At 38.5% G+C, this 68479-nt stretch overlaps 8 protein-coding genes, 1 long non-coding RNA gene and 3 pseudogenes across 14 annotated transcripts; 6 read left to right on the forward strand and 6 right to left on the reverse strand.

The window, feature by feature from the left end:
• Nucleotides 1–7530: 7530 nt before the first annotated feature.
• LOC124191142 (carboxypeptidase D-like) lies at nucleotides 7531–10787 on the forward strand. The gene is made up of 7 exons (XM_046584160.1): nucleotides 7531–8524; nucleotides 8613–8780; nucleotides 9230–9477; nucleotides 9604–9932; nucleotides 10015–10101; nucleotides 10172–10235; nucleotides 10321–10787. The coding sequence occupies exons 1-7, from the start codon at nucleotides 8195–8197 to the stop codon at nucleotides 10436–10438; spliced, it is 1344 nt and encodes a 447-aa protein (XP_046440116.1). The 5' UTR covers nucleotides 7531–8194; the 3' UTR covers nucleotides 10439–10787.
• Nucleotides 10788–10895: 108 nt separating this feature from the next.
• On the reverse strand, nucleotides 10896–16008 carry LOC124191140 (kinase suppressor of Ras 2-like). Of its 2 annotated transcripts, none has more exons than XM_046584157.1 (16): nucleotides 15465–16008; nucleotides 15120–15405; nucleotides 14810–15058; nucleotides 14595–14748; nucleotides 13918–14165; nucleotides 13706–13846; nucleotides 13514–13630; nucleotides 13289–13438; nucleotides 13029–13202; nucleotides 12840–12959; nucleotides 12538–12746; nucleotides 12297–12470; nucleotides 12038–12223; nucleotides 11815–11948; nucleotides 11609–11743; nucleotides 10896–11538 (listed from the first exon to the last, which is right to left on the reverse strand). In XM_046584157.1, exons 1-16 carry the CDS (start codon nucleotides 15636–15638, stop codon nucleotides 11256–11258), a joined length of 2934 nt encoding a protein of 977 aa, XP_046440113.1. In that variant the 5' UTR covers nucleotides 15639–16008; the 3' UTR covers nucleotides 10896–11255. The 2 variants fall into 2 exon arrangements, with proteins under 2 accessions (XP_046440113.1, XP_046440114.1); XM_046584158.1 differs by having other exon boundaries at nucleotides 13918–14096; nucleotides 15465–16005.
• Nucleotides 16009–16049: 41 nt separating this feature from the next.
• On the forward strand, nucleotides 16050–18356 carry LOC124191145 (replication factor C subunit 5-like). Of its 2 annotated transcripts, none has more exons than XM_046584166.1 (10): nucleotides 16050–16274; nucleotides 16340–16485; nucleotides 16561–16644; nucleotides 16716–16759; nucleotides 16857–17019; nucleotides 17089–17248; nucleotides 17320–17456; nucleotides 17526–17600; nucleotides 17982–18059; nucleotides 18128–18356. In XM_046584166.1, the coding sequence occupies exons 2-10, from the start codon at nucleotides 16395–16397 to the stop codon at nucleotides 18286–18288; spliced, it is 993 nt and encodes a 330-aa protein (XP_046440122.1). In that variant the 5' UTR covers nucleotides 16050–16274; nucleotides 16340–16394; the 3' UTR covers nucleotides 18289–18356. The 2 variants fall into 2 exon arrangements, with proteins under 2 accessions (XP_046440122.1, XP_046440123.1); XM_046584167.1 differs by having other exon boundaries at nucleotides 16215–16274; nucleotides 16382–16485.
• A 3-nt stretch (nucleotides 18357–18359) lies between these two features.
• Nucleotides 18360–20872, reverse strand: LOC124191141 (pyruvate dehydrogenase [acetyl-transferring]-phosphatase 1, mitochondrial-like). Its single transcript, XM_046584159.1, has 7 exons — nucleotides 20423–20872; nucleotides 20213–20357; nucleotides 19764–20145; nucleotides 19560–19704; nucleotides 19299–19496; nucleotides 19026–19223; nucleotides 18360–18859 (listed from the first exon to the last, which is right to left on the reverse strand). The coding sequence occupies exons 1-7, from the start codon at nucleotides 20654–20656 to the stop codon at nucleotides 18536–18538; spliced, it is 1626 nt and encodes a 541-aa protein (XP_046440115.1). The 5' UTR covers nucleotides 20657–20872; the 3' UTR covers nucleotides 18360–18535.
• A 47-nt stretch (nucleotides 20873–20919) lies between these two features.
• Nucleotides 20920–22564, forward strand: LOC124191144 (pre-mRNA-splicing factor CWC25 homolog). The gene is made up of 5 exons (XM_046584165.1): nucleotides 20920–21070; nucleotides 21132–21256; nucleotides 21330–21409; nucleotides 21494–22269; nucleotides 22352–22564. The coding sequence occupies exons 1-5, from the start codon at nucleotides 21057–21059 to the stop codon at nucleotides 22464–22466; spliced, it is 1110 nt and encodes a 369-aa protein (XP_046440121.1). The 5' UTR covers nucleotides 20920–21056; the 3' UTR covers nucleotides 22467–22564.
• Nucleotides 22505–24925, reverse strand: LOC124191143 (solute carrier family 35 member C2-like). 2 transcript variants are annotated; one of them, XM_046584161.1, is made up of 10 exons: nucleotides 24293–24887; nucleotides 24021–24235; nucleotides 23881–23953; nucleotides 23754–23816; nucleotides 23641–23696; nucleotides 23421–23554; nucleotides 23149–23324; nucleotides 22961–23074; nucleotides 22758–22894; nucleotides 22505–22687 (listed from the first exon to the last, which is right to left on the reverse strand). In XM_046584161.1, exons 1-9 carry the CDS (start codon nucleotides 24605–24607, stop codon nucleotides 22772–22774), a joined length of 1269 nt encoding a protein of 422 aa, XP_046440117.1. In that variant the 5' UTR covers nucleotides 24608–24887; the 3' UTR covers nucleotides 22505–22687; nucleotides 22758–22771. The 2 variants fall into 2 exon arrangements, with proteins under 2 accessions (XP_046440117.1, XP_046440118.1); XM_046584162.1 differs by having other exon boundaries at nucleotides 22505–22894; nucleotides 24293–24925.
• A 201-nt stretch (nucleotides 24926–25126) lies between these two features.
• Nucleotides 25127–26596, forward strand: LOC124189979 (E3 ubiquitin-protein ligase MSL2-like). 2 transcript variants are annotated; one of them, XM_046582492.1, is made up of 4 exons: nucleotides 25127–25989; nucleotides 26054–26129; nucleotides 26199–26252; nucleotides 26309–26596. In XM_046582492.1, the coding sequence occupies exons 1-4, from the start codon at nucleotides 25330–25332 to the stop codon at nucleotides 26569–26571; spliced, it is 1053 nt and encodes a 350-aa protein (XP_046438448.1). In that variant the 5' UTR covers nucleotides 25127–25329; the 3' UTR covers nucleotides 26572–26596. The 2 variants fall into 2 exon arrangements, with proteins under 2 accessions (XP_046438448.1, XP_046438447.1); XM_046582491.1 differs by having other exon boundaries at nucleotides 25137–25989; nucleotides 26051–26129.
• A 1034-nt stretch (nucleotides 26597–27630) lies between these two features.
• Nucleotides 27631–29921, reverse strand: LOC124189980. 2 transcript variants are annotated; one of them, XR_006872748.1, is made up of 5 exons: nucleotides 28753–29921; nucleotides 28520–28702; nucleotides 28296–28456; nucleotides 27757–28242; nucleotides 27631–27701 (listed from the first exon to the last, which is right to left on the reverse strand). It is a non-coding gene; the product is annotated as an uncharacterized LOC124189980 (long non-coding RNA). The 2 variants fall into 2 exon arrangements; XR_006872747.1 differs by having other exon boundaries at nucleotides 27659–27698.
• A 137-nt stretch (nucleotides 29922–30058) lies between these two features.
• Nucleotides 30059–30643, forward strand: LOC124189963. Its single transcript, XM_046582476.1, has one exon. The coding sequence runs from the start codon at nucleotides 30059–30061 to the stop codon at nucleotides 30641–30643; it is 585 nt and encodes a 194-aa protein (XP_046438432.1).
• Nucleotides 30644–41054: 10411 nt separating this feature from the next.
• On the reverse strand, nucleotides 41055–41959 carry LOC124189981 (annotated as a pseudogene).
• An 11779-nt stretch (nucleotides 41960–53738) lies between these two features.
• LOC124189982 lies at nucleotides 53739–54643 on the reverse strand (annotated as a pseudogene).
• A 6826-nt stretch (nucleotides 54644–61469) lies between these two features.
• Nucleotides 61470–62579, forward strand: LOC124189984 (annotated as a pseudogene).
• The last annotated feature ends 5900 nt before the right edge of the window (nucleotides 62580–68479 follow it).

The raw sequence follows: 68479 nt of genomic DNA on the forward strand, positions 1-68479 counted from the left end.
AATCATTCTGCCAGCTTACGACTCGCGTCACGTCATTGCTGCCCGACGTATTGTGGAAAATTCTATAATCGTATGCTGATTCTACCATCATTTATCCAACTTTAGCGAAATCCTCGTTCTTTGAAGTTATTTTCTGACAAAGCGAGAACATTTCTTTATTCGGGACAGCCGGGCTACTTGAGAAAGAAAGGAAGAAAAAATATGCAACCATTGCTTGCCGCCTTGCTTGCCGTCAACCGCCGTTGATTGAACATGAGAAAAGAAAGTTAGGATAAAAGATGGAAAAAATAAAGTGGTGGCAGCTGGACAAGCCAGCAACATCAAGCCCATCAGACCCCGTTGTTTCATGGGTCAACTTGGTGATCCCTGTATCTTACGGCATCACAAAGGTATCGAACAAAAGCTTTCAGTCAGAGAACTGTCAGACGACAGCGGGGACAGCGACAATTTCCATCCACCCTCTGTGGCGCACGTCCACCTTGCTTTTTTCAGGATATATTTATTTCCTTCTTGATAGCCATTTTTTACCAGCAGCAAATTTATTGTATTCAACATACATATTGAGTTTCCGATTACTAGCCTTTATCTTCTGATAGTCTTTCTTCTTTCTTCTTTTTATCTGATGAGACTTATGATATGATGATGATGAGGATGTCGAAAATACTTCAGAACTCGACGAACTAGATGTGGAAAACCTGGATTTGCTTTCAGTATCAGAGTGTCATGTAAAGCTTGAAGAACAGCTGGAACTGCTACGAAGTATTTTTCCTTTATCCTTGCCTGTTCCAGGTTGACCCTTATCTATTTCCTCTTTTTTACTATATGACTGGATTCATGGTTTTAAATATTTTCATATCTTCTGCTGCACATTGTTTTTCTCTCAAAATTTTTTAGTTTGTGTTCAGAACAATCATGTTGTTTGGTCGTTTTTGGTTCCTAAACAAGAAAGGAAAATCAAAAGTGAACTTAAATTCTTCAAAAAAATTAATGAAAATCACACCTTCTTAATCTTAAAGTTTAGATCTGTTGTTTTCATTTCTTACTTCATGAGAACGAGGCAGCCTTTTTAAAATTCTTTCAATAATTTCGCCTTTTTTCTATTTATTCTTTTTCTTTCAGGAAAGAATTTATGTTTTGGGGTCCAATATTAAATGTACATTCAATATTCCAAAACTTAAAATATTTTTTTATTTTTTTTATTTTTTCCCCATCGTATACTACAGCCTTTAGCATTTTTAAACGGAAGTAAAAAAATGCTTTTAGTAACAGGAATAGAATAATTATGGCCGCAGTTTTCGATTTCGTTTACCGAACTACCAATGATTCGTCTTTCTCATTCATGAATATGTGGGAATTCGTGGCCACTCAAGAATAATGCCCTTTAGGTAAATCGACTTCGCAAAAAAATACGACGATAACATAACAGACGAATGCGGCGATATTCTGACAGACGACGACGACGACAAGAAAAGAGACTGTACCAATAACCGGACAACATCGATATCAATCCTGTCACCCTGTTTTTGAAACTAATGGGCATTACGCGCGATATTGTCATCGATTACCGAAATATTCAGCCAAGAGATTACCTGGTATTCTTGATTTAGATAAAGAAAAAGAAATCATGATAGAAAAACGTGACACAAACCGAGATTTATACGCTCAGGACGTATTGATCATGACGTACCGCATCCTTTCCGACTTACAAGACGGAGGAGACAGTTGATTGGCGTCTTACTTGAAGAGAAAAGCAGAAATCAAATGAAACTCAACTACCGAACCAACAATACATAGCATCCAGAATTTCTATGGAAGCTTCTGTCGATCCGGTATCGAAAATCTGTGGAGGGAAATAGGAAGGGGGCATCTTTTTGGGAAAAAAATTTTCTTCCCTCCATAGCAATACAGTACCCACCAAACTATTAGGTACACCCCCCTATTTTCAGTGCATTCTTATGGCACTACGTGTTTAGAAAAAATGCAATAACTCTTGAACCGCTTGGGCTAGATTTTTTTCCTTTTGGCCCTGAGTAGATCTAATGATGATCTACATTTTTTCTACACATGATGTTGTCGTAGGATTAACTTCCACGGCGCTACGGTATCGTTCAGTTTATTAGGTACACCCGTTTTCCCCCCATATGCGCCGTGTTATATACGGCGTTTTCAAAAATTTACAAAAAATACTAAAAATCAAGCTAAAATCTTTTTCTTTGTGCCAAAAGATGCAGAATTCTTCACTCTATACGAATGTAAAGAATGATTTACAATAAAACCAACTCAGAGAACCCTTCCCTATACCCTAAAGTTTTCCACTTCAAAATTTGTCAAAATTTCTAATGCCTATGGGGGCGACAGTGCAAGTGTGTAGTAAAAAGTACAAATTTTGAAGTGGAAAACTTTAGGGTATAAATTTTTGAAAACGCCGTATATAACACGGCGCATATGGGGGGAAAACGGGTGTACCTAATAAACTGAACGATACCGTAGCGCCGTGGGGGTTAATCCTACGACAACTTCATGTGTAGAAAAAATGTAGATCATCATTAGATCTACTCAGGGCCAAAAGGAAAAAAATCTAGCCCAAGCGGTTCAAGAGTTATTGCATTTTTTCTAAACACGTAGTGCCATAAGAATGCACTGAAAATAGGGGGGTGTACCTAATAGTTTGGTGGGTACTGTATTTTCCCGCCTCATGGAGGTAAGAGAAAAGGAAGAGATTTCTAGAAATGGGTACAGTGCTGAGAGAGAATTGAGAGGGGGGGAATTTCAATCTGTGTTTTGAAATTCAATTGAAGAGTCTCTTTGGGAGTCGTTGGCGGTCACTCGCTCGACTTCGTGTCCTCCATGCTTCTGGCGCCATCAGTTCTATAAAAGGGACGCAATTTATACGAGAATCTGCAGTTCCTTCCGATGGAATTGCAGCCTAACTTTATTCCAACATCGATTGTCCTGCGAGAACTATCTGCATTTCATTCTAGAGCGGCTTTCTTCAGGCCGGCTTGCCTAGTGCACAGGCCCCATCTCTTCATTTTGGTCTGCCAGTAAGAGCTCTATAGGACGACGTTGGCTACAAGGGATGATACACTCTGTTTTGCCCAAGCCCACAATCCTATGTGATTCTTCTTGATGATGGACTTTTTTCCGACGTACCAGTTTGGCTATAAAAGTCAATCATGGAACGGTGTCACCCCCCCCCCCTCCTACAATGGGATCTCCTGCTGCTTTCTTACACCCGATCCCAAACGGTGCCCAGTCGGTACAATCTGCAAACAGTTCTGGGTCGCCTGGTCCAGCGTTGGCTATTCTCGTTACCCCGATGACCAGGACTCCTACTCCTGGCAGGATGGCCACGCACTCAGCCCAAACTGGGCCAAACATCCCTTCGTTCCAGCATCCGTCCAGCCTTAATCCTGTCCGCCCTGAAAGTAGTCCTTGCGTCCGGCCTGTTCGTTTATTTGGGGCGACGCTTTCCCCTACCTTGGGTTCCCCTGCTGTTGCTGGTCCATCATGTTATCCCGCTTCTGTGCCAGGAAGAGAGTCGTTTGCACTGCGCGGTCTGGCGTCCTCTTCGGTATCAGTATGACTGATGTTTGGAATTCAAGCTGTCCTCCTACTTCATGTAATTCCGGTGGCAGCCCTGTCTATAGTTGCTTTTCCTATTCTCGTGAAAATTTTGTCTCGCCTGATTGTGATCCTCGTCGTTCACTTAATCGTTGTTTTAGTTGAATGCGCATAAATAATTATGGCTTATTCTTTACTTGTCTTCTTTCATGGTCGTTTTGTTTTTCTTAATTTTATTATACAGTACCTACCTACGAAATTGGTACAGTGTACCAATTTCGTCCGCTTTTAACACGGCGTCTTATGGCGCTACGTGTCTCTAGTTTTTTTTTCAGTTTCATTACGAAACTATCAATTTTGTTTCAACAAATTTTGAGGGATAGGGTTGAAACTTAATTGTTTACATGACATAACGTTTTTTTTAATTATTTTTATTTCCCTAACCCCTGGAAGTGGCAGCAGCTGTAACCATTTCGCCGAGAGATTGTTGACATGTTGATATGTAAATTTCTTATTGCACTTCCCAAAAAAGGGCCCTATATTGCAAAATTATATAAAAATTACCCTTGAAAGTTGCATCTGTCTAATAGTTTTTACTACAAAATCTAGGAAGAGTCCTGGTTTCTGATCAATATCATGATCAGTTATTTGTTAAATATTTTATTAAAAAAAACCGTAGTTTAAGAAGGGGGTGACAATTTTCACTCCGTAAAAATGTAGTTACTGAAAACTCTCGTCTTCGCTAAATCTCTCAACTTAACCTGTCCAGACTTGTTTAATCATGAGGCGTCTTTGCAAAGTTTAAAAATTGAGGTCATTTTTTTGAACGGGAGAGAAAATTCAAGGGCGTTTGAATCAATCACCATACCCAAAAGAAAAAAATTGTTTGCCTTTTTTATGGCCAACAACTCATTCTCGACTTCTTTATGTTAAAATAAAGATTTTAATTTTCAACTACATTCAATATGACGCGAAAAATCTGAAAATGAAGAATGCTGTTCAGCTAGTGACCTTCTTCATTTCAGAGTTTTCCGCGTCTTCCTAGCTCTACCCGTTCTGTAGTATCCCCCCTTAAAGTACCCTAATTTGCATATAGCTCTACGGAGCGTTCCCAAACTTAGGGCTCGAGTTAAAAGTGACCCTGCCCTTGATAGGAAAAATCTAAAAAAATCATCGTAATGCTACCCATAATGGCTACGGCCAAAAAAAAATCGTCGCAATCCGACGAAAATTTGATTTTTGGGAACGCCGAGAAAAACGCATTTTTCCATAAGGTTCTCTCGCGTGTTCCCAAACTTTAGGTAGGTACTGTACCTTTTTGTTAGACCCACGCCACGTACTGCCATGTCGCCAGAGACTTACTCACGTCATTATTTAATTGTCCAGATATGGCAAATCGTTGATCAAGAACAGAATTCAATCAGCTACATCGAAGCCTACGGCAACTGCAAACCACGTCCAAGACGTGATCGAAAGAGTTGTAGCCAACAGTTGTTACAGCATCGAACGAAATCGGGAGACGGAGGCAGTACATGAAGAAAATCTATTTTCCGACAGCTCAGACGTTGAGAATGTTATTGAAAATGAAAACGACCTGTCTTCCATAAACACTGGCAGAGAATATCCAACTCCGGAAGACATGAGCCCTGCTATTACCCCACCTAATTCAAATTGTCTAGATGTTGTAGATAACCCAACACATTATATTTCTGATACAACATCTGAGATCGAAATAAAAAATGAAGAGGTGGAATTCCTTCAGTTTGAACGTCAGGCATCAGAGTACATGAGAATCATTTTCCCCAGAAATGGAGGTGAAACTGAGAAAAAATACTGAAGAGACTATCGTGTATTTTCGACGAGTTCAGAATCAACAACGCTAGACTACCCCAAATTGGATTGACCAGCAGGCTTCCACTTTTTTCCATAGTGATTTCTAATGCAAGAAAATTAGTTTTGAGATTTAATACATCTTCGGTAACCACACCAAGCCTCATCAACCTTTCCGGAGGAAAGCTACTAAGTGAAATGTCGAGAGTCCTCCAATTTTTTCGTCATGGACTGTCTACATCAACTACGCAAACCAGTTTCTCAAGTATGCCAAGAACTTGGTTGGGATGATCTATTTTATTCAACGTGGATTATGCTTAAATCAATAATAGATTAATTGCAACTGTTTACTGCATATACTCAATTGGTAATCGCTGAAAATTGGCGAAGTGCACTTTTTATGAATTGGCCACGCATATGGCGTTTTAGCAGGCGCTTTCGCTGGTTGCGTTTCGTTGCTGAGCAGGTGCGGTATTTTTTTTATTTTCCGTAGCATTCCGACCCTACGTCCTATCCGTCTTCACAGTCCTTATCGTGGTCACACGTTCAGTTGCGGTGGTTGCAACGGTCGTTGCTGCATTTGCAAGTGTGTTCATCCGCCTCCCGTTGTACGTTTCGTAACATTTGCAATAGTAGGAGTCTGGCGAAAACGTCCCCATCCACGTTTTCGAAGATAATAGGGCTCCCTGGCATTAAAGGGGGTGATTGAATGTTGCATCCGCTAGGCAGCTACCCTTTTTTAGAGCTTTTTGGTTTTTATATTAATTTTTTTTGTTTTGTTTTACAGAGCAAGGAAAACAAATCCCGTTAAGAGGCATTCCTTTATTGGTATAAGGGACGAACCGAGGGTTCGCGGGATATCCCGAGATGTGGCGCCATCTAGTGGTAACAAAAATAAACTTTCAATTTTAACGCTAGATTTGGTAAAAAACCCTAGAGCTAAGATCAAATCAAATACTTGATATTTATCCGGTATTTATCCCGTCCAGGTTTATTTTGTATGTCCCGTGGGACGGTTATTTTTTGGGGAATGCCGTTCTGATGACGCTAGATGGCGCTACCATAATATTTTTTTTGCTCGTTTTTTTTCTAAAGCCTTTCGGCGTGTATAGATCTTATTGCAATTCAAAAGTACGCGGCATAGCCAAAAGTTTAGCGCAGCTTACGCCAATGCGGAATTCCGTGGTAGTGAGAGGGAGTAGACGAGTAGTCAAGCATAAAACAATTTTTAGTTCGGCTATAGGCCATAGTGGTGCGCATTGGCGTAAGCTGCGCACGACTTTTGGCTATGTCGCGTACTTTTGAATTGCAATAAGATCTATATGAGTGAAGTTAGAGAAACGTAAAAAATGTGAGAAATTCACGGGAAATGCGGAATCTTTTTTAATTAATTTACATTATGCACGAAAATGACATCATGCATAGATACACGGGAAAATGACAGTGCAAACAGCATTAGGGAAATGGCATAGAATTCGAATTCGAATTATATTAACATACGCTGTGCCCCTATACGGCACCCCATACGCACAACGCTAAATCCCCCATTCTTTAAGTTAGTAAATTAGTAGTCTCCTACTTCGTTGTCACCATAGTAATCGTTCAAAGTTTCTTAAGAGATTCTCGCCAAATAGAAATAATCTCCCATCAAGTATGGTTCGTAACAAAGAAATTGCGATCTATTCAAATTATTCCATTGTCCCCTAAAATTAAGAAAAATTAACTATTCTGCGCTACTAATAATCTATCATGCTACAACTAGAGAAAATAATAATATTTAAAAATAATAATATTTAAAAATAATAATTCTTTAAATAAACGTCGTTTTTAGTAAGAAAATCATTAAATGAGACATAACCGAAGGTAACACATGATTTGATAGAGTTCAACCAGAGCAGCGCTTTGACTCTTCTAAACATTCGAAAAAGAAAAAAATGTAAACGCCCTCGGCTATAGATGCTATGGCATCAACCCGCTATCGTTTTTGAACATGCATGAGATTAAACCCTTTTGAAGGTTACACAGGTGTAAACCGTGTAATATAATGCATACAAAGAAAGCTCTACCCTAATACCAGTTCCTATAACTGTTATTATTTCATGATATTTATCGAAGTTTACATATTCTCATCAGTTCATCTTTGTATGCTAACGGTAAAACTGGTTAAAAAAAACCGTAACAAAAGTGTTTCTCGACCCTTTGTTTTGTTTTCACGAAAGCCCCTTCGTTTGACTTCGACTTAAATGGTAAATATGCGTGCAAAGAAAAAAACACAAAGGATAGAAAATTCTTCGTCAGGTAGGAGCCTATTGATGTCCAAGGTCAACAAATTCTCCCCTTGTCTTGACCACAAATCAGTTGAATGTCCTGTTCTGAATGCAAGTCAGTGTTCCTCAAACAAGTCCGGAGCATCGTTGCAGGTTTCAACCAAAGCCCGAAACGGTTAAATCTTCACGAAGTGACAGCAAATGTCGGATACGCAAATATGGATTTCTCTTTGTATTGTGCCGGCTGAGTGGTTGGCAACGAAGCCTCAAGTCACCCTGAAGATTCCTTCGCTCTTCGACGTATGTATAATAGGAACTATTTCTCTGTGGGGTTCCATGCCCCTTAGCCAAGACGTTACACTCGTGATAAAACAGAACGACAGACGTGTTCAAGGTTGAAACCCAACAGGTGAGTCGTCTCACATCGCGCCGCGCTCTTCTCTTACCAGCAAGGTAATCACGTTCGCTCTCACCCAAGTATACTTAGTTGAGCGCAGTTCGTCGACTAAACCAGTCGCCTTCGAATACAAATCATGGTCGGCCGTGTTATTTGGTCGCGCTTGTTAGTTTTAAGTACCCTGGTGTTGGCCGTGCTTAGTTTGCCCACACCGTCTGAGTCTGAGACAAAGAAAACGGGGAATGATGATTTCAATCCCGAAACCGACGATTTCGTGCCCGCCGATCGTTACTTAACTCACGAGGAAATGATTACCTGGCTTCGGAGCGTAGCTCGTCGTCATCCGAAAATTGCCAAAGCTTTTTCGATTGGCAAGAGCGAGCAGGGTCGCGAACTCCTTGTGTTAGAATTGAGTCATTCGGTTGAACGAGGTGAACGTGATCTTCTTATGCCCATGGTGAAATTGGTAGGTGTTTTCTTTGTCGATTTTTTTGTAAATTGAATTAAAGATTTTGTACGCTCGTGACCAAAATTTACTTTGATATACTCACCAGGTTGGTAACATCCACGGAAATGAAGTTGTCGGTCGCCAATTGTTGCTTCGCACCATCTCTCACTTGATTCAAAAAAACAATGTCGATTCAAAAATTACTCGTCTGTTGAACACCACCGATATCTTCTTTCTCCCCTCAATGAATCCTGATGGCTTCGTTAAAGCTCGGGTATGCAACTTTTTGTTTTTTTGCTGCATTTTGTCTTGATGGAAAGCGAAATGGCCCTCTTTTCACTACACGCCATGAAATGGATTAACTAAGCACCCTGATCTCATATTTAAACCCTAAAGAGGCATGAAATTTACGTTTCGCTGCTGAAACAGCATTCAAGCGTATACGCGCAAAATGATTTCATCGCAATTAATCTGAACATACTTTCACCAGAGTTGATTTTACAGTCTTGACAGAACGAGAATAACGGAATAAATTACAAAAAAAGGTCAAGAGAGAGAGAAGCGAAATAAATTAGAGTATTAGACGGTTACAAAAATAACTAAACTTTCATTCTGAAATTAGAAAATTTTTAAAAATAGATCAATGAATATTCTATTCCAGATTTATTGTTGGATAATTATTCCTAATGCAGTCGTTAAGAAAATATTGTTTTATTTGAACAGGAAGGTGATTGCTGGTCAGGCGGACCGGAGGGAGGCCGTCTGAATGCTAATAACATTGATCTCAATCGGGATTTCCCCGATCAATTCAAAACTGAAGACAAATTATTAAGAAGCCAAAGCGAATTTCAACAAGGTAGAGCTTCTGAAACTCAAGCCGTTATCAAATGGATTTTGGACAATCCATTCGTCCTCTCCGCAAGTTTACACGGAGGAGCCGTCGTGGCCAGTTATCCTTATGATGGTTCCGGGTAAATAACTTAATTTTTTAAGTTCATCAACTCCTCGATTAACCTAAATATTCACAGATTTCCCAAAATTATTTTAAGATTCAATAATAAATGTTGTTTTCCTATTTTTAACTGTATGATTTACAGTACTGGTCAACACCAGGGATTTTATAGTGCTGCCCCAGACGACAAAGTATTCCGCAAGCTCTCTCAAGATTACGCTGACCGCCATCCTTTAATGAAAAAAGCCGACACATGTGGTGTGGGATTCAAAGACGGAATTACTAACGGAGCGTACTGGTACGACTTGAAAGGCGGCATGCAGGATTTCAACTACGTCCACTCAAATGCGTTCGAAGTTACACTGGAGTTGTCCTGCTGTAAATACGCTCCGGCTACGGAATTGCCAGCGGAATGGCAATATAATCGTAGACCTCTCCTAAACTACATTGCATCTACCCATCGTGGAGTGCGAGGTGTGTATTGTTTTATTTTCTGTAAATGGTTCAGATTGTATATGAAACCAGACATATTTAATGAAAAATGAGATGATTATAGGTTTGGTCGTTGACAAGGATACAAAGCGACCGATCAGAAATGCTTACGTTCACGTTTTTGGAATTGACAAAAACATCACCACTACAGGTACTTTTCTACTCAGGTTTAAGATTCAATGAGGACGTAATTCAATTCATTCTTTAATTAATTCTTACAGAAAGAGGAGAATACTGGCGCCTCTTAACTCCTGGCAGATACACCATTCAATCTTACGCTGAAGGGTAATTTTAAAAGACACTTTTGATATTTATAAATTGGTGGATGTTCTAATTGGTGTCTAAATTCGAAATGCTTTATGTTTCTTAGATTTAACCCAAGCAGCAGCCGAAACATTGAAATCACAGATATTTATACAGAACAACTCAATTTTGAATTGGAGCCAAAAGTTCGCCAAACGACCATTACTCGCCTTATTTGCGATTAAATGTATATCTAATTATAACAGGAAAGCGCGGTGTTCAACATCCGGAATCGGGAATTTTTTTAAGAATTGAATGTTCGAATTCATGCAACAAACAGCCCTTTTCAGTAAAATTAACCACCCTTTATTTATTGGTGAAAATGAAATGGTGGTAGGTCTGAAAATCAAATACACAGGGAGAAAAAAGTTCTGTTGTTAACGCTACATCTTTTTCTCGATTTTTCACACTCAATAATCCCAGATATTTTAATCATCCGTAATGAGTCAGAGCGAAATTTAGTTTTGCAATTTACGTCAGTAGGCTATTAAAAAATGAACATGTATAAAATAAACGCACCTTAAATAAAATAAAGACATGAACAAAAATGAGAATATCTTCCATGTAAAAGACATTTTTTAGCTGGCGAATTCAATGTTTATAATCACTTCAGAAATTCAAAGTAAAATATCTGAAGACAAATTACAAATGACTGAAACACTTTATTGACAGGCACAAACAAGAGGGAAGGTTGCGGGGACTAAATGAGCGGCGCGCCTACAAACTATCATACCGGCACATGTCAACTAATTTACTAAAATGCACAATATGAGTAGCAACAAGACGAAAGGATTCACTTAATAATGATTCTTTCGCCTGAATGTCGGAGTTTAGTGGAAAATTTTTTTGAAACCAGATTCTTTTTGGCTATGGCCGACAAAATAACTAGCCGATATACTTACAAGAATCATTCGGGAATTATTCCAATAGTCATCTTTCTTGATTAAATTAGCAATATACGTAAACTGCGTAATCACTGATTAGTGAATGATAAGAATTTGATTAGAAAACCGATTCGGCCGATCTCGAGAGATGGACCGGATGAGACGGACTGCGAAGCAAACGTTTTTTGGGTAATCGCTCGAGTATCTTGAGTAACTTGCTGAATTCCGCCCGATCCTTGACATTAAAGGCCCAACATGCCATGAGAATGTCCTTAAGATCACGAGAAGCTTGAAGATTTGCAAGCGACTGCTTCATACCGCGGCCAATCTGCCAAATCATGGCTTCGGGGCAATGCTCCTTGTACGGCCACTCACCACACAGCAACTCGTACCAAACCGTCCTGCATAGAATCAAGTGTGTGTCCAATGAGAAAATTCAATTCATTTATAGTTCAGTTATATGAGCAGTACCCAAAGGCGTAAGCATCGGAGGCCATAGTAAAAGGAAGCTCATCATTTTCTTCACTACTGGGTTTTAAACTTCGCATGACCTCTGGCGCCATGTAGCACAGCCAACCGGGTGGAATACTAAGTGCATCACTCCTCCTAAAATCCAATCAAAATAAATAATTCAACATTAGAAATTACATTAATTCATGTTTTCAATGTATACTGACCCATGGATTTTGCAAAGCTTTGAGACGCTAAAGAGGCCAAAATCGGTTATGATAACTTTTCCATTTTCCAAAAAGATATTTTTAGACTTTAAGTCCTTATGGATGATTCCTCGTGCATGAAGGTAGCCCATACCCTAAGATTGTAGGTAGTAATAACAGAAACATCAATGAATAATCCGCGTAATTGCAGTGACAACAGAACTTTCACTGACGACCAACTAACCTGAGATATTTGCTGGGCAATAATAACCGTTTTATTCATGCTGAATTTGTCTTTGCGTAAGTGAAGATGTGTATACAAGGTCAGGCCTTTACACATGCTCGTCACGAGCGCTAAGGTTGGCAAGTTCATGCATGCACCCATAAATAAAACTAAATTCTCATGCCGAGTTTTACGAAAGGTAGCCACCTGAATTAGAGATGGGGAAAAAATGTGAATTAGCACAAACAGTGAAGAGAAAATAAAAATTATTATTTCTTACCTCAAGTTTGAAAGATTCTAAAACTTTCTCATCTCCAATCTGATCCATATTCAAGAGTCTAACAGCCACATCACCATGCCAAATGCCCCGGTGAACGGTACCAAACCTACCCTGACCAATAGGATCTCCAAGTTCGAGCTCGTGAAACGGTATGTCCCACTCTCGAAGCGACAGCTAATGAAAATGAAAAACAAATACAATTGCTTTCAAATTGCAAATAAATAAAATTTGATTCACTAACGCTATTTTGGCGAGGCCAATGACGATCTCCCGATGTTTCAGTGTCAGAGATTTGACTGTCTTGCGAATCAACTCTGTAGGTGCGCTCCGAATCTGTACTCGTCGAATTTGATCCCGAAGTACCAGAAAGACCAGACACGGAGATAATCTTATTCGAATCTTGTGATGCATGTCCACTTGTTGAGTTCTCGACGGAAGGATTTCCGGATGCTGCCAAAGCAAGATTTTGAGAAAAGAATTTTAAATTCGTTACACATTTAAAACACGGTCTAGAATGTAGAAAATTCCAACCAATTATGGTACCTGGACTTAGGGTGGTGACAGAGTTGATAACGGAAGTACTATTCTTTGCCGACAATGGAACGTGGGATAATGGCGATAACAATGTTTCGGCACTTTGTGCTCGATCAGCTTGGCGAACATCTGTTGTTAGATGACCGTAAAAATTTACATCATTACGACTGAAACATATTTTTAAGTTTTAAATAGTACCAGGAAAGCGGAATTGTGTGATTTGTGATGCCGAAGTTGGCGTGTGATTTGCGGAAATGTGCGAAGGTAGAACTAAAGCTGGGCTTGAGGGAGTTGAACTGCTACAGCTAGATGTAGTCGAACTTGAATCAAAATGTGTAGAGTGTAGACCAAAGCCGGACGTCGACCCACCTCCTATGAAGAAAATTGTGAACAAAATTTTACTTCAGAAGTCCAGTCACATGTTTGGCACAGAAAACTAAAGTAAATTGAAGTCAAACCCTGATTCATATGAATGGCAGGTTGTGTCCTGGACTTTTTCTTGTCGTGTGGCGTGAGTCGGTTCAACGAAGGAGACGGAACCGACGTCGTACTACTACCAATCGTATTACTGATTCCAGTTGTTCGCTGCATGATCGGCGTTTGAGGACCTGCAGATGAGTTTTTTGTGATTGACTAAACTTAAAAAGATTCGATGTCTTACTTAACATATGGAGATCACTTACCATCGTTGATACGCTGACGAACATAGTCTATTAAGCCAGGTGGAAGTTTACAGGACGGCGGTACTTTGGTGGCACAATCCCGATGACATTTATATTTACAATCTTTACATTTTAGACCTAGAACCAGACAAAAAATTAAGAAATGATTTTAAGGTACGTATTATGATATGATTTTTTCCCATTAAGACTTGCCTATGAACATTTGCTTCAAGCAGAGGTCACATACTGTCAACATCTTGAAAGTCATCGTAAATCGGTGATTTATGGTATGAGCCATAACGGCCGGTCCGCCAACAGTGGGAGTCCGTGGAGATTTCGGCGTCGCAACAGTTGCTAAACAGAAAACATGAAACATTGGAAAAAAAACAAACAATAAAAGCTAAGGGGAAAAAAATGCAAATTACATTTTGGTATGTCATCATTGGAGTCGTCTGTGATGCTGCAAGGATCGGTGGCCAATCGGTGTCGCCCTTTGGACGGGGTTGAGGAAGTTGGCACGGCACCAGCCGGCGAGGCTCCAGGCAAATTGCTATTCGAAGTTGGTACAGGAGAACTGCTTCCAGTTACCGCCAAGTGTTCCATGCTACGTCCCAGCCAATAAGCGTTAGGTTTGGTACGACGAAAGCGGGACAGAAGCATAGTACTGGCACCACTACAGAGAAAAGTTATACACCCACCACCCATTCACGCGCGACAATAACGAGGCCATTTAATTACCACGAGTAGAACGTGGATTAATGTTGTTACCAAAATATTTAAATCCAAGCCAATAAGCCATGTAAACCCAATTTGAAGGTAATGGAAACATAGTTAGTTAGTAAAGGACATGGATGGGGGAAATGAATAAAAAGATCATAAAGAACAAAAAATCAGTATTCATGCTAGGTAATATATGAACGTCAGTTAAATGTTTCTGATGCAGTTCTTCTGGTCGAGAATTGTCATCGCCAGCCTTCGTGATGATGTGCATTCGCTTAACAATTCCAAGACATTTCTTAAAATATACATTAATTCTAACATTTCGCTAGAACTGTTGATGCGCTCAGATTTTCGAATAATAAAAGGAATAGTTTTTTTTTACCTGATAATATCATTTCCGTCGATTCTATTGGCTAGCTGGGATTCGTGGGAGGTAGATTTCGTAAGAGGGAAATCCGTCAATAGTGGCGCAGTACCACCAATAACCTGGTTTTTCTTGCGAGGTGGTGGAGTTGCAGGGAATTTCATACGATCTCCTAAATTGGAATTTCATTAGTTTCAACCACGCTAGTTAATAGCCGACTCCATGTATTTTACCTCTTCCTTTTAATAAAGATGGAGTAGAGGGAGGGCTGCGGTTTTCCGAAGTCATTTGCGGAATGGTTTCATGGGCAGTTATTATACTTTGAATGGGGGATGAATTTTGTATAACACTGTCATTGTGCTGTATGTTAGAGGACATTGGCATTGACATTTTTGTAGCATTATCCCAGGAATCCCAGTAAAGCGCTAAGTCAGGTGTTGTTCGGCCACTATTACCTTCCTTTTCATTATGTACCAGAACTTCTGCAATGTCAAAGCTCTTAGAGTTGGATCAGTTAAACATTTTTATAAATGAATATCTTACCAGTATATCTCTTAACACTCTGAAGTGCTCTTATCAAGCGCCTGTATTCATCTTCTTTTGCAGAACACTCATTGAAGATCCTTTTAATTTCATGATCACTGAGTTCTTGCAAAGATTCAAGAGATTGAAATTTGGCACACAAGGTTTCAACAGATGGCTGAGATATTCCAACAACTTGAAGCCATTGCTTGATTGACGGAATGTTTTTGACTTCATATGGTAATCCCTCTATGGGAATTTTGGCTTTTGCAACTAGCTGTTTGCTGAATAATTTGACTAGTTTACCCTGTTAAAATATTGAAATGATTTAATTCAGAAAATTCTTTTAAATAGTAAACATCTTACCTCTATGGTTCTGATTTCTTGTTGAATCAACTCAGCACTGGTAGAGCACTGGGTTCTCAACCCTTCTAGATGTTTAGCATGAATGTCTATCATTGCATTGATATCTAAGAGCGTTTGAATGGTGTTACAGCTGTTGACCACAACAACAGCTTTCTTTGTGATTCCAGTATCCATTCTTAAGGGTATCTATATCTAGTACTTTGGTTGTTATTGCAGAACTTTACGTACGAAATTGCATATTATTCAGACGCAAACCGTCAACACTCAAAGCTCTTCGGACTCCCGACTAATCATGTTTCCAAAGGCTTCCTCACCCACCGTACTTCTTTGTTATATGACTATCCAATGTTTTAGAAATCCATCGCGGTGTATAAGCGGTTTAAACGAACGAAAATGCACAGAGTTCCAATTTCGCAGACGCCATAACAACAATAACTAATGCCATCATAAGCGAATGTATTGCAATACATTACAGTCAGTCAGTATCAATAGAATCACTGATTATTCCATTTTTTCCACTACAGTCCGCGTACTTCTGCATTGTGTAGTAGCCATCTATGGTCCGAAAAATTAAACTGGTGTTGAATCGAGATTTAGTGTGATTTAATGTTATCAGTTATAAAATATTGTTCAATTCATTTGGTCTTGTAAAATACGGTGAATAATTTTATTTGTATGGATTTATTATTTTATTTTAAATGGAATTAGTTTTGTAAATCGATTAAATTGGCATTGGTGTCAAGTCAAGTTACTTTAGGCGCGCTTTACTTGTCTAAGAAGACGACGTGCATTTAGTTCCATACAATTTCGGTTTGTTTTTAATTTAATAAGTTTAATCAATTTAAAAACTAACAAGTTATAGAACATATCTGTAGGAAGTACCTAAATAATCATAATAAGAGGCCTCTGGTATCTAGAGTTTCTTCGGAAATGACTTCCTCGGGAAATCTGCCGTGGGTGGAAAAATATCGACCAAAACAGTTGGATGACTTGATTTCTCACCAAGATATCATTTCAACAAGTAACTCTCTATATAATTCTATTAATTTTCAAAAATGTTTCATTGCATTGCATTTTCTCTAATAAAAATTTGCAGTTCGCAAGTTCATAAATGAAAATCGATTACCTCATTTACTTTTTTATGGACCTCCTGGAACTGGAAAAACAAGCACCATTCTTGGTATTAATATTCAATAAATATTACATTAGATTTTATTTCATGATTTGACTAATCAATTCATTCAAAATTAGCATGCGCGAAAGAACTGTATACACCCCAGCAATTCAATTCCATGGTGAATAATGTTACACAATTAAAATATCCATGTTATATTACATTCTTTCTTAGTTCAAAGACATCCTACAATCTAAAACTTTTTATTTTATGTGAAGGTTCTTGAACTAAATGCTTCTGATGACCGAGGCATCAATGTTGTAAGAAATCAGATCATGAGTTTTGCTAGCACAAGATCAATATTCAAATCAGGCTTCAAACTTATTATCTTGGATGAAGCTGATGCTATGACTAATGATGCTCAAAATGCACTTAGAAGAGGTGATATTTTAAAGAGATCCAACTAGTTATTAAATAAATCATTACCATTTCATGATACATTTTTTCTAGTAATTGAAAAGTTTACTGAAAATGTTCGGTTTTGTCTCATCTGTAATTACATGAGTAAGATCATACCAGCTATCCAGTCACGCTGCACTCGTTTCCGATTCGGCCCATTAAAATCAGATCAAATTTTACCTCGGATGAATTACGTAATTGAAGAAGAAAAGTAAGAGGAGAAAATTAAACTATTCTAATCAAACATTTATTAAACTTTGTAAAATCTTTTCTCCAAATTAGAATTAAGGTCACGGAAGATGGGCGTCAAGCTTTGTTGAGCTTAGCTCATGGCGACATGCGTCGTGTCATAAATATTCTTCAAAGCACCTCAATGGCTTTTGATGAAGTGAATGAAGATCATGTTTACACTTGCGTCGGTATGAAAAAAATGATGTATGCTAATGATTCATGGAAACACATTTTTAATTCTTATTAAATCCTGCCAGGTCATCCTCTTAAATCGGATATTGCAAATGTTGTTTCGTGGATGTTAAACGAAGATTTAACTTCAGCTTATAGCAGTAAGATTTCTGCTCTAGAATTGCTATAAGCTTTTTTTAAATCTGGGGTTGCATGACTAACTTATTTTTAGTTGGCAATCAGCATAATTGAGGGTTTTTTTGGCGGCAGGGATAGTAGAATTCTCATCGTTCCTATAAATGGCTGAATATTAATGTAGGAAAATTCAAGAATATTAAGGAAAGAATGAGTTGGCGAAAGAGGTCGGGGTATCCATTCTACTATCCTTTCCGTCAAGAAAAAATTACGTAGACGAATTTGCCTTCTAAGGCTGGCATGACTGTATATATTAATCAGAATCATGTTCTGGAAATTTATCAAGACGTTATTTATCGCCTAGTCATTAGAAATAAAGTTTCTGTTCGTTTTTATTTTCATCATAGAAATACGCGATCTTCAAACTTTCAAAGGCCTCGCTTTGCAAGATATCTTAACTGAAACGCACTTATACGTTCACAAAAGTAAGTTTTTTTTTCCCCCAATAAGCTCTACAACTGTTAAATTAATTTTGGTTGTTTTTGTGGTCTAGTCGAATTTCCGCCGAACGTCCGAGTCTTTTTACTGGAGAAGATGGCTGATGTTGAATATCGTTTGTCTGCGGGGTGCTCTGAAAAATTACAACTCGGATCCTTGCTTGCTGCCTTTGATTCAATTAAATATTTAATTGCTAAAGAAGTGTCAGTAAATTAAAATTATCCTAATCTAATTCTTCTGGTGTAAGGAGTTGTACTTCCTGAATTACATCAACTATTCATATAGTATGTGTTTCCATCAGTTGTATTTACATTCTAAACAAAAACAACCTCAGATCAGATGCCGAGGTGGAGTAAGGGCTCGCTGACTAGGGTATGATTAAAATATGACAGTCTCGATACAATGAATGAATAAGAGATAAAGAACGAGTACTCACGCAATACGTTGTGTCACAAGCAAAATCCTATTCCTGATTTGTTTGGGGAAGAGATTTCAATAGGTAGTCAGTGTCGAAGTAAGCTACAATGATGGTGATATCATCTCTGAAAAGCCTAACAACGTCATCTGGCAACGAAAGGAGCTCTGAGAGACGATCAGGATCCAATCCTGTTTCTGTCGAAGCTAAAGCATGCCGAATCAAATGTGTTGCTGCATTGGTGTCCAATGGTCTCTTCGATAATCCTTCTCTTCGCTGCTGCAGCATGTTGTTGATTTCTTCCAAGGTAACATCACCCGGTGGAAGAGTGAGAGGACCCAGCGCGACTCTTCCCGACATGTGCTCTCCCACCTATTTTCAAAATTCAAATTTAATTTTACATTTATGGTTATTACTAAAATTGATGTATCTGACGTGACGTCAACGTCTTTCACATGCTGGATTATTTGAACAAATTCAAAAGCAAGACCAGTGACGACTATGATCTAATATCAACAAACCATCAAGCCCTACTTACCAAGCGGACAACTTGTGTAGGCGAGAGCAGATCCCATAAGCCGTCAGATGCAATGACGACAAATTTATCTCGAGGACTAAGAGTATGCTTGATGATTTCGGGTCGGGCTGAGAGGTAAGGAGGCGTTTTATAATGTGAAGGTAAGGCAGACTCCCCGAGGATCGGAATCACCCACTTTTCGAGAACGTGCCGAGGCCACTGTTTTCAGAACAATTACAAAAACAAATAACTAAGCTAATCAGTGTTCTATAACTAGTGCTTTAATTTCAATACTTTGAAACGGAAGTCGCCAAAAGCTCTCAAAGGCATCAATTGACCAAGTAAGCGATCCATTCGCAAAACAGTGTCACGCTCATTGGGTGGGTGTTCACCATACAACCTCTCAACTTCAGCTGCATTTTCAGATGTATGCTCTTTCCCCAGTTTACGTGCACCCCAGGAACCATCTTCACTGAGATAACCCAACACGGCCTAAGAAAAACAGAATTTAGTCGCGTAAAATGCTAACTGGTACCGGTCAATAATAATGAATACCTGACAATCGCCTGTATTGGCTAAAACCAAGTTATTTGACGAAATGTGGGCAACCGTTGCAACAGAACCACTCATCGCTGTCGATAAAGTGCTAAGCTGAAGAACTTTGTCTCGACTGGGAAAGGCATCTCCCCACCAAGGTTTCCTATAATCAATTCATTAAATCGAGATTTCTTACTTATTAAGTCAAGACAATTTCTATACCAATCCCATCGTGGAACACGTTGAAGAATATCCCCCATCTCAGGTCCAAGTAGAAAGGCCAAAGCTTCCTCGCTTAACTGTTGATCCATGGCATCAAAGGCCGTAACAAGCGCGCGCTCGGTACTGTTGATACTACACTGAGATTCATCATTGGATAAGGTATCCCGCAAGTAACTCACAGAGGCGTGATACTGATTAAATTCATATGCATAGAGGGACTCGATTTCCGGACGGAATTCTGTAGTAGGAGTCATTTGTTCAAGCAAAAGGCTTGACACGTGCTGTGACGGGAGGGAAGCCGCAATGTAAGAGAGGAGGCGCTTGGCCAAAACTCTTGCACAAGCAGGGCCACCATGACCATCAAAAACACCCAGTAGATAACCTTTTCAAACCAAAAATAATTACTCAATTAATAAAATGTGTTTGATATCCTCAAAAAGATGTAATACTTCGGTTATCACAGAGTTTTGCTATTGCAATGCTATCTTCAAGGGGGTTGTTGGAGGCCAATTGATTCCAATCTATTGACTTAAGTACACTACCAGGCTTTATTACTTCATGCATTTTTTCATTTGCTTGCAGAATTGTTGTGGCCTAGAAATTAATAATACATGATTTTAAAAATTGCTGTAGTATTTTGAATCAAATCAAGCACCAACCTGCTGAGGAGAAATTTTTGGTGCCTTTTCAGATGGTCTTCCATATCGTGTAAAACTTCTACACCTTTTGTATTTTGGACATGTCACTCCATTAAATTGGCTTTTTAAAAGAGGTAACCCTTCTTGAGATGATGTCGCTCTTAAGCAAGTCGTCATCAAAACCGACTGTTGCATAAAAACCACGGTAAACTTCGAAATCTCAAACAATTTTGATCGAAGGACTGTGTACACCATTTTAAAATGTATACAAGTTTAAGTGCAAATTAAGACTTTTCAACAACAAAGCTAATTGTGAAATACAGATTTGATAAGAAGGACAAGGGTTATTCACATGAATTGTTCAAACATGATAGAATATAGAACATCAGGTATGGTGGTGTTAAATAGTTTGCCACAGCGAAAACGACAAGTAAACGATGTATTGAAATTGTATTGAAAAAGTAAACACTAGAAACAGCTGATCTATAAAAGCGAGCGAAAAAATTGACAACGTCGCCAACGCAAATTTTTAGCTTGGCCTTGGGTACCGCGAGGTTTCGTCGTCTACTGTTTGTGTTTGACTGCTTTTATGACTTTTTGTTTAAAAAACAAATTATTACTTACGTTTAAGCATCCGAAAGATTAAATTCCAACCATGGACGAAGCACCGTAATATTGATATTGAACACTAAAATACGTTTTATTCTCATTCAAGTGTTATCTCTTGTAGGAAACTTGATTGGATGTATGCTGGCCCTGCTGGTCATGTCAACACTGACGAATACTTGACAGGTCGAGCTGTAGACAAAACATTTGAACAGTTTAAACTTGGAGGAGCAGAACCTTTGAATCTGGGTATATTGCATAACATATTTTTTCTCATTTATGTCTTGAATCTAATATTCATTGAGTTAATGTTTAATGATAGACTTACCTGCACCAACTTTACCCAGAGAGAAGTCTTCTGTACCTAGAATTCAAGTTGATGTGGCTCGGAAGGTTCAAGAGGTGAATAATATTTTCAAGTTTTAATAATTAATAAGTAAATGAAATGCATGGTATTTATTTCTGTTGTTTTATTTTTGCTTATAGGATCCACTTTTAACTATTCGAAGACAAGAAGAAGAAAGAAGAGCCACATTGAGGGAACAAATGTTAATTCAACAAAGGTTAACATCCCACAGCAACAAAACATCAAATTCCAATCATGTAGGCAGTAAAAATAGAACAGAGAAAAGAAAGGACTCTGACAGTTCAGATAGTTCTGATTTAGACTCCAAGTTAGCTTCTAAATTGAAACAACTAAAGAAAAAGGAAAGCCTTGATGAAAAAATTGCTAAAAAACTTCAGAAATTAAAGAAAAGAAGAGATAGCACATCTAGTTCTTCTTCTTCGGATTCAGATGACAAAACTGATCGTCATGGGAAAAAGAGAACATCTTATGATTCACGTCGTGAAAGACAACCCGAAAAAACGTATCATCACAACGATAGACATAGGACAACTGATAACTACAGAAGATCAAGTTCATCTCATACGCAGAAAAAAATTGCGTCTGAAGATGTACGGAGAAGACCTCGTTCACGATCCCGTTCCAGATCGCCTAGATCCCGTGAAGTACGTGCTAACTATAAGGACACTCGTTCACAGCCCAGAACACGGACAGAGGGTCCTCCAGTAGCAAATAAAAGGAGTACTGGAATGAAGTTAAATGAAGAAGAATTAGAGAAACGAAGGAGGGAAATGATGCAACATGCTGTTGTAAGAGAGCAAGAAAGAAAAGTCAAGGTGGACAAATATCGTAAGGAAGTAGAAGATGAAGCAGGCCAACTAAACTCCGATCGACCTAAAGAAGCTGCATTCGTAAAGTAATTACTTTTTAGTTAGCAATTAACATTATGGGATAGTTTTCTTACTCTGTTTTTATTAACTTTTTTCTCTATAAAATAGAAAACAGTTGGCGACTGTAACAGCAAATACGACCGTCGAGGCCAGGATAAAAGCCAACGTGTTTAATATCCAAAGATCTGTCAATTCGATGGACTCAAATTTTGCTCGTCGGTAGCTGACACCAGAAAGTTCAATGAAATTTTTTTAAATAAATATGTTTGCGCGTCTTGCGCACCCCGTGTATTGAATTACAATAAATATTTTCCTCTGGAATATTCTTTTACGGAAAAAACGGCACATCCAACATTGTAAAAATAATTACCCAGGCACATTTTTACATTCGATTTGGAAGGCTATCAACGTTTAACGTATAAAAAATTTCAAATCAAAATGATCCTGAAACAAAGCAAGGATTGCCCTTGATCCAAATCTTAATCTTTCAGCCTCTTAAGATATGGTAACTCACGATGGAATAGTTAATTATGGTGCCATTTCTTCACTGTCAGAGTTCATCAAATTCATAAGCAGTTCTTCTTCTCCAACATGCTTAGTTTTGAAAACTGCCAAGGATGACGCTTTGGATTCATTATGAATTCTTACAGCCTGCAAGAGTGACATAAAACACGCTCAACATTTTAAACGACAAATTAATTAATTCTTCCGTTATACCTTTAAGGCTACATGAAGTGTTATCCCAAGAAGGCAAATAACTAGACCGGCCGCGTTGATTGGATTCATTTCATCGTGGGTTATCAGAACAGCGAGCGTTAGCGTAAGAACTTCCTAATATTTCAAAACAGCACATTTTTTAAATCTATTATTATTTACAGTATGGAAACCAAACTTAAGACACGTACCTTTATTATGCCAGAGACAGAAAGTGTCAAACTCGAAGTATAAGACACTAGCAAATATTCGGTAAGTTCCATGAAAAAAGCAATAACTGCCCCTACTAGAACTTCTCCGAGAACTATGAATAGGTGGTAGGTATCAACGAAACGGAAGACATCCTTGGTCATAGCTAAACTCAAACCTTCAAGTGAAAACAACAATATTTTGTATTTAAAAAAAATTATGATTTGGTTTTCAAACATGATGAACTAAGGGATAAAATGGTATGAGTAAATACCTTCAAAAGCCATTGCAAATGGAAGCAAAGTGACTATCATCCATGGCTGGATGTGATACATCATATCAATAGGATTTGCTAGGCCCATTTCTGATTTCTGCATCACCATTTGCGATAAAGTCCATCTTAATCCACTGTTCAGCGCAATAAATATAAAACAAAAACACATAAAAATTTCATCAAACATACAATAAAATATTGAAAAAAAAAATAAATTAACCTTAGAAATGAAGCAAACATAACCATTAAGAATCCTCCAAGATTAAACTGGGTAGCCTAAAAAAAAGAATATAAAATAAAGGTAATTAATTTATTAAGCAAAACTAAAATTACCTGGTAAGTAAACATGACTAGGCCACCAGATATCATCACAACAACCACAAGAAGGGTCCAATGCTAAAGGATGAATAATGAAACAAAATGAATTTTTTATTTTAAACATTGAAAATATCATTTAAACCTTTTTTTCTAATTTGAAAAGCAAAGCAAATCCCATAATAAATATAATGGCAGTGGATTTTGACATAGTATACCTACATAAAAACACAGAGTAAAGTGATTGATAATTTTTTAATTTTTACTAATAAACAGGAGACTCACAGTGATACAGTGATGAATTCTAAACTCCAATTAGAAAGTCCAATGTCAAGTGCAGAAGCAATTCCTGCAGGTGCTAGTTGGACTGTATATGGCTGCCAAGCTAAGATTGGTCTCTTGTGATTAGTCCAATATTCCCACACAATCCGACAAGCAGCAGCAAGCATAAATTTTACAACTAGATGAGTTATCACAATGGATAATGGATAGTGAAGTTTCTAAATATTAAAAAAGTGTTAATGACAATTTTATAAAAAGATTCTATCTAAAATTACTCTCATAAGCCATTTTTGGTAAAAAGTAAGTCCAATGGATGAAAGATAGTAGAGTAGCACAAGTAGCAAAGTCCTGAATATTATTTTACAGAATCCTTGCTTGATACTTGTATCAGAAGTTTTGGCTACTTTTGTTGTTTTTCCTGGGTTGCTCTCCATACTTAATTGTGATGAAAAGCTTGCACAGCTTGGACTACGGTTTCTTGCAGACAGAACTAATCCATCAACACTTCTTTTCTGTTCAGATTGATTGCTCACTTGGGAAAAAGACAGATGATGGGAATGTGTGTTCAACCTGGATTTGCTTAAAGGCATGTTATTTACAGTAAAAATAGCTTTGGTACACTATACACAATTTTTAGTGACCATTTATGTCAAAACTCAAAGAGATAGGTTAATAAAAAATCATTGCACAAACTAATTTTTGTAACCTTCTTTCAATCAATTTGACACACGGCAGTTGATAATGATGACGTTTTATCTTTTTAAACAATATTTTTCTTATTTAACTGACATCAGAGTGGTGTACAGGTGTAGTGCATGACAAGATCTACAGACTACAGACCACCAGTCACCACGTATACAGAGTAGTTCAATAACAAACAGTTTCGAATCGATTATTAAATAGAAATCGATTATTCAGGTAAACTATATCGCGATTTCGGAATCAGAAACATTTAACTGTAACAATACTAACAACAATATTTTTCCGTATAAAATAATAATATTGGCCGTAAAATAAAATAAATTTATTTTGATTATCAGCTATTTTAGATTCATTCAAACGAAAAAGCAAAATCGTGTCATAACATAAAAATATGATATCGGCAAAGCAGCGTAGGTGTGCGTATGTTGTCTTGTAGACAAGTTTTTGCAAGTTGCTGTGTTAAACAACTGTTAATCAAATTGTGCTCGTACTCGAAGACTCGATTCTTTTTATTTTTTATTTATTTAGCTTCATTTTAATGGGTTTACGACTGAAATTATACTGAAACTTTTACTTTTAGAATCTTTTGAGTTTTTGTGTCCCTCTAAACATGAATGCCACAAGTTTGTATGTATCAACATGTAGACTAGTAGTTCAAGCTAATACTGAAGAACAATCCTCATGGAATGATTTGTACAGACTTCTTCCATATTTGAGGCAGGCTCTCTCTTGCACAGTTTGTGACTTGCTGTTGGTTGAGCCGTATTCACCAGAAAGTTCCTGCCAACATCATGTTTGTAAATCTTGTAGAGGGAGGAAAAAAAAGTTGAAGCCTTCCTGCAGTTGGTGCAAGTGCTACAATAGCTATAGTGAAAATGTTCAGCTCAGAATACTACTCCAGTGCTACAAAAAGTTAAATGAATACCTAGTTGGTACCTCAATTTTCAGAAAATTGAAAGCAAATGAATCAAATGGAGGGACTAGTGGCCTATCAGAAATAATAGAAGAAGGAGCAGGTTTTAAAGATGAATTTAATAGTTATGCTGGACTTTCAAAATCAGCATTAAAGCAACTTCCTTGTGCTTTGGTAGTTAATCCAACTGTTAGTGTTCAAACCCAAACAAATAACTCAATTTTAGTTGAAAAAAACCTTGAAACTGGGGCCAACCAATCACTTTCTAACTCACCATTTCAGACAACCTCTGTCGTGAATTTAGCAGATGTGTCTGCTTTACCAGCAAACGCAAACAATACTTCGAAAGATACAAAGGTGATGACACTATTGGCAACAATTGTAAATTCGGTTTGAAAAACAAGAATTCTTTCCTAAGCAGTCTAGAAATCCTAAGCAAAAACTGAAGAGGAAGGGATGTCGCTGTGGAAATGCAACCTCTTCTCCAGGAAAATTAAGTCAGTTTTGAATTATTTGCATGCTTTAAACTAGAATAAAATAACTTAATATTTTGTTTCCCCTCTTAGCCTGTTGCGGTCAAAGATGCCCTTGCTACGTGGAAGCAAAAGCCTGCACAGATTGTAATTTTAGGTTTTCTAACATTTAAAACGATTTAACTAACTCCTTTCTATAATAGGTCGATGTCGTGGATGTAGAAATCCTCACATTCCAGGTGGGAAAAAGATACGTTTTTTCCTGAGCGATGTCGGAGATTCCACAAGTAATACGAGTGAATCGTCGTTGGTGACCCAACTGAACTTACCACAATATGGCGTGCAAAGGACTTCCGTGTATTCAACTAGTCCGCAAATGTCATTCGAAAAAGTTCCTTCAACATTACTTGTAGATGACGAGAAATCTAATAGTGGCAAAAGTGAGACATTGGATATCGACGTATGAATACAATTTATCTCTTCCTGCCGAAGATTTTGAGTGTATCAATTATTGTCAGATCAGTTACGGTAAACATATGCGCTGCATTCTATCAAGAATCATAATAATTATTTATACGCATGAATGTGGATTAAGCTACTCTTTATTATTCAACATATTTCTTATAAATTACGAAGCATGAGCAGAGTCGCGAAGTTCTTTTGCAGTTCAATACTCAGGTTCAATTCAATCGTGCAGCACTGTTCTATGGGCTTTATTCATAGGGAAAAGGGGTCAAACCGAAACTTAGGTGATGAAGGGAAATTGTTTCGTGATACTTGTAATTGTCCGAACTTGTCATCCTGCTGCCCCATTCTTAAATAAAAGCAGTTTTCAATCACGCCCTTTCTCTATGTTTATTATCAATTCATTTATATTTGTATTCTAGTGTTCTTTAATCATGGAGTACCACGCAGTAAAATAATGGCATCTGGAAGGGGGTCATTTTTTCAATAAAGAGCAGGGTTTCATAAAATAATCATTTAACACCATCATTTCACCATTGGCGCTAATTGTATGTTTCCGTTTCTGAACGCCACCACCATGACCACGCTAGTCATACTTCTCATGTAAGTATGTGTTTTTGTATGTTCTTGTGTGATGTGTGGTGTGTATTAGGTTAGATTAGGTTTTTTAGTTTAGTTTATGTCAGTTTATTTGAGATTTAGAATTTCATCGTGTATAGTTTGTCTAACAGTAAGTTTGAATACTCTGTGCCATTTTTTATTTAGCTTCTTCAAGTTATGGTTCACCTTTCCTAGCTCCGCTTCATAGACGAGCTAGTCTTGAATCCTGCAAAATAATGTTTCAGATATTGAAACATGATAGGGAGTAATGAATTAATGATGTTAGTCTACCTTGCATTTATTTCTGCTAAGTCGCAGCTGTCTCTCTCCTGCTCACTTTTCAAAATTTCAAAGCAAAACTTTAGAGTCTCCAATTCCTAGTGTAAATTCAATTATTATGATTAATTATTCAATAATTATGACTTATAAGTATTTGTTTTCGGCATCTTTTCTTGCCTCAGTCAATTCCTGACTAGTAGATGGTATTGGAAATACTTTGACCGATTTCATGGGTGGATTTGCTGATTCCTGCTAGTTTTAAATTGTTTATTAATAGAATATTAAGAATTACTGTTATAGGACTTACAACTTTTTCCGCTATCACTTGATCTTGTTTGGCTGATGGCTGGAATGGCTGATCAGGAACTTCAGATTCATAGTAATAATCTACCACATCCTCTTTCTTGAATAAGTTGCCATTTTTGCTTTTAAAAATTGGTTCGTGATAAATTTCGAACGAGAAATATTCAAATTTGCGGGAGGGGGACGGGTTCCTTTAAGCTTTTTGCAAAAATGTTGCTCATCCCCCTTCGGCGTTGCCAGGTGTTAGGAAAACTTGAGTTTGTACCATGGGCATAGATAAAGAAGACTGTTTTTTTGTTTTTTTCCGTGTTTCCCTCATTTGGATTAGCTGATTTGATTTGGTGAGCTGTTTAATTTCAACTTTTGTATTCTAAAATGTCAGTAAGCTTACTTTCAAAGAACATCATTTTACTTCAGTTCAATTAATTCAGTTATTTAGCTCCCCAAATCTTTTATCTAAATCTTTTTCATATTTGAGCAGATCCTTAAGCTTGCAAATAATTTTTTAGTATATTTTAAGCATGATAGGGAGTAATTCAGTACCTTTTGTTGATATCTTCCATTTCACAGAGCTCCTCTTCATGTTTGGTTTTCAGACTGGTGTAGCGTAAGATGAGAGATTCCAACTCTTTCTCCAACTCGAGCTTTGTTTTTTGGAGTGGAATGACCTTTACAGATTCCTTATGCGTATGGTTGACCGTTGGCTAGTTTAAAATAGTGAGATTAGGTTTTTAATTTACAGAATACCTTACTGGTATTCGACTTACAGCTTTTTCAGATTCTTTTTCCATACTTTGGGGTTGGTCCGGCATCTCGGACTCGTAAAAAACATCTTCACGGTGTTCTTTTGTACATAGGTTCCCTTTTTTTGTTTTGAAAGTAACGTCCATTTTAAATCGGTCAAAGATTATGCAAATATGCGGAAGGTTTCTTTAATCTTTTCATTTAGCCTGCAAATAATTTTTTAGTTTTTTAAGCATGATAGGGAGTAATTTATTACCTCTTGTTTATTTCTTCCATTTCGCAGACATCCTTTTCATGTTTGCTTTTCAAATTATTGTAGCGTAACACAAGTAGCTCCAACTCTTTTTCCTAACTCCAGATTTGAAGATTTGAGCGGAATCACTTTTACAGATTCCTTAGCTGTGTTTTTGTATCTTCTTGTGTGATGTGTGTTGTGTGTTAGGTTAGGTTAAATTAAGTTTATTTAGTTTAGTTTAGGTCAGTTTAGTTTGATATTTATAATTTCAGTGTGTATAGTTTACACTAACAGTAAGTTTGAATAGACTCTGTGCTATTACTTCTTTGGCTTCTTTAGTTGACAATTCATCTTATCTAAGTTTTCTAGACGCAACTTTTTCTTGGAATAATTCAGACATTTTGAAGCCGATCGATAGGGCGGGAAATTTGAAACAAGATTTATAAAAAATAAATAATGGTGGAAACAATTCAACTGCCAATTGTGTAACATACGCCAGACTGTGTGTGTGTGTGTTTGTTTCGTGTTTAGATCAATAACAGTACGAACGCGGGTTCCACGCCCTTTTTTTGGGGGGGGGGGGGGTGGATCCCTTCCCCCTTCCTCTAGCGCTCGGTTATTATTTATTTGTTTATTTATTTATCCTTTTATTTTGCCAACTTTGTCTTTTACAATTCGTCTCTTCTTTTTCTCTGGAAACAAAAAAAAAACAAAGAAACAATCGGTGGGAAAAAATATGACGGGAGGGAAATGCGATGGCACATCGATCGAATGTTTTATTGCGCCACACACCCCTCGACTGCTGCTGCTGGGTGGGGATCTTAACGTCACGGATCTTTCACGATGGATGAGACGCTCCAGTGAAACAATAAAAATTGGAAAATTCATGTTTTCCCATTTGTCACATTTTCTAGGCAATAGCGTCATATGCATATGCTGTTGTACATATGCCGACGAAAGTTCAAAGATGTGAAACGATTCGTTTCATTTCTTTATAGTTTTAACTTTTTGGCTAAAATGGTTTTTCTTTAAATAAATAAATAAAAATTAATAAAACGATCATCATATCCCTCTCGATAATGATGATGGCAGGGGGGAGAAAAGCAAGTGCATGGGCCCGGGATGGCGCGCTGTGGTTTTCTTTGACGGGCAGTTGTCAGGATCAAAATGGTCGTTCACCAGCAGAGCGTTCATTTTCACTAGAGCTTCCTCTGCCCGCTCCAGAAAATTCAAACCGGTATCGTCGCCCCTGGACATCTGTGATGAGCCGATCACTCCCTCTCAGTTTGTGAAAAACTTGGGCGTGATTGTCGACTCCCATTTAAACATGGAGCGCCAGGTAAACACTGCTTGCCGAAATGCGTACTATGATCTTCGTCGCATTTCGCGCATTCAAAAATTTCTGGATGCAGCCGCCTGTAACCAGCTTGTTTGTGCCCTCGTCATCCCACATCTTGACTACGGAAACTCCCTCTTCTATGGCCTTCCGGATTACCTTCTTGACAAACTACAACTAGTGCAGAATGCTGCTGTCCGTCTGGTAACTCAGACTAAGAAGCGTGAGCACATTACGTGCAAGCGGAAAAGTCTTCATTGGCTCCCTATTCGTCAGCGTGTGATGTACAAAATTGCTGTCTTGGCCTATCAATGTGTTAATGGTATTGCCCCATCGTATCTATGTAAACTTGTATCCCCAAGGTCTGTTAATCGTCGCCTCAGGAATTATAGTGAGATCTCACGTGATTTGGGGGCTCCGGTGAAGCTACCGGGGGCGTACGGGTCTCGTAGTTTCACTTATGCAGCGCCCCAGATTTGGAACAGCCTCCCCATCGACCTAAAAATGTCTCCCTCCATCGAGAACTTCCGAGCCGGCCTGAAGACCCATCTATTTAAACTCGCTTACCCCGACTGATGATTGTAATCCCTGCCCTTGATTAGCGATTTTGAGCATAATTGATTGGAAAAAGCGCTTTATAAATACAAACTATTATTATTATTATTATTATTAGAGCTTGAAAGTTGTTGTCGACCAAAATTAAAAAAAAATGTGGACGACGAAAAAGGACGGACCCGTAGAAGAAAAAAAACCCTCGAAAGTTAAAGATACTCGTGTTAAAAAGCAATTCACAAAATTCAGCCAGCTCCACGTAATTGAAACGAGGCGAGACGACGAAAACGAGTTGGATCGATTTCCCGATGGTTTGTCCTGCTGCTTCTCTTTTTCTCGACCTTTTAACGTCTGTTCTCGCGACCATGTGCCAACTCTGCACATTTGCGTGTGTTTCGTCATTGCTTTTCTCGAGATTGACTTCACCATCGATCGTTAGTTTTTCTATCTTATCTAGCTCCACTTCATAGACGAGCAATTTTTGAATCCTGCAAAATTGTTTCAGATATTGAAGCATGATAGTGAGTAATGAATTAATGATGTTAGTACTTGCATTTATTTCTGCCAAGTCACATCTGTCCTTCTCATGCTTGCTTTTCAAAATTTTGTAGCGAAACTTTAGAGTCCCCAACTCCTAGAGTAAATTCAATTATTTAAATGACTTTTAAGAATTGTTTTCTTTACTTTCCTTAGGTAATTCCTGACTTGTAGATGGGAGCAGAAAAACTTTCATCGATTCCATGGGTGGATTTGCTGACTTTTGCTAGTTTTAATTGTTGTTAAATTAGGTATTTAATTTATAGTATATTAAGAATACATTACTGTTATAGAACTTACAGTTTTTTCCGGTAACAGTTGGTCTTGTGTCAGACATTCTGGTTGATCAGGAACTTCAGATTCGTAGTAATAATCTACCAAGTCCTTTTTCTTGAACAATTTGCCGTTTTTGGTTTAGTTCAATTCAATTATTTTAATTACTTATAAGTATTTGTTATCTTTACTTGCCTGATTCAGTTCCAGATTTGTAGATTTGAGCGGAATCACTTTTACAGATTTCTTATGTGTGAATGGGTGACCTTTTTCTAGTTTAAAATAGTTAGATTGGGTATTTAATTTATAGAATACCTTACTGGTATACGACTTACAGCTTTTTCCGGTGCCGGTTCTTTTTCTAGAATCTCGGATTGGTCCGGCATTTCGTATTCGTAATAGACATCTTCAATGTCTTCCTTTTTGAAGAGATTCCCATGTTTAGTTTTGAAAACGATTTCTTCATCCATGTTAACGAAATCAGTCGAGGATTTTGCAAATATTTGGGAGGGGGACGGGTTTCTTTAAGTTTTTTTGCGAAAATGTGGCTCCCTCCCCTTGGCGTTGCCAAGTGTTTCGAAAACGTCCTTCATTCCAAGAAAAACTGAGTTTGTACCATGGGGCTTAGATAAATGGGACAGCACAATAGATGTCTAGAAATGAACGGGCAACACATTAGTGTATGCACCGGCGAAAACAACAAAAAATTTTTTTCCGCAAATTTGGTAAATACCTGCAGAAATGCACATACATTCAAAATCACCACCAATTTTTCTTTGTTAAAAAAACTTCAGAAATTCTTATCACAAATTATCCGGGCTGTCCTTGGGGATCTACGGAAATTTGGGTGATTTTGGCTTCCTCTTCACCTTCCGCTGCCTCTTCTTCTTGACATTGGCTGCCATTAGACGTAAGGCAGCCAACCAGAAAGATTTGCTGCCACTGAAATTTAACTTGCCTGCGTTTTCCTTGTCGACCACCATTGACTGGATTTTAAATTATTCAACTGTCAATGATGGTTTCGCCTTCTCCTTTTCTTTCCATATTCATCCAGCCCCTTCTCCTACACTAGCTCCCTTTGGCTATCCGTGAGGTCTGCAAGCACCGACTCCTCCCTTCAAACCATATGGAAAATATTTCGTCGAAGTGGACAATTTTTTTATATTTCTAGTGGAAATGTTTTAATAGTTTTTTAATAATATTTACAGGTGGTCCTGTTGATTCAGCCTAACTCTCGATTCCTCTTAAACAAGCAGGGGCAGGGGTTCCTTCGCGCCCTCTTCCTCTTTGAGGGCAAACGCGAACGTAATTGAAGAGAAATTTGGTTTATTTTTATTTTTAGTTTTTAGAAATAAGTCTTAATAGTAATTCTTATAAAAGCAACTTAAAGTTAGTACAACAGGAACCGGTGCAATTTTTCCGCAAAACCCTTGTCCTTGGTCCACACCTTTAGCCAAACCATTTTCCACTTGTTCTTCATCTTCCCCCTGTCTTTGGTCCTCCACCAGTTAGACGCTAAATGCCATTGGCAGCGGATTTTGTCCTGCAAATATATTTGTTATTTTAATTATACCCAATTATTACAAACATTTTACCACCGACCTGTGGCGACATAACGACGGATGTATTCTTCGATGAATTTGACCCCACTGTGTTGTTGGCTGCTTGTCTGTAAACCTGTTTGTACGGATATACTTTTATCTTGTTAAGCTTCTCAATCAAAGATTGGTTTTCCTTCAAAGGTGTTGGCGGAATTACCAAGATGCCACCGTGAATAGCCCAGTGTTCGGCATAAGCTATTTTTACAAATATAATCAAATCAGAAAACTCCGATTCTGATGGTGTCAGCGTCAGACCAAAGTGGTCTGGTACATCTGTACAAGTACAAATTAAAATAGGTCAGCATTAACATCTGATGACTTAACTACTATTTTTTCAGCCCTTTGTCAAGGTTAAACTTATTAGTTGTTTCATTAAGCGTATTTATTATTTAAGTTCTAATGCTTCATCTAATTTTGGTTTTCTGTAGACGCCAATGACTACACGATTACAAAAGAATGTCAAAGAGCTTTTTCCCAACCAACCTAGCGAAAACAAAATGCTCTGCCATGCCCGCTTCCCAATAGTTCCCCCTTAAAAACCATAAAGGCAACAACGTTATTACAACATTATTATTATGTCATTATTAATTACGTCATTAAAGCAAAAACCCATGACAGCTAGAAAAAAGCGGAATTCACTATTAAGTTTTCTGAAGAATTCCGCAAAAATGGTTTATTCAGGTACTGGTTGGCTGGTTGAAATGCCTTAGTCACCGTTTCGCAAAACATGAAAATCCTCAATACTGCCAAATTCGGCCTCCTTGGGTGACGGACTCATTGTTAATTTTTTTATGTACAGATACGATTCAACAACTGACATTAGTCTACCAGATGAACGATCGAGAGGTCTTAAGGTATCCTAAAGAAAAGATTTTACGTGTTTCATAGAGAGATAAGGATGTCACCGACAAAAGCATCTTGGTGATACCGGTCCTTCCTATACTGTTAAGTAATTTGTTTTATTTAAACTTCAATATCTATGGCTCAGGATTACGGTAGCCTGCTGTGTTCTCTATAATATTGCCATCTGAAAATGTCACTAGATGAAGACAACATCAAGTTAAAAATCAAAAATGCAAATAACAATATATAAAACAACAAAAATAGCAGCAGGTCAGATAATGCTTTGCGCTAATTGGACGCTGCAAAAAGAAGACGCATAACGCATCATGTTTTTTGTTCATGAAGGTGTTTTCAAGACAAAAATGAAGGACAAAAATATTCCATACATATATGAGAGAACAGGTCTTTTGAACGTTATCATATGGCGAAAGATAATGTTTCAAAGCAAACGCATTCGTTGTTACATCATTTGCGCGTTAGCCGCTGTCTCACTGGAATCGCATCGAGAAAATGTTTTGTTTTTTAAAGTCTCCCGCAGAGTTTACGGTCCTTTTGACCTGCTATTCTAGGATGGTCTCTACTGGGCTTGAATCTGGAGTAGTGCTGTTTCCGGTACTCTGGGGAGCCAGAATATTAGAATTACCACGTTTCAAGCTTTTCCCCTTGTTCTTGTACATGAGAAGGATCGACGGACTGGGGCGTCAATTCTACTGGCGCAGACCAGCAGCAGATTTATAAACTTTTTTTCGAGTAGTGGTCGCCATTTTAGTACGAGCAGCATTGTTGCATTGATATATGTTATCATCATTGATACATACCTGATGATTCTATCACTCTCGTCATCCTGCTGAAGAAAGGAAACATTTTCATCATCCTCCTTCTTGCTTTTTGCAGCAAGCAATGTGCTACTAGTTGAACTTCCCAATAGGTGGTCGGTAATTTCAACTTTGTTCATTAAGTCAACACCCTTCTCTGTGTCTATAGCTATCTAATTTTAACAAATTGTTGGTGGTAAACAGTATATTGAATTTATTTCTAATAAATCTACATCAATTTCAGCAGCCACAGAAGGATTTCAACACCCAAATACTGCTCCCAATATTTTTGGAATAAGTCAAAGAGTTTTCCATCCGATGGCCGCCACTTCAAATTTGTAATATAATTGCTCGATATGAAACACTGCACTTTGACATTGTATATTACCTGTTTCATTCAATCCTGAATAGTGATTGCGAATTACTGCCTTTTCTTTGCTTTCAAAATTGTTCCATTTCCTGCGAACACTTTCCAATGGCAATCGGGATGTTCCATGGTAATGAATCAATAATAATAGCCATTATCATTAAAGCACTTCGTGTATCATGTTCAAAATTATTTTGTTATAATTAAGTGAAGATTCAAGTGATGATGGATAAACTGGATTGCGTAGTTGTTGAACATAAGCGAGCATATTATCATTAATAAGCTTATTACGTCATCAGTCTCAACTTTGAGAAAATTATTGTTGACTAAAGATTTAGACTTAAATGAAGGTTCAAAAGGCTCAAGTGATCATGAAACATGTTGTCCTGGAACTCGTCGACGAATTGAATTTATATCAAAAGAAAATAAGTATATAAGAGGAATGGAAAATTACACTGTTCATGAAACTTTATAATATTTCTACTGCCTTAGAACTCCCAACGTTATGGAATGAGATATCGTTCACATAACAGAAGTAAACAACACAAGGACTTGTCAAATTATATTTAGAGAAAAAATTACATATAAATTACAAAAATACTAAGGGTCAAAATTGTGAAACCAGCAAAACAATGGCATAAGAAAAATTTGTTATCATATATGTCTTAATATCCACCATATCTTCTGCTGAGATCTGAAAAGTAGATTGTACACCTAACAATGTATCAGAAAACTGAATAAACAATAAATAAGTAATGAAGACTAAAAGTAACAAAAAATCTCGACCAAACCTGAATGATTTATATATTTAAGACATCAACAGTAGCCCTAGTAGATTAAGGTTTAAAGGATTTCTTATATTCAAAATTTTAGTCTTTTGTTGAAGGAAATTTAAAAGAAAACCTAATGATGTGATGCGGACAGTTGCGCCGTGAGTGCATGTCATCATGACAATTCCTGTAATGTCTAAATTCTTAGCCTTTTAGTTTTGCGACCGCAGAGCCTGAAAACTCGAGGATCCACAAGGTTCACCCTAGAAATAACCGTACAACAATTTATGAACATAGATCGTGATTTTTATCAAACTTAAAGGTTTCCCTAACTTCACCTTCCATTTTAAGTGTGTACGAGCTGGTCTTTGTCATCCTCAATATAATTTCTTTTCCATATAAACCCAGCTAGCATGTCTTTATTGGTAAAATATTTTTTTCCGACAATATTCTTCGATCGATAACCCACATATTGGTATAATATTATATTATTACTTTGTTGCGACAAGGTGGCTGTTAAATTTTTTTGTTATTTTCCCAATAAATGACTATGATCAAAGATGAATAAATTTTTTATTTTCCCAATAACGGATCATTAAATAAGGAATACATCGTTTTCTATGAAAAAACTTTAGTCTTTTACATTTACCACACGTTCAAAATCCTAAATGATTGGTTAACTGTTGCCTTTTTTTACCGAGAGTGGGTTTGAACCATCATCCTGTAAGTCACCAATCCAATGCTATAACCACTACATCAGCAACGGAGATGATAATAAAGTCCCGATGTGACCAGATGGATAGTGCATACTTAGACATTGTCATGGTTATAGCCCAGCGTGAGCAAAATCGATTTAATTACATCAGTGAAGGAATTTATGATTATTGAGACTATTTGTTTCATAAGTCATTTGTTTGCTGAAAGTGGGTTTGAACCAACCTCCATAGAATTACCTATATGGATATATAATAATAGCAGTTTTAACATTTCATCTCCTTAACGTTTAATATAAATTAGATCACGTTAGCGTGAAGGTAGAGTTTTAATTTCGAAGTACGTAAGTTAGTTGTTCGAGATTCGAGACTTGTGCAAGATTTGGATTTTAAGACAATTGGATTGTTCATTTAGGCAATTGTATGCAGAACTAACGAATTGAATACGATATAAAGCATTTAGGATTTTGAACGCATGTTAAATGTAAAAGACTATAGCTTTTTCACAAAAAAAGGATTTATTACTTTTTTAATGGTCCGTTATTGGGAAAATTTTCGGAAAACAATATTTTACCATTACGGGACTAGACTTATCCCTTTTTTGGCCGTAGGGACATCCTTGATGAGATCCTCTGGACTTGTCTATTGCCTGTCGGGACAAACCCCTATAGGGAATCCCCTCTTAACCCTTGTTTACGTGGCTTCTAGAAGTTAAAAACTTTCATTGCTTCAAGTCGAAAAACATTTGTAATATCGCTGTTGGTGTAGTGGTTATAGCATTGGATTGGTGATCCAAGGTGAGATGGTTCAAACCCACTGAAGACCAAAATCAAGAACTTGTCTAATAACAAGTTGAAGATGAATAAACATTTCACGTTGGACTATATAACCATAAACACAACAACCAGATTTCCGTCAAAATTTTAAAAGTAGTAAAACTGTTATTTCACCAATAAAAGTAAAATAAGTAAAACAAGCTGAAAAATTATTGTGAGCCAACAAATTTGGGTGCAAAAATATATTGGAAAAATATTTAAAAAAATTATTTTACCAACATCTCAATTGTAGGAATATAATATTTTAGCAATATTTGGGAAATATACTCTGCTAGCTGGGAAGACTCGCCATCTCGACTAAATTAATAAAATCAGCTTTAAATTGAGTTGTTGATTGAAATTTATTTTTAGCTATAGCTATAAGCTATAGCTACACCAGACATAAGGTCTTAACTCGAAAGCTTTTATCAGGAAACATTTTTCTCCGATAAACATTTAATTTATCCGTAATTTATCCGTGGGGTGAGGGGAAATATTATAAACTGAAAAGCGTTAAAATATTTCTAAGTTTTGTTACCCTTTCGTTCAAATGGGCAATTTCATCCAGGACTGTGATATATTTCCCTTGTGACGTCCCTGTAGCCTGGAACATGAGAAATTGGCACTACCCTGAGAACACTACCATGAATAAGATAGCTGATATTCGGTAAAGTTCCTGGCTAATAATCGGATTTCATGTAATCGGCCGATGTGGGTTTTTTAATAAATAGCAAAACGTGCACTCAAATTCTGGACTAGAAAAACCGTCCAGAAACATTTGACATAAAAATAATTTTTATAAACTTTTCTTATTTAGATTTGTCCTTTTCATTCATACCTTTTGTCGTGACAACAGACACTCTGTCATGAGCAATATGATTAAAGTGAAATGTAGAGTCACACTCAGGACAGAGCAAAGCGTGACAAGTGTGACAAACTACTATTCCTTTCACATTTCTACAATGGTTGCAGATCCCATTGAAAATCTCCAAAGCCTCAACAATGGCCATTTTTTCTATCGGAATCTCTAACACAACTAAATGCTCTGTCTTGTGCCCTCTGTCTTTCTTTCCAATCTGTTTCCTCAGCTTTTTACTTGGCAGCAGCTTCTGCGGCTGAAGTTGGAGCTGTTCGAAGCTTATCAGGGATATGTCTAGCTTCATACTTCTTTGAAATAGCCAGCAATTCAGGTTCAACTAGTATAAAAAATATTTATATAATTCACATCTGTCAAAAGGATCACTGATGACAAACTTTCTAATAAACAATTCATAATTTTGTGTTCGATATGACAATTGTAATTTGCTTGACTTGTGATCATCACACATTACAATGTGATGGCCACTGGCTGAACTAATCCAATAGGATATTCAAAATCTGTCGTCAGTTCTCTTGACGAATGATCCCAATTCCTAATGCTGATTTACAAGGTGGAGGTAAGTTGTAAAAGAACATACCGTGAGAACTTTAGCAAATCCATTTTAACAGCTTGTAGAACTTTCTCGGCAATCTCTGTTTTTGGCATAACTTTGTAACTGAGAATCAACCTTTTCCATTTTTGATGTTACATAACACACTGAATATACGCTTTATGAACCTGAGTAAGGTGATGAAGAACCTGAAAATTTCTATACAGTGAAGTACTTAAGTGCAGCAGTGTAGTCTTTACGTTTCAGCCGATGTGCTAACACTTTTACTTCGTATCTTTGCATCCCTCGAAAGCAGAAAGACAAGAAAATCAAAAATTTTCGAGCGAAGAAAGGGTTTACGAGAAATTGGTGTCTGAAGAACCCCTGATTTCCGATACCAGTCTTTCGAAAAGCCAGTTATTTTTATTGATAATGTCATTTTTCCTTAGACATAATCTTACTAATTCTTCTCTGTCAGACTTATTTCAACTCTTAAGCCTTCCTGGGCCCTCATACTCACTAAAAGCCGGATATTTAAAAAATTAGTTTACTTTAAATCCAATTATGTAAAACTACTTTTCAATCTCTGTTACGCCTCTGTAGCGATTTTTCATTCTGAAGTTAGAAGAATTATTTAAATTCGGACTGTGAGGATTTATCAATTTTCACACTTAAGATTGATTGATAATACAGTATTATCAAACTGTTACGCCTTTTGTAGCGTTTCCCTGTCTAATCCTAGAAGAATTATTTCTTTTAAACTTAAACTTAAGAAGTATTCAAAACTCAGTAACGAATTGTCTCATGCAATATAACTTAAAAATAGATATTCCTTTTTTAAAGGAGGGTGGTGAATAAACACGGAATCGAACGTTTACTGAACGTCAACTTTCTGAGCAATATAAATCGTTTGCCTATCGTTTTTGTTTTCCTCTCTTCCTTATGGTAGAGATCTTGCATTCTCTACTAGTGAACATTCTATCTCCTGATTCAGAAGAGTTTTTCAAGTTTATATCAACTAGAAGCTAATTTACATCTTTTACTCAAACGTACTTAAGTTTGCATCTTTTTGTCTCTCTGTTCCTCTAATAATTCTACAATATTGACCTTTATGTATGATAGGAAAATTCTTCAGCACGAATTTAAAATATTTTAGGTTACAAATTTAGGTAGTATTTTTTGTTTTTCTTCCTACCCAATGAAATCTGCACACATAAAGAGTATACACATTTAGGTAATTTTTTTTTTTTGGGGGGGGGGGGTTGGTTCTAGGTTTCTTTAACTTCAGTAATCTTGTAAGAATTGTGTTTGATTTGGGGGATTAGTCAAGCATTGATCATCTTGAAACTAACAAGGTAAGCTTTTTGTCATAATATTCTCTTCTGAATATTTTGATTTGGACAATGTAATTACAATTTATGGTATTCTTCATAATTTCTGCAAGATCTAAGCCAAGTCCCTGAGATATTTAAGTGAGTAAAGAGTTTTTCTTGGAAGCGTAAGAATCTGCCAATTGTCAAAATAAATTCGAAAGTGTAAAAAGTCTCGAAAGTCTCTCGAAATTCGTTCAGTGAGTCAGACGTCGAAAATCTTATCTCCGATTAAATTCAAATTATTACTACTATATGTCCAAAGCGAAAGCTAAGAAACAACCCAAGAATATTGTATTAAAAGTTTCACACAGAGTATATGCAGTGAGTGTGATATACTAGAGAGTTGCAAACTAAGTATTCGGTCGTACTCATTAGTGGATAAAAACAGTTGATGACATTAAGTGGTGGGATCATGCGAATATAGACCCTTCCTTACAGTATGTCCCCTCGTTCAAATTTCGAATAATTTTAATTTACGTCATTTATTCGTAACTCCTTTTAAATTATTTCGGAATCAGACGATCCCATTTCTGCCCACAATCATTTTCAATTTTAACTAAGGTTCAGAGAGAATGATGACATGAAAGTGACGGTCAATTAGTCAATTTTGTATGCAAAGGAACAGCTGTTATTTTTTTCCTGGAGAGAGTGAGCTTCTTTAGCGCTGCTATAAGTAATCGAACGTTTCCTCTTGTTGAGGTTCGACCTTGTTTGTGGTTAGCAACGCCCAACATGCCGTACTTTTTGATACTTTGAGGACAGAATGTTTTGGCCACACAAAGAATATCGGTACTATACTCACAACATCTTCATCGTTTTAGCTTCTTATTATTCGGGCCCAATCATTAGCATACAAAAATCAAATGAAAAAAGGTCATTATGGTTATTATCATTTCATCATTATTCTTCACGCAATCTCTCAGTAAATGACTTCGTAAACGGTGGCCTTTTTATCGCCAGAGCCCGTCACGATCTACTTGTCTTCCGATGAAACGTTCTAACAGAACGCCAAAGATGACTCCTTCGACTGTTGAACGTAAATAACAATGTGAAAAAATAAATTGCTGGATGTTGTATCTTCAACGAGCTGACATGGAAAATGGAGGTTTCTTAAGGAGTTTGCCATCAGTCGACACCAACCACTTTTCAGTGGCGGCGAATTTCAATGACAGGACGCACGATTCGTGCCAATCCAGATATGGAACTTGTCCGGGTTTAACGTGTGCAGCACCTGGACAAGCCAGAAAATATATCCATCGGGAATGTAAGTGGACATTCAACCAGTTTCAAACCCTGAAATCCAGTCAATAAACAACTTTTCCTTTCAATTCACCTCGACAGCTGAACTCTCCAGTCCAACGGCCAGTCAGTCAACAGCTGGACAACATCCCAAAGAAAGTATCTGAGAGGCGAAGTCGTGCTGTGCCAATTGACGGCCCTCACGAAGATCCCACGACCGGACCGTGTATCCAATCCTCCCGTCCACAATCGTGTCTCGTCCGCGCTTATGTCGATGCAGGAGACAACATCCGTGTGACCATGGGATTGCCTCACCGGCGTCTGCTTGTGCAAATCCAACACGGTAAAGTTTCCGTCTGAACAGCAGCTGAAGCAAACCTGATGTTGGACCACTCCATTACCACCAACATGGAAGGAGTAGACCTGTTTACCACCATCCTGGGACATGAAACCTAATAGTCCACGCATCTGCGGATGCGCATCGTAGGCCAACATGGGCCTTGGAGGATATCTGGCGTGCATTGGAGGTGGTTCGTAAGGTCCAGATACTCCCGCCAAATCTGACGGTGGTCTGCCTGGTGGCATATACGGCGGATATTGTCCGAGTGGCGAAGGTTTCGGCACACCTTTTCATACTAGAGGGCCATTTGGCGGAATTCCGCCCAATCCAGTTGGAGTTGCAAGCTTAGGAGCTATTCCGGCTGCTCCATTGTTCTTATCTACATCATCTTTGTGCTCATCATGGGTCCACCACTGCAAAAATAAAAAAAAGTAGTTGGAGGAAACCACAACAACAAAAGTAGCAGCAACTGTAACCAGGCATATCTTCCGATGTTGAGCAATCATTTCGTCAGCAAGCAGCCCCACCAGGTCATTTCATTTTAAAAGATTTTCCAAAGTATTGGACTTAGCCCACAGCAACCTGTGTTCCTGCCCCATTTGTGTTCCACGACCTACCAGCAAATCCTATACCAATAACTGCAGTCATATTCGAAATTCTTACTTTAACTTATTTTTGGTGGAACGAACTTCATCTAAAATTAATTGAAAAAGATTTTGAAGTTTTTTGTGTGTTTGTGAAGTGTTTTTGTTTTTTGTTTTTGTACTTAGCTCAAGGTAGACCTATTGACTGGGCAACCTCTTGTCGGGAAGTTGAACTGGAGACATCATGATTAATAATTTAGAAAAAATTTGAGGTCCTGGTGTGATTGTGAATCCAAATTTGTATCTTTTACAGAACTCGTACCGCAGAGACCTGATTTTTTTCTCTCTTCAGCTATTTCTCGTGTAACCCTGTCGAGTTGACTAATTGAGAATGTCGAATTTCCGGATGTTGACTGGGAGCCACAATCAAGGAAGCGGGGGTGGAGGAAGCCACTGAGGTGGTCGCAGCGGAGCTGGAGTAAGCCGTGTTGGAGGAAGCGGAGGTGCGGAACGAAGATTTGGAAACGCTGGAGGCTCTTCCGGAGGAGGTTCTTCTGGGGGCGGTGGATTCAAGGGCTCTTCCAGAGGAGGGTTCGGTGGTCTATCTTCAGGCGGCGCTCACGGAAGTGGAGGTGGTGGCGGCGGCGCTGGACGAGACTGGTTTTGAAAAAAACTGTGGATCATACAATTTTGGTAGCCACCCATCCTGCATCCGCTGTGCTTGCGTGAAAAATTATCTTTCCCCGGATAAAAAAGTTGAAGTTATGGATGTAGACAAAACACCCCCTCTCCAGGGGCCCAGATGTCTTCTTTGTCTATGTATGCCCGGCTCCACCTGCGGATGCCACCCCTGAACTTATGTGGTGCCAGCACGTTTTATCAAATGACTACAAACTTTGTGCCAGTGTGTTCCCTTATGAATCCAAATTTGGAAAAAGTAAAGACTTGATACGTATTACGATTAGTAAAGTAAAGCAAAGTAAAGGTAAAATTTTCTCAGCCCATGTTCCCACTCTCGAATTTTTTCGAGTTCCAAAGATGTTATTAGAATGGAGATGGTTCCAAATGATTCGGAATTCTTGTTTCTTGGTCCACAACACCAGGATATAAAGCTTATGGACGTGATTGTCAAAATGGTATGTATTTAATTTTTCTGTTTTCCCGGTTTTAAACCTACTTTATTCCATGGAAAGATGTTAAATTAAAATTTAATGAAATAATAAATAGGTTCTCCCGGTTCTCCATTCTTGCAACACTTGTGTGATGTTTTTAGTCAGCGTAAAATGGATCTTCTTTCGATGATGACACTTGTCAATCGAAAAGTGCCCCACGACGGAATGTTTGGTCCCAAAGAATTGGAAATGCCGCAATTCACCTCGAGTCTTACAAGTAAGTTTAGATCTTCCGTATAATTTTCTAGTACTTTCAAAGACTAGTATTCATTGATGAATAACCAGACACTATAGACTAAAAATTAGTTTTCTGTGGAAAGATGTTTATATTCATGAAAAGTTTTACAAAGTCCTTGAGGAAAATCACAAGACACTAATTATGTGTACAATGATGACACTTGTCAACAAACGAGTGCCTGATGACGATTTTTTCGTCGTCAGGTGTTTAATAGTTTGTTAACGAATAACAATAGTTTATGAAAGAATAAGAAGAAGATTAAAGAAGAAGTTGCCAAAAGAGTAGCAAGACTTGTTATGAGCACTCAACATATGAGCTCCTCAAGTATTTCTATGCTAGAACATTTAGAAGAAGGAAAGAGTTGGTAGAGCTCTTCACCATGCAGTCTGGCATCGTGAGTGAGCAAAACGCGTCGTCTGCTACTGGCTTTCCTTTTGAACTAAATGGTCGGACCTATTGCCATGCCGGTCCGACAGGGCAATAGCCATAGAGGGCTATTGCCATAGAGGGCTATTGCCCTGTCAGTGTTAATAACCCCATCTAGTGACGACTATTTTATTTTGCTTTGCGTATGTACATTTTTACTTTAGTCAAGGCCTATTGCACCTTAACGTATTCCCGTATTCCAAAATGAGGTTTAATTTTATAAGAAATGAAATGCAAAAATTTTCTGGGATAACTTTACAATAACGTTCCATCATGGTATAATAGGTTGAACCTATTATGGGTGAACCTATTATAGGTTCAACCTATTATACCATGGTTCCATATTAAATTAAAACTTACATAGTCGTTAATTCTACATTGTATTCATATGGATTCAGAAACGCTACCATTTTTTTTACTTTGATAGTTCATCTTTCTCATATGCTATTTGATTGTTTTTTATGAAAAAAAACATCCCTTCGGATACCTTGTTAATAACGCAGGTAGCTGACATCATGTCATGACATGTGTTTTTCGTAAATAAAAGCTTTTGTCATAAAATTTGTTTTTAATTTTACCCTATGCATCTGATTTAAACCCAAATCTAAAAGTTTTACCATTTTAAAGTTTGTTCTTGATTCAGAAAGGCTACCAATAGCCGTCGCTAGATGGGGGTTTTAGCACTGACAGGGCAATAGCTCTCTATGGCTATTGCCTTGTCGGACCGGCATGGCAATAGATTTCACGGATCTAAATTCCTTTACTCTTTGCTCGGTTGCCATATTGAATTAAATCGACTTGGCAGTTTCTACTGAAATAACGTAGTAAAAAAATTTAGGCAAATTGTTAGATATAGTGTATTCAAATAGACAAAATTACCACCTGGTTTTAACAAGCCGTCCGCCACTCAAACAGACCTTTTTGATGGATGTTGCGACAATAATTGCTAGGGTTTAAAAAAATTAACAAATAGATGGCTTTTTTTGTTAAATTTTTTTCGCTTAGTGGATTGGTGAAAACCGCAATCGCCTAGCTTTTTTCGTTTGGGATATATCTCAGAAAAACTGTGGGTGGAGGTAGCCAAAATTTTGATGTTTTTTTTTTATACAGCCGTTTTCTCTTTAACTGCTGCACCTAAAAATATTATGATTAGTTTAAAATGATGGGATAGACAACTTCTTCAAACAATCACATTTCACCTTTTTTAATACTCGGCTCAGAAGCCGAGATATTAACGATTGAATTTTTGGAAAAAAATTCCCAAAAATTTCTTCGTGTTTGGCCATGCCGGCCTGAAAGCCGGCAAAAACATTGTCTTGGTTACGAAAGAAATCTTGCGCCTCGTCGTCGCGGCGTTGAATTCCTGTACTAATGCTATATTTGAGAAATCGGAAAGTCAAAAAAAGGACTTTTTTGCCAATCAATGATTAGAAAGCTATACATCGCTTTTAATTGGCCTTTTTACAATCAATCGGGCATCATCTTGTTAATTTTATGGCGAAAGCTTCTAATTTTTAAGTTTTTTAGTTTATTAGAAAAACTTACTTTTCTCAAGGCTGCTTCGACATAAGGCACCATGTAAACCGCGGCTGCCGCGCTGCTGAAAATTATTTGACCGTCTGTCACTATTTTTTTTTATAAATTCCCTATTTTACACCAGATTTTTCTGAAAATTTGATAAGTTGTAAAGAAAATACGTATAACACGTGGGGATATTAAAAAATATACATATTTATAATTAGAAGTTCCGTATTTATACGAAAATAAAAAAATTGAATTTCAACTTGTTTTTTACAGAAATATTTAATATTTTCACGGAGGGTTTTGTATGAAACATCTTGAACACTACAATAATAAAGCTCATTACATTTTGTTCGAGGTTAAAAATTAATTACCCTCGACTAAAAGTGATGTTCCTATCTGGTAAGAAAGTGACGAAAATAGTCAAATGAAGTTATTAGTTTACTCACTAGATGAATAATTACATGGCGGAAGTGAGAGGCGAAATAGAGTTTGCTGGAGGGGTGGCTTACAGACCCCGTAAAAAAGTCATCGTCTCTGAGAGAATTCCCCGCCATATGCCTGCCGCAACCATAAGTTGCGCTCTGCTATTAGAATGAGCGAGAGATTTCGTTTGACTTAGTTTTTTTTTCTACAATAGATGTCTCTTTCTTCGCAGTTGGCTGCTTGGCTCTCTCGCGGCACCGTTGTAAGAAAGAAGAAGTTCGGCCCTCCAAATCCAGCAGAGACTCCGATTGTACGCTCCCCATCTTGGACCCAGTTTTTTGTAGAAACTCTGGGGTTGAGAATTTTTCTCTCGACACTCTACCCACTTCCACGTTATCACCTAAAACTGACCACTGAGCTTCCTCAATTAATTCGATCCCGGATACTTGCTTTCCCGACTGGACGGTGATCGGCTTCCTCGTCGGATTGAGAAAAGAGACATAATAGTGGTCTCCCAGTTCTGTTAGAATAGAGTTTGGTATTACCCACTCAGCACCTGGATTAGCAGAGAAGGAACGATTAACAATAAGACACTGTGAATGGCGGAAACCTTTATCGTCAGTTTGCTTTGGTATTGGTAGGAATGCGAGTGACAAGGGTGGAACGATGACGGCACGATCTGTTCGATAGGTTTCGGGTGGACTATGGAATTGGTGGTCGGTAAAAGGTTCAATGATTACTGAACTTGTTGATGGATGGATGGAGATTCCGCCAATCTGATTAATCCAATCTGTTCCAAGTATAAGGTCATGAGAGAGCTCCATCAAAACAAGCACAGTTATTTTTTATTTTTTTTTATATCCATTCGACCTTCAGATCCAATTCTCCAACAGTTTCTACAGAGCGACCGTCCGCCATTTTGAGAATTGAAGACACAGGAATGATGAGATGATTAATTGATGCGATGATGGAGTGTCGAATAACACTAGTGTTGGCACCAGAGTCGACCATTGCCTTGACAATTCCTATCCCCGGAATTGTGACGTCAACGATAGGCCGATTATTTGGGACTTAAATAGCACTCACTGCCGGGCCTGGCCCACTGGTCCGGCCTTGTCGTTTTCCGAACGATTCCTTTCGGGACAATCTCTTTTCATATGGCCAGGTCGATTACATTGAAAACACGAACGTTCTCTGCCAGTGGTGTCCGTCTGTCGCCTCGTCCGGGTCTGATATGGTTGGAATCGTTGAGTTTTTCCCATCTGTTTCCTTAGCTCCGACAATTCTTGCGTTTGAGCTTCAATTCGAGCTTCGAGTTCCGATTCTGGTTCAGGAGCTCTATCGCTATTTTGTTCCAGCAGGCCATAAACCTGGATAAACGCTGTAGTGGTAGGAGGAAGGTTCTGTAGCAAAACCGTACGGAACTGTCGATGGCGAATTCCTTGAACAAGATAAGGGACGAAGTCTGCCTCCGTCATTGGATAGGGACAATGGCAACGCAATTTAGCCTTGGTCAATGCATATTGCGGTCCTGGCTCGTTGATCTGCTGTACTTTGGCAGTTACCATCTTCTCCCATTCTCCAAACGTATAGCGTTTGCGAAAGGCTGCACATAAAGCAGCCGACCATCCCTCCCAATTCCGAGGTGCCTCTGCATCATGTAACCAACGCCACTCGGACGCAATTTCCCGTAATGCTCCTTTTGCCAGTTGTAGTTTTTGATTTTCGGGCCATTTTCCGGCCACTGCTTCCCGATTGACGGTTTCTACGAACTCAAGGACATCCTCTTCCGCCTTTCCGCTATAAGTGGGAAGCTCATGATTACGTTGTCGATTCTTTTCAAACATACGCTCTTGCAGACCGTGTTGATTTTGGACGATCCCAATTAGAATGGCAAGCGGATCGTCTGCCATGTCGATTTTTAGAAAGCGAAAAACTAGGAGAAGAGAAATATTAGTGACGTTAAAACATGAATTTTAAATCACAGAAAACAAACAGACATTAATTCAATCGAGCGGTTGGAAAAATTCCAACCATTCTATGGCCCGATCCCACTTCTGACACCATGTTATGAGATCGGGGGACTCGGAGCATAGAAAAGAACACAATTAAAAGTCAATAGCTCGGTCTTTATTTCCTGACTCACATCTAGCAAGTCCTTTACCGGTCACACTACACCGTGTCTGCCTGGACTACAAAATACAGCGAGTCCTTTACCGGCCACACTACACCGTGTCTACCTGGACTCGCCCCACCGGCCATACTTATGGTATTCCGGCCCTTAACACATACACAGAATACTGGTCATGTATGTGACATTCCAGTTACCAGCAATTACGCATATGCGATTCAACAATAAACTGGATAAAGACGGACAAACAAAGATAAGGTACTCACACACGAGAATCACACGAGATAGCCTGGCTATTGGAAAAGAGTGCCGAGCTGAAGGCGACGTCGTCTTAGTTTAAGATGGTACACACGAGTGGCCACAAATCAATTCAAGGGAACAAAAAAAAAGGAACTCCAACTCAACGTCAGAGAGACGTGAAAGGGAACAAGGACTCACTCGACGATCCTATATCGTCGAGTTCCGTTGAACAAGGTGAAACAAATACAAAAATAATAGGGAAGCAGAAAGGGAGGTAATTCCGGGAAATCCGTTGAGGTGTGAACGTTGACAGATCGGCGACGATCATAACAATATTATGTGTAACACAACAGATATATTTGAGCGTGTACGTCAATTTAAGAAGGATACTGGATCCAAATTATAATAGCGAATTAGGGACATGGCTATTAATTTTATTTCCGACCTAGGGTCGAGTTCTCATCCTCGCGGGAGCCGGTACACTTGTTGATTGCAGTTTTCTAGAAAACACATAATCGCACTTGTATATAAGTTTAATGACCGGATAGGGAGTCGAACTTGGGGTCGGGAAGTTAATAGGAACCTCAATAGACGCCTTACCCGACTCACCCACCCGTCACTTAATGCAAATGTTAAGCCGCTAGATGGCTATGAAATGTCTTTTTAATCGACAGAAAACCGTTCGGTATATATTATAGCCCGAAAAACCGAATAAATTCACTCGGGAATCAAAAAGAAAAGAAATAAATTTCCCGTTGTTGTCCATCAGCTGCGTGTACGATGCAGCCGGTTATCGATGGCGGTCAGCATGGCGAATGAAAAACATCGGGAATTTCAATCAGTTTCAAATTTCAATCAAACTTTTTCTTGTTGCCACTTTCTAAGGTGTCAATTCCCGATCAGGTGGATGGCTTCAATGACTCATTCCCAGTCTCGGTCAAGTCCAACTATGTGTTCAACCGGTTTCTCATATTTTTTATATTTTTGAATTTTATTTTTTTTGAATTTGGTTTCATTGAATGCGTAGACTTTTTCTTGAACGTGAGAACAAAAGAGATGTTAATCTATTCGTGGCAGCACAGAAAATATTACGCCATCAACGACTATATAATTCCCTTATGTTGGCTGAAATCATTGGCAGACATCAACAATCAAAGTAGACGAACACGTAAAAGGGAATAAAATAGCTTCAATTTTATTTTATTTTACCATCCAAATATTTATTTTGTTCTTGTCTCTGAAACCTCTATTGTTTTTTTTTCTGATTGGGAAAATGAAAAAAAAACCATGAGCCATGAGTTGAATTGGCATTGCTTTGTCAACTGAGAGATTTTCATTTTACGAATTCACTATTCTAGGTTTTTTTAAAAAAAGAAGTCACGTCGGGATCGAGCTCTACCATCAGTGGATAATTTTCAACAAGTTTGACGGAATCAGATTGACGAATCGTTCTGAATAAACAATAAATAAGTAATGAGGACTAAAAGTAACAAAAAATCTCGACCAAACCTGAATGATTTATATATTTAAGACATCAACAGTAGCCCTAGTAGATTAAGGTTTAAAGGATATCTTATATTCAAAATTTTAGTCTTTTCTTGAAGGAAATTTAAAAGAAAACCTAATGATGTGATGCGGACAGTTGCGCCGTGAGTGCATGTCATCATGACAATTCCTGTAATGTCTAAATTCTTAGCCTTTTAGTTTTGCGACCGCAGAGCCTGAAAACTCGAGGATCCACAAGGTTCACCCTAGAAATAACCGTACAACAATTTATGAACATAGATCGTGATTTTTATAAAACTTAAAGGTTTCCCTAACTTCACCTCCCATTTTAAGTGTGTTCGAGCTGGTCTTTGTCATCCTCAATATAATTTCTTTTCCATATAAAGACTCGCCATCTCGACTAAATTAATAAAATCAGCTTTAAATTGAGTTGTTGATTGAAATTTATTTTTAGCTATAGCTATAAGCTATAGCTACACCAGACATAAGGTCTTAACTCGAAAGCTTTTATCAGGAAACATTTTTCTCCGATAAACATTTAATTTATCCGTAATTTATCCGTGGGGTGAGGGGAAATATTATAAACTGAAAAGCGTTAAAATATTTCTAAGTTTTGTTACCCTGTCGTTCAAATGGGCAATTTCATCCAGGACTGTGATATATTTCCCTTGTGACGTCCCTGTAGCCTGGAACATGAGAAATTGGCACTACCCTGAGAACACTACCATGAATAAGATAGCTGATATTCGGTTCCTGGCTAATAATCGGATTTCATGTAATCGGCCGATGTGGGTTTTTTAATAAATAGCAAAACGTGCACTCAAATTCTGGACTAGAAAAACCGTCCAGAAACATTTGACATAAAAATAATTTTTATAAACTTTTATTATTTAGATTTGTCCTTTTCATTCATACCTTTTGTCGTGACAACAGACACTCTGTCATGAGCAATATGATTAAAGTGAAATGTAGAGTCACATTCAGGACAGAGCAAAGCGTGACAAGTGTGACAAACTACTATTCCTTTCACATTTCTACAATGGTTGCAGATCCCATTGAAAATCTCCAAAGCCTCAACAATGGCCATTTTTTCTATCGGAATCTCTAACACAACTATAAATGCTCTGTCTTGTGCCCTCTGTCTTTCTTTCCAATCTGTTTCCTCAGCTTTTTACTTGGCAGCAGCTTCTGCGGCTGAAGTTGGAGCTGTTCGAAGCTTATCAGGGATATGTCTAGCTTCATACTTCTTTGAAATAGCCAGCAATTCAGGTTCAACTAGTATAAAAAATATTTATATAATTCACATCTGTCAAAAGGATCACTGATGACAAACTTTCTAATAAACAATTCATAATTTTGTGTTCGATATGACAATTGTAATTTGCTTGACTTGTGATCATCACACATTACAATGTGATGGCCACTGGCTGAACTAATCCAATAGGATATTCAAAATCTGTCGTCAGTTCTCTTGACGAATGATCCCAATTCCTAATGCTGATTTACAAGGTGGAGGTAAGTTGTAAAAGAACATACCGTGAGAACTTTAGCAAATCCATTTTAACAGCTTGTAGAACTTTCTCGGCAATCTCTGTTTTTGGCATAACTTTGTAACTGAGAATCAACCTTTTCCATTTTTGATGTTACATAACACACTGAATATACGCTTTATGAACCTGAGTAAGGTGATGAAGAACCTGAAAATTTCTATACAGTGAAGTACTTAAGTGCAGCAGTGTAGTCTTTACGTTTCAGCCGATGTGCTAACACTTTTACTTCGTCTTTGCATCCCTCGAAAGCAGAAAGACAAGAAAATCAAAAATTTTCGAGCGAAGAAAGGGTTTACGAGAAATTGGTGTCTGAAGAACCCCTGATTTCCGATACCAGTCTTTCGAAAAGCCAGTTATTTTTATTGATAATGTCATTTTTCCTTAGACATAATCTTACTAATTCTTCTCTGTCAGACTTATTTCAACTCTTAAGCCTTCCTGGGCCCTCATACTCACTAAAAGCCGGATATTTAAAAAATTAGTTTACTTTAAATCCAATTATGTAAAACTACTTTTCAATCTCTGTTACGCCTCTGTAGCGATTTTTCATTCTAAAGTTAGAAGAATTATTTAAATTCGGACTGTGAGGATTTATCAATTTTCACACTTAAGATTGATTGATAATACAGTATTATCAAACTGTTACGCCTTTTGTAGCGTTTCCCTGTCTAATCCTAGAAGAATTATTTCTTTTAAACTTAAACTTAAGAAGTATTCAAAACTCAGTAACGAATTGTCTCATGCAATATAACTTAAAAATAGATATTCCTTTTTTAAAGGAGGGTGGTGAATAAACACGGAATCGAACGTTTACTGAACGTCAACTTTCTGAGCAATATAAATCGTTTGCCTATCGTTTTTGTTTTCCTCTCTTCCTTATGGTAGAGATCTTGCATTCTCTACTAGTGAACATTCTATCTCCTGATTCGGAAGAGTTTTTCAAGTTTAAGCTAATATCAACTAGAAGCTAATTTACATCTTTTACTCAAACGTACTTAAGTTTGCATCTTTTTGTCTCTCTGTTCCTCTAATAATTCTACAATATTGACCTTTATGTATGATAGGAAAATTCTTCAGCACGAATTTAAAATATTTTAGGTTACAAATTTAGGTAGTATTTTTTGTTTTTCTTCCTATCCAATGAAATCTGCACACATAAAGAGTATACACATTTAGGTAATTTTTTTTTGGGGGGGGGGGGCTTGGTTCTAGGTTTCTTTAACTTCAGTAATCTTGTAAGAATTGTGTTTGATTTGGGGGATTAGTCAAGCATTGATCATCTTGAAACTAACAAGGTAAGCTTTTTGTCATAATATTCTCTTCTGAATATTTTGATTTGGACAATGTAATTACAATTTATGGTATTCTTCATAATTTCTGCAAGATCTAAGCCAAGTCCCTGAGATATTTAAGTGAGTAAAGAGTTTTTCTTGGAAGCGTAAGAATCTGCCAATTGTCAAAATCAATTCGAAAGTGTAAAAAGTCTCGAAAGTCTCTCGAAATTCGTTCAGTGAGTCAGACGTCGAAAATCTTATCTCCGATTAAATTCAAATTATTACTACTATATGTCCAAAGCGAAAGCTAAGAAACAACCCAAGAATATTGTATTAAAAGTTTCACACAGAGTATGCAGTGAGTGTGATATACTAGAGAGTTGCAAACTAAGTATTCGGTCGTACTCATTAGTGGATAAAAACAGTTGATGACATTAAGTGGTGGGATCATGCGAATATAGACCCTTCCTTACAGTATGTCCCCTCGTTCAAATTTCGAATAATTTTAATTTACGTCATTTATTCGTAACTCCTTTTAAATTATTTCGGTATCAGACGATCCCATTTCTGCCCACAATCATTTTCAATTTTAACTAAGGTTCAGAGAGAATGATGACATGAAAGTGACGGTCACTTAGTCAATTTTGTATGCAAAGGAACAGCTGTTATTTTTTTCCTGGAGAGAGTGAGCTTCTTTAGCGCTGCTATAAGTAATCGAACGTTTCCTCTTGTTGAGGTTCGACCTTGTTTGTGGTTAGCAACGCCCAACATGCCGTACTTTTTGATACTTTGAGGACAGAATGTTTTGGCCACACAAAGAATATCGGTACTATACTCACAACATCTTCATCGTTTTAGCTTCTTATTATTCGGGCCCAATCATTAGCATACAAAAATCAAATGAAAAAAGGTCATTATGGTTATTATCATTTCATCATTATTCTTCACGCAATCTCTCAGTAAATGACTTCGTAAACGGTGGCCTTTTTATCGCCAGAGCCCGTCACGATCTACTTGTCTTCCGATGAAACGTTCTAACAGAACGCCAAAGATGACTCCTTCGACTGTTGAACGTAAATAACAATGTGAAAAAATAAATTGCTGGATGTTGTATCTTCAACGAGCTGACATGGAAAATGGAGGTTTCTTAAGGAGTTTGCCATCAGTCGACACCAACCACTTTTCAGTGGCGGCGAATTTCAATGACAGGACGCACGATTCGTGCCAATCCAGATATGGAACTTGTCCGGGTTTAACGTGTGCAGCACCTGGACAAGCCAGAAAATATATCCATCGGGAATATAAGTGGACATTCAACCAGTTTCAAACCCTGAAATCCAGTCAATAAACAACTTTTCCTTTCAATTCACCTCGACAGCTGAACTCTCCAGTCCAACGGCCAGTCAGTCAACAGCTGGACAACATCCCAAAGAAAGTATCTGAGAGGCGAAGTCGTGCTGTGCCAATTGACGGCCCTCACGAAGATCCCACGACCGGACCGTGTATCCAATCCTCCCGTCCACAATCGTGTCTCGTCCGCGCTTATGTCGATGCAGGAGACAACATCCGTGTGACCATGGGATTGCCTCACCGGCGTCTGCTTGTGCAAATCCAACACGGTAAAGTTTCCGTCTGAACAGCAGCTGAAGCAAACCTGATGTTGGACCACTCCATTACCACCAACATGGAAGGAGTAGACCTGTTTACCACCATCCTGGGACATGAAACCTAATAGTCCACGCATCTGCGGATGCGCATCGTAGGCCAACATGGGCCTTGGAGGATATCTGGCGTGCATTGGAGGTGGTTCGTAAGGTCCAGATACTCCCGCCAAATCTGACGGTGGTCTGCCTGGTGGCATATACGGCGGATATTGTCCGAGTGGCGAAGGTTTCGGCACACCTTTTCATACTAGAGGGCCATTTGGCGGAATTCCGCCCAATCCAGTTGGAGTTGCAAGCTTAGGAGCTATTCCGGCTGCTCCATTGTTCTTATCTACATCATCTTTGTGCTCATCATGGGTCCACCACTGCAAAAATAAAAAAAAGTAGTTGGAGGAAACCACAACAACAAAAGTAGCAGCAACTGTAACCAGGCATATCTTCCGATGTTGAGCAATCATTTCGTCAGCAAGCAGCCCCACCAGGTCATTTCATTTTAAAAGATTTTCCAAAGTATTGGACTTAGCCCACAGCAACCTGTGTTCCTGCCCCATTTGTGTTCCACGACCTACCAGCAAATCCTATACCAATAACTGCAGTCATATTCGAAATTCTTACTTTAACTTATTTTTGGTGGAACGAACTTCATCTAAAATTAATTGAAAAAGATTTTGAAGTTTTTTGTGTGTTTGTGAAGTGTTTTTGTTTTTTGTTTTTGTACTTAGCTCAAGGTAGACCTATTGACTGGGCAACCTCTTGTCGGGAAGTTGAACTGGAGACATCATGATTAATAATTTAGAAAAAATTTGAGGTCCTGGTGTGATTGTGAATCCAAATTTGTATCTTTTACAGAACTCGTACCGCAGAGACCTGATTTTTTTCTCTCTTCAGCTATTTCTCGTGTAACCCTGTCGAGTTGACTAATTGAGAATGTCGAATTTCCGGATGTTGACTGGGAGCCACAATCAAGGAAGCGGGGGTGGAGGAAGCCACTGAGGTGGTCGCAGCGGAGCTGGAGTAAGCCGTGTTGGAGGAAGCGGAGGTGCGGAACGAAGATTTGGAAACGCTGGAGGCTCTTCCGGAGGAGGTTCTTCTGGGGGCGGTGGATTCAGAGGCTCTTCCAGAGGAGGGTTCGGTGGTCTATCTTCAGGCGGCGCTCACGGAAGTGGAGGTGGTGGCGGCGGCGCTGGACGAGACTGGTTTTGAAAAAACTGTGGATCATACAATTTTGGTAGCCACCCATCCTGCATCCGCTGTGCTTGCGTGAAAAATTATCTTTCCCCGGATAAAAAAGTTGAAGTTATGGATGTAGACAAAACACCCCCTCTCCAGGGGCCCAGATGTCTTCTTTGTCTATGTATGCCCGGCTCCACCTGCGGATGCCACCCCTGAACTTATGTGGTGCCAGCACGTTTTATCAAATGACTACAAACTTTGTGCCAGTGTGTTCCCTTATGAATCCAAATTTGGAAAAAGTAAAGACTTGATACGTATTACGATTAGTAAAGTAAAGCAAAGTAAAGGTAAAATTTTCTCAGCCCATGTTCCCACTCTCGAATTTTTTCGAGTTCCAAAGATGTTATTAGAATGGAGATGGTTCCAAATGATTCGGAATTCTTGTTTCTTGGTCCACAACACCAGGATATAAAGCTTATGGACGTGATTGTCAAAATGGTATGTATTTAATTTTTCTGTTTTCCCGGTTTTAAACCTACTTTATTCCATGGAAAGATGTTAAATTAAAATTTAATGAAATAATAAATAGGTTCTCCCGGTTCTCCATTCTTGCAACACTTGTGTGATGTTTTTAGTCAGCGTAAAATGGATCTTCTTTCGATGATGACACTTGTCAATCGAAAAGTGCCCCACGACGGAATGTTTGGTCCCAAAGAATTGGAAATGCCGCAATTCACCTCGAGTCTTACAAGTAAGTTTAGATCTTCCGTATAATTTTCTAGTACTTTCAAAGACTAGTATTCATTGATGAATAACCAGACACTATAGACTAAAAATTAGTTTTCTGTGGAAAGATGTTTATATTCATGAAAAGTTTTACAAAGTCCTTGAGGAAAATCACAAGACACTAATTATGTGTACAATGATGACACTTGTCAACAAACGAGTGCCTGATGACGATTTTTTCGTCGTCAGGTGTTTAATAGTTTGTTAACGAATAACAATAGTTTATGAAAGAATAAGAATAAGATTAAAGAAGAAGTTGCCAAAAGAGTAGCAAGACTTGTTATGAGCACTCAACATATGAGCTCCTCAAGTATTTCTATGCTAGAACATTTAGAAGAAGGAAAGAGTTGGTAGAGCTCTTCACCATGCAGTCTGGCATCGTGAGTGAGCAAAACGCGTCGTCTGCTACTGGCTTTCCTTTTGAACTAAATGGCGGTCGGACCTATTGCCATGCCGGTCCGACAGGGCAATAGCCATAGAGGGCTATTGCCCTGTCAGTGTTAATAACCCCATCTAGTGACGACTATTTTATTTTGCTTTGCGTATGTACATTTTTACTTTAGTCAAGGCCTATTGCACCTTAACGTATTCCCGTATTCCAAAATGAGGTTTAATTTTATAAGAAATGAAATGCAAAAATTTTCTGGGATAACTTTACAATAACGTTCCATCATGGTATAATAGGTTGAACCTATTATGGGTGAACCTATTATAGGTTCAACCTATTATACCATGGTTCCATATTAAATTAAAACTTACATAGTCGTTAATTCTACATTGTATTCATATGGATTCAGAAACGCTACCATTTTTTTTACTTTGATAGTTCATCTTTCTCATATGCTATTTGATTGTTTTTTATGAAAAAAAACATCCCTTCGGATACCTTGTTAATAACGCAGGTAGCTGACATCATGTCATGACATGTGTTTTTCGTAAATAAAAGCTTTTGTCATAAAATTTGTTTTTAATTTTACCCTATGCATCTGATTTAAACCCAAATCTAAAAGTTTTACCATTTTAAAGTTTGTTCTTGATTCAGAAAGGCTACCAATAGCCGTCGCTAGATGGGGGTTTTAGCACTGACAGGGCAATAGCTCTCTATGGCTATTGCCTTGTCGGACCGGCATGGCAATAGATTTCACGGATCTAAATTCCTTTACTCTTTGCTCGGTTGCCATATTGAATTAAATCGACTTGGCAGTTTCTACTGAAATAACGTAGTAAAAAAATTTAGGCAAATTGTTAGATATAGTGTATTCAAATAGACAAAATTACCACCTGGTTTTAACAAGCCGTCCGCCACTCAAACAGACCTTTTTGATGGATGTTGCGACAATAATTGCTAGGGTTTAAAAAAATTAACAAATAGATGGCTTTTTTTGTTAAATTTTTTTCGCTTAGTGGATTGGTGAAAACCGCAATCGCCTAGCTTTTTTCGTTTGGGATATATCTCAGAAAAACTGTGGGTGGGGGTAGCCAAAATTTTTTATGTTTTTTTTTATACAGCCGTTTTCTCTTTAACTGCTGCACCTAAAAATATTATGATTAGTTTAAAATGATGGGATAGCCAACTTCTTCAAACAATCACATTTCACCTTTTTTAATACTCGGCTCAGAAGCCGAGATATTAACGATTGAATTTTTGGAAAAAAATTCCCAAAAATTTCTTCGTGTTTGGCCATGCCGGCCTGAAAGCCGGCAAAAAAAATTGTCTTGGTTACGAAAGAAATCTTGCGCCTCGTCGTCGCGGCGTTGAATTCCTGTACTAATGCTATATTTGAGAAATCGGAAAGTCAAAAAAAGGACTTTTTTGCCAATCAATGATTAGAAAGCTATACATCGCTTTTAATTGGCCTTTTTACAATCAATCGGGCATCATCTTGTTAATTTTATGGCGAAAGCTTCTAATTTTTAAGTTTTTTAGTTTATTAGAAAAACTTACTTTTCTCAAGGCTGCTTCGACATAAGGCACCATGTAAACCGCGGCTGCCGCACTGCTGAAAATTATTTGACCGTCTGTCACTATTTTGTTTATAAATTCCCTATTTTACACCAGATTTTTCTGAAAATTTGATAAGTTGTAAAGAAAATACGTATAACACGTGGGGATATTAAAAAATATACATATTTATAATTAGAAGTTCCGTATTTATACGAAAATAAAAAAATTGAATTTCAACTTGTTTTTTTACAGAAATATTTAATATTTTCACGGAGGGTTTTGTATGAAACATCTTGAACACTACAATAATAAAGCTCATTAAAAAAATGTCATGTTAAATTTTTTTCGAGGTTAAAAATTAATTACCCTCGACTAAAAGTGATGTTCCTATCTGGTAAGAAAGTGACGAAAATAGTCAAATGAAGTTATTAGTTTACTCACTAGATGGATAATTACATTGCGGAAGTGAGAGGCGAAATAGAGTTTGCTGGAGGGGTGGCTTACAGACCCCGTAAAAAAGTCATCGTCTCTGAGAGAATTCCCCGCCATATGCCTGCCGCAACCATAAGTTGCGCTCTGCTATTAGAATGTGCGAGAGATTTTGTTTGACTTAGTTTTTTTTTTCAACAATAGATGTCTCTTTCTTCGCAGTTGGCTGCTTGGCTCTCTCGCGGCACCGTTGTAAGAAAGAAGAAGTTCGGCCCTCCAAATTCAGCAGAGACTCCGATTGTACGCTCCCCATCTTGGACCCAGTTTGTTGTAGAAACTCTGGGGTTGAGAATTTTTCTCTCGACACACTACCCACTTCCACGTTATCACCTAAAACTGACCACTGAGCTTCCTCAATTAATTCGATCCCGGATACTTGCTGTCCCGACTGGACGGTGATCGGCTTCCTCGTCGGATTGAGAAAAGAGACATAATAGTGGTCTCCCAGTTCTGTTAGAATAGAGTTTGGTATTACCCACTCAGCACCTGGATTAGCAGAGAAGGAACGATTAACAATAAGACACTGTGAATGGCGGAAACCTTTATCGTCAGTTTGCTTTGGTATTGGTAGGAATGCGAGTGACAAGGGTGGAACGATGACGGCACGATCTGTTCGATAGGTTTCGGGTGGACTATGGAATTGGTGGTCGGTAAAAGGTTCAATGATTACTGAACTTGTTGATGGATGGATGGAGATTCCGCCAATCTGATTAATCCAATCTGTTCCAAGTATGAGGTCACGAGAGAGCTCCATCAAAACAAGCACAGTTATTTTTTTCCTTTTTTTAAATTTCCATTTGACCTTCAGATCCAATTCTCCAACAGTTTCTACAGAGCGACCGTCCGCCATTTTGAGAATTGAAGACACAGGAATGATGAGATGATTAATTGATGCGATTATGGAGTGTCGAATAACACTAGTGTTGGCACCAGAGTCGACCATTGCCTTGACAATTCCTATCCCCGGAATTGTGACGTCAACGATAGGCCGATTATTTGGGACTTAAATAGCACTCACTGCCGGGCCTGGCCCAATGGTCCGGCCTTGTCGTTTTCCGAACGATTCCTTTCGGGACAATCTCTTTTCATATGGCCAGGTCGATTACATTGAAAACACGAACGTTCTCTGCCAGTGGTGTCCGTCTGTCGCCCCGTCCGGGTCTGATACGGTTGGAATCGTTGAGTTTTACCCATCGTTTCCTTAGCTCCGACAATTCTTGCGTTTCAGCTTCAATTCGAGCTTCGAGTTCCGATTCTGGTTCAGGAGCTCTATCGCTATTTTGTTCCAGCAGGCCATAAACCTGGATAAACGCTGTAGTGGTAGGAGGAAGGTTCTGTAGCAAAACCGTACGGGACTGTCGATGGCGAATTCCTTGAACAAGATAAGGGACGAAGTCTGCCTCCGTCATTGGATAGGGACAATGGCGACGCAATTTAGCCTTGGTCAATGCATATTGCGGTCCTGGCTCGTTGATCTGCTGTACTTTGGCAGTTACCATCTTCTCCCATTCTCCAAGCCGAAGGTCCGAGGTTCAAAACTCGGTCAAATTATTCGATTTTTGATAAATTAAATTTAAAAAGCTTCCAGAGTTGATGGAAGTGGAAGATCGGTGGTAGGACGACCGCGACAAGAGCGGGAGGACGCGACCGTGACTACGGAGAGGACAAGGGGAGAGGAGAAAGATGACCCAGAGCTGCAAAATGAGTCGTGAGTCGCGGTCGTGAGTTAACAGTTTACCACCGATCTCGTGTAATTCGAGCACCTGTTTCGTTGAAATAAAATATTTCTATTTTTGTCTTGAATTTCATAGCGCACCAGAACAAGATGTTGGATTCCTTTTATGATTGTCGCCTCAGGCGAACGATGGAGCTTACGGCAGGGGACCTTCAACTGACAAGACGACGACCTCTGCGCTTATCTCAGTAAGTCTCTAATCTCTAAACATTTTTTCTGTGCAATTTGATGTAATTAAATCCTTTCTTAAACAAATTTAGCCCATTAAAAACCGACCAAATTCAACTCGCAATATCGGTGATCGACTTGCACCAACTCGAGCCTGAAACAACTGGCAAGTCGCCTTCCACATGAAACAAGAATTAAGCCCAACGTCATCTAGTATGAGGAATCGAGAAGGTCCTCCTGTTGCGTGTGACGCTGCTGGTCGCGATTGGAGCTTATTTCGTTCCATTCTAGAATGAAGTTCTCAACTGTGGCATCGAGGATCTTCGGGAACTACAAAACAAGAAGCGACGAGTGTTTCACGTAATTACTCATTCATTTTTATAATCAAGAGGCGACAAAGTATTAATAGATTTTTCTCTCGCTTAGTATGATAGTCCATTAAAACCAGAAAATCGAGTAAGTCGACCATATTCACAATCATCGCTGAGTATTGCAAGCCAAAAGCTGCTGCAATCACTACGTAACGCAGCAAGAAAAATTGTCAAAGGGACTTTTAAAGTAATGCTCATACAATTCCACCTTCAAATGACACGACTTCAACTAATCAAATTTTCTTTTAGGTTCTAGATGCTCATGAACTACTGCCTGATGATTTCTACTTAAATCTAGTAGATTTTCTACCAAGATCTCCGTCGTAATTGAATCATTTTTTAACAACAGAACATTGATGGTTGTATGTGCCGGTCGAGGTCCCTTTGTTCGATCTGCCTTAACTGCCTCAGAGAAAGCGGGTCGTCGCATTCAAGTGTACGCAGTGGAGAAGAATCCTAACGTCATAGTAACGTAATGTTTTGCTGCAGAAATGTTCTCACTCAACTCGTATTAATCAAGTCATTTTCATTCATAACAGATTGCATAGATTAGCCGACGAAGAGTGGGGAGATCGTTTGACAATTTTTTCTTGTGATATGCGCGACTAGGATGCACCTGAAAAAGCTGTAATTCTCGTCTCGGAAATGTTAGGGTCATTTGGAGATAACGAGCTTTCGCCAGAGTGTCTGGATGGCGCCCAAAAATTCTTGAAAGGTGCCCGTGAGAGGTGTTTTTTAGTGAATGCTTGCTCATTGCTGTTTCATTCTAAGATGACGGGATTAGCATTCCTTCTAGTCACACTTCGTTTCTGGGACAAATCTAGTATTCCAAATTGTTCAATGAGGTGCGATCCTGTTGGGAGCGTGACGAGCCTTACTTCACGTCTTTCGAGATGTCTATGTCGTTTACTTTCGCAGCAGAGTTGCACTGGCTGATCCGCAGGCCTTGTTTACATTTACTCATCCGAATAGAGGTAAAGAAAAAATTATTTTATAAAGCAGAATTTCCGCTTTACTCCTTGACTTGAATTTGACAGAAATGCCAATTGACAACAGCCGTTATGAAGTGCGGCAATTTCCTATTAAATGCAATGCTATGCTACACGGGTTTGCCGGCTATTTTGAAACGGTCCTCTACAAAGATGTGATGCTCTCGATCAACCCTGCAACACACTCGCCTGGAATGTTCAGTTGGTTTCCAGTTCTTTTCCCTATCTAGAATCCCATCAGTCTAAAGAAGGTAAGTTTAGCTGTCTCTCCCGAGATCAGACGACATATTTAGTTTTTCTTAATTTTACAGGGAGACGTTCTCGAGATTCATTTTTGGCGTTGCGTCAATCGCATCCACGTCTAGTACGAATGGTGCGTGACAAAACCTCTTGGCAGTGCCATTCACAATCCGTTGGGTCGGTCGCACAATATTGGCCTCTAAATGTAACTTAATAACTAAGCATTGTCGTAATCATGACTCCACTCGTGTCTAGTTCTTCTCATGATAATCATGGGACTGAATACAAGGATTGTTCCAGTGTTAACCATTTTTGCATTTTTTAGAACTTAGCGACCAAGAAAAGAATTTTCTAACAAGGCTTAACTGTGCACATATAGAAATTGAATATGGATCTTTCATGTGTGTTTGAAACTTATTTAAGATAACAAGGTGAAGCCACCGTGGAATTTATTTAACTGGTTCAAAATGGAGGAGTTATTCATTCATTGCTTCAATAAATTGAAGCAATAACTCAAATGTCAATTTGGATAAAGTTATATTGTCAAGATAATTTGTTTCTATAATATTTCACTTCCCATACTTTCTGTTAGTATTACATATTTTTATCTTCAAAAAGTTAAAGAAAGTCTGAAATAGCTAACTAAATTATTTGTTTTGTGTCATAATAATGCGGATACTCACCCGCTGTGACAACCGGAAGAAGGGGGATGGCCCTGGTCGAACGGGGACTTGGAAAATTCATGATCTAAGGAAAACTTTTGGGGGGGTCATGAGTAACCAGGAATCCTACTACTATATGGGGCATCTCATTAAATTTGTCCAGCAGAAAGAAATCACGGCTTCTTCGTGTCCAATCATGTCCGATATATATGAAAACCTGAAATTTCCGGTGGCAATAAGGTATTGTGATTCACAATCTATGCAATATGATACAAGCGTCGGACATCCTTGAAAATTTTGAAGCGTCGATTTGATTGTATAATATAAAATTAAGCTTTGATATCTTAAGCGCTACCTTCTCTTATATCCTCGTGGGGTTAGGAGGGGGGAACCATTTCTTCGTTCGACTCCCGCGTGTTATTCACCCCGGCATCAAGTTGTCCATTTAAAAAAAAAGTGACAAACTCCAATTACGAGAGCGCGAAAATAAAAATAAAAATAAAAGGGACGGATACAAATCTGGGCAAAAAGCGGTAAAAAGGAAGAAAGAAAGAAAGAAAGAAAGAAAGAAAGAAAGAAAGAAAGAAAGAAAGAAAGAAAGAAAGAAAGAAAGAAAGAAAGAAAGAAAGAAAGAAAGAAAGAAAGAAAGAAAGAAAGAAAGAAAGAAAGAAAGAAAGAAAGAAAGAAAGAAGGGAAAAAAAAAGATTGCCGTTGCCAATAAAAATAAGATTGGGCGCGAACTAACACCCGCACTCCCATGGCCGGCCAGCGGACGGCCTTTTTTTCTTGTCATCAGGAAATGAGACATCCGCCTTTTACCGGCGTCACCTTCTCACGGACCATTTTCTCTCTCTCTCTCTTCTTTACTCTCTTGTGTATAGCGAACACACGCCAATATAAAAAATATGGTCGTGCTCTTTTTCTACTTCTCAGATGGGGGGAGATATCAATAGGGTCATACGTAATCTTGACAGTGGACGGCCAGAAATCAATACGAGAGTGAAAGAATCAAATCGGGAGAGACCACGGCCACCGTGATATTCGTGCAACTGCTCGACTTGATGTTACCGTCAGCTGGAATTCAATTTAGTTGAGCGAAATGAACGACACATTTCCAACTTTGGCGCCCTTTTTTTTAAATAAATTCGCTCCGTTTGCTTTTTATTTTTGTCTGAGCGATTGCACGGTTAGTGTTGTTGTTGTGGGTGGAAAAAAGGAAACAAGATATTGTTTTTATATTTCCCCCCGGTTTGTTTCGTCTTTACTCTTGTTTCTTTTTATCTGCGTTTGTGTTTGTGTGTTTGTGTGTGGGACTGCTGCTGATTGACGGATAAGTTGCAACGCGCGCGCATCAACCCGCCCGCCGTGGCGTACCAGTTATGTACTAGTTCAATCCTCCCCCCCCCCCCCTTCTTCTTCCTTCTTCTTCCTTCAGGAGCCATTTCATCCAGGAGGAGAGAGATAGTCGCTTTGGCTCAGACTTGTGCCCATCATGACATCTGCGAAAGAAATTGTCGGGCAAGAGTTTCTTTTGTTTGTTCCGTTGCCTCACCCCCCAAATCCGGTTTTGTCGTACGTTGGTGTATTCGGGTTGAAATGAACTGACGGTGGACAGGAGCTCTGCGTTAAACTTTTTTTTTTTTTCATTTTTACATTTTTTTTTAAATTCCGGATTTAAAAATTGGTTTTTGATTATTTGTGCAACGTGAAGAACAACAGGAGCGGATGTCATCAAACACATGCAGTGCGCACAGAACAAACGGAAATATTTAAAAAATTAGGAGCCAACTGAATTTTGTCTCTTTCTCCATTTCTCCTAGGCTGGGTCGGGGGGAAAAAGAACAAAAACTCTGAAGCCACACACTAACCGGCTCTTTTCAAAACAAGTGTGTGTGTGTGTGTCTGTCGTCTTATAATTCGTGATCCATCAGTCTTTAGTCGTTTGAATCCCTCAGCAGCACTGGGTGAATTGACTTGTTTTTTTTTCTTTTTTGGGCGATCGATTGGAGTGAGTCCACGTCAACCAGTTGAATTATTCAAAGACCAGACGGAATGCACAGTAGCGGCAGCAACAACAGCAACAGCAGCAACAGAAACAGCACGATGGTAATAATAATCATCCGACTCTCTTCCGGCTGACTGCATTTCCCGTCAAATTTCTAAATAGTCGTCGAATGGAAACGACAATACAGACTATGGGAACCAAAGTCAAATTGAAAATAAATTCTGACGACCAGCAATCACCTTAATGCGGCCTTAATGCCAATCAATCTGGGAAGGGGGAGACCGATCCACCGCATCCGCTGATGGATCGATGATTTATAATTTCCCAATCAAATTGCGTCACCGGGGGTCTGTGACGAGCATAATAGGAGAATCGAAATCTAATCGAAACGGAGGGGGAAGACCCTATTAGAGCAATTACACTAAACAAAAGAAATAAAAAGGAAAAAGGAGCGCATCCAAGTAAATATAGAAATCGATCGATTCCGCCAGAATCCATTCCAGCCAATATTCTTGCCAAAAGAAAAAGACAAATATTATCCGTCCTAATGCTTCCTGTAAAAGTTGAATGTTTAACTTTATTCCGCACTAATTGCCGTTGGAGGAATATTGCCGGAACTATTTTAAGAATTAACAATAGGAAAATTTTAGACGGCCTTTAAACGAATTTCTTTTGTACGGTACCTTGTTATTTATGAAATAAAATGTAATGATTGTTTATTTTTATTTTTATTTTTTTCCAGCTGATGCCTGGCGGCCAGCGGCGGATGGCAAGCGAAGGAACAAGGGAGGAGCCAATCACGATCCAGGACTCTACGACCTGCCCAGTTTTACAGCTTGGATTACGTTGGATCTCGGAAGGAAATTCCCATCAGCATCGAAATTGGCGACGAAAGTCGAGTCAGAGCCTCTACACCGTTCTGGTCGTCTGCCGATGCCAAGGAAGATTCCGGCGAATCATATCATTTGCCCGTCGAGAATTTGCCGATGGGGACGCCGCTGCTGGCGGAGGAGCTGCTGGACTTTACCGCAACAAATGCGTTTCTTTTTCTTGGCGCTAGTAGCCGAATTGGCGGCCTTTGGCTGCTCGTTGGCTTCGCTGGCTGGCACCACCAACTGGGTGGACACTTGGGAGCCGATCGACCTGCTCTACCAGCTTCCGTTACGACGTCGACGAATTCGATTACGATGACGATGACGACGACTGTTACTCCCAGGACGAATCGTACCAGGCCGTCCGGGCAGGAGGAATGAACGAGCCGGACGATGCGGAGATCGTCATGTTGCGTCACGAAGAAGAGGAACAACCAGGGAAAAACAGAATCCGGAATCCGGAATCTGGAAGAAGAAGATCAGCAGGAAGTCAAATGATCGTTGGTCGTCGTCTTTCACGTTGGACTCTTCCGGGCATGTCCGATCCTCAATGGGGAAATACCCTCCAGATTCTGTGAGTTTGCTAGACACAACTTTTTCTTGGAATAATTCAGACATTTTGAAGCCGATGGATAGGGCGGTAAATTTGAAACAAGATTTAGGCCTAAAAAATAAATAATGGTGGAAAAAATTCAACTGCCAATTGTGTAACATATGTTGGGCTGTGTGTGTGTGTTTGTTTCATGTTTAGATCAATAACAGCACGAACGCGGGATCCACGCCCTTTTTCGGGGGGGTGGATCCCTTCCCCCTTCCTCTAGCGCTCGGTTTTTATTTATTTTTTTATTTATTTATCTTTTTATTTTGCCAACTTTGTCTTTTACAATTCGTCTCTTCTTTTTCTCTGGAAACAAACAAAAAAAGAAACAATCGAGGGGAAAAAATATGACGGGTGGGAAATGCGATGGCACATCGAACGAATGTTTTATTGTGCAACACACCCCTCGACTGCTGCTGCTGGGTTGGGATCTTCACGTCACGGATCTTTCACAATGGATGAGACGCGCCAGCGGAACAAGAAAAATGGGAAAATTTATGTTTTCCCATTTGTCACATTTTCTAGGCAATAGCGTCATATGCATATGCTGCTGTACATATGCCGACGAAAGAGCTAAGATGTGAAACGATTCATTTCTTTATAGTTTTAACTTTTTGGCTAAAATGGTTTTTCTTTAAATAAATAAATAAAAATTAATAAAACGATCATCATATCCCTCTCGATAATGATGATGGCAGGGGGAGAAAAGCAAGTGCGTGGGCCCAAGATGGCGCGCGGCTGTTTTCTTTGACGGCCAGTTGTTGTTAGCATATCGTATTCCAGTTAGTCACTTATTCTCTCAATTGGATACACATAGTAACAATAGCAATGATAATCGTATTAGTACTTACACTCAAAGTTGAATAAAAGATAAGTCGCACACAATTAGGTTTGTAAGATCTGGACCGATAGATCATGTATTGTTACTCGAAGCAACAACGAACAAGAAGAAAGGAACAGATAGACTTTCGTCGTGCTAGGTTAAATACAGACGAACTTCTCGCGTTGATGACGTTCTTCATTCGTCTTGCTGCGTCACACAGAGTTGGTTCTGCAACCCCCTTGGTTTCCGCAACCAATCGATTGTGCGTATCTTGTTGAAGTTTATAATGAATCACAACAGTTGTCAAGATCAAAATGGTCGTTCACCAGCAGAGCTTTCATTTTCAATAGAGCTTGAAAGTTGTTGTCGACCAAAATTTTAAAAAAGGAAAATGTGGACGACGGAGAATGACGGGTAGAAGAAAAAAAAAACCCTCGAAAGTTAAAGGAACTCGTGTTAAAAAGCAGTTCACAAATTCAGCCAGCTCCACGTGATCGAAACTAGGCGAGATGACGAAAACGAGTTGGATCGATTTCCCGATTGTTTGTCCTGCTGCTTCTCTTCTTCTCGATGTTTTAACGTCTGTTCTCGCGACCATGTGCTTACTCTGCACTGCTTCGTCATTGCATTTCTCGAGATTGACTTCACCATCGATCGTTAGTTTTTAGTTTTAACCGAAATGAGACAAAAAGAAAACAATAGCACGCATTGGAACACTTCTGTGCACTTCGAAGAAGAGATCACCATTCACTTGAATGAATAATTTGTCTTTTATTGGAGCTTGGAGCTGGAGACGACTAGCCGAAGAACGAAAGAAAGAGGTTAGAACGACAACTATGTCGCTATCCAATCCGGATTTAATTTTACCAACCCTTTGTAGGAAATGATCCGGAGGAAGCAAGAAGCAGTTAACTTGATTCCGCAAGAACCCGCTGCCGATGAAAACCGAATTTGCTGCATTCTCATCCGATTACCTAGATTAGATCAGAAACTAGAACGGCGATTCCATCGAACAATCAAAACACTAAAAGTAATTTTTTCTCATGGCCATTTCAAACCCATAAATATTTAACCTGCTGATTAGGATCTGGTTGGGTGCAACTTCAAACAAAAGCATTGACATGGCCCATAAGAAAGTGTACGAATGGAAAGATAGAGGGAGAGTTAAAAAAAGAGG

This window comes from Daphnia pulex, chromosome 3 (assembly GCF_021134715.1).
Source record: "Daphnia pulex isolate KAP4 chromosome 3, ASM2113471v1".
In the NCBI taxonomy this organism is placed as follows: Eukaryota; Metazoa; Arthropoda; class Branchiopoda; order Diplostraca; family Daphniidae; genus Daphnia; species Daphnia pulex.

Coding starts and splice junctions, on each gene's coding strand:
- LOC124191142 (XM_046584160.1), top strand. CDS start 8,195: ATGGTCGGCCGTGTTATTTGGTCGCGCTTGTTAGTTTTAAGTACCCTG. Junction 9,933..10,014: donor TACCCATCGTGGAGTGCGAG/GTGTGTATTGTT, acceptor AGATGATTATAG/GTTTGGTCGTTGACAAGGAT. Junction 10,102..10,171: donor CAAAAACATCACCACTACAG/GTACTTTTCTAC, acceptor TAATTCTTACAG/AAAGAGGAGAATACTGGCGC.
- LOC124191140 (XM_046584157.1), bottom strand. CDS start 15,638: ATGGATACTGGAATCACAAAGAAAGCTGTTGTTGTGGTCAACAGCTGT. Junction 14,749..14,809: donor ATCTTTATTAAAAGGAAGAG/GTAAAATACATG, acceptor ATTCCAATTTAG/GAGATCGTATGAAATTCCCT. Junction 11,539..11,608: donor TCCGATGCTTACGCCTTTGG/GTACTGCTCATA, acceptor GATTCTATGCAG/GACGGTTTGGTACGAGTTGC.
- LOC124191145 (XM_046584166.1), top strand. CDS start 16,395: ATGACTTCCTCGGGAAATCTGCCGTGGGTGGAAAAATATCGACCAAAA. Junction 16,760..16,856: donor CCCAGCAATTCAATTCCATG/GTGAATAATGTT, acceptor TTTTATGTGAAG/GTTCTTGAACTAAATGCTTC. Junction 17,457..17,525: donor TCATGTTTACACTTGCGTCG/GTATGAAAAAAA, acceptor AAATCCTGCCAG/GTCATCCTCTTAAATCGGAT.
- LOC124191141 (XM_046584159.1), bottom strand. CDS start 20,656: ATGGTGTACACAGTCCTTCGATCAAAATTGTTTGAGATTTCGAAGTTT. Junction 19,497..19,559: donor CCAATACAGGCGATTGTCAG/GTATTCATTATT, acceptor TGTTTTTCTTAG/GCCGTGTTGGGTTATCTCAG. Junction 18,860..19,025: donor CTACACAAGTTGTCCGCTTG/GTAAGTAGGGCT, acceptor TTTTGAAAATAG/GTGGGAGAGCACATGTCGGG.
- LOC124191144 (XM_046584165.1), top strand. Junction 21,257..21,329: donor AGCAGAACCTTTGAATCTGG/GTATATTGCATA, acceptor GTTTAATGATAG/ACTTACCTGCACCAACTTTA. Junction 22,270..22,351: donor AAAGAAGCTGCATTCGTAAA/GTAATTACTTTT, acceptor TCTATAAAATAG/AAAACAGTTGGCGACTGTAA.
- LOC124191143 (XM_046584162.1), bottom strand. CDS start 24,607: ATGCCTTTAAGCAAATCCAGGTTGAACACACATTCCCATCATCTGTCT. Junction 23,325..23,420: donor ATTTGCAATGGCTTTTGAAG/GTATTTACTCAT, acceptor TTTCACTTGAAG/GTTTGAGTTTAGCTATGACC. Junction 23,075..23,148: donor CTGTCTCTGGCATAATAAAG/GTACGTGTCTTA, acceptor TTGAAATATTAG/GAAGTTCTTACGCTAACGCT.
- LOC124189979 (XM_046582491.1), top strand. CDS start 25,330: ATGAATGCCACAAGTTTGTATGTATCAACATGTAGACTAGTAGTTCAA. Junction 25,990..26,050: donor ATACTTCGAAAGATACAAAG/GTGATGACACTA, acceptor TTCTTTCCTAAG/CAGTCTAGAAATCCTAAGCA. Junction 26,253..26,308: donor AGCAAAAGCCTGCACAGATT/GTAATTTTAGGT, acceptor TTTCTATAATAG/GTCGATGTCGTGGATGTAGA.
- LOC124189963 (XM_046582476.1), top strand. CDS start 30,059: ATGGAGCGCCAGGTAAACACTGCTTGCCGAAATGCGTACTATGATCTT.